Consider the following 72,089-nt stretch of genomic DNA (forward strand, 5'->3'; position numbering starts at 1 on the left):
AAAATGCACCTTCCTATGCAAGCCCACAGTAGGAAATAGTTCGCTAAATGGGGCTGATAATTGACACACGTTAGTAAAATGGTTGGAGACACCCAACCCAAGGGAAAATTATTTGGTTGTAGTAATGGAAAAAGAATGTAGGCCAATAAGAAATAAAATGCAAAGGTTGGTGATATGTTTAAAATAAATGTATACAAAATGTATATTGCATTGGCGATTGGACTGATATTTTTAACCAATCGTGTGATAACTAATGGGTGACTACTCCAGGTGTTGGACCCAAATCCAATAAATATTTGGCAACGTAGTTGACCTATGTTGCATGCACTATTCACCAAATGGTGATTGACTCATCAGACAGGATTGCCAAAAGGCAAAGATTCACCACTAAAGTAATCGCTATAGATCTAACTTCTACCATTTTCATATTAAATAAACGCTTCATGAGAAATACCTTATTTCAAGTGGAGGGCTTTTTATATAATTTTGCTAAGGTTTTCATCAACTCTTCTATCATCTTTGCTTTTGTAATATCAAATGTCACCCATGGTGTCAAGCATAATCGAATGCTTCCAAGTACCTTCCTATCTAAAATCTCCTAATCCTCATTTGTCATTGTTCCCTAGTTTTTAGTTTTTCCTTCCAACGGCTTCCATAAATCCTTATGATAAAGATAGTCTTCAATTTACATCTTCCATAACTTAAAGTTCTACCAATTAAACTTGTCAACCCTCAACTTTCCCTCATCTTCCATTGCTCCCACTCAATCATGAGACTCCCACTCAATCGTAAGACTTTTCTATAGAGGATAACTAAAAAAACAACCACACTCAGATACCACTTGTTAGGATTTAACCATGGACATAAATAACAATTACATACAAATATAAAGAATATTAGAAAATAATAGATCACATAGAAGAGAACACATGACACCAAAATTTAATGTGGTTCACCCAAACCCTAGGCTATGTCAACCAAACATCAAGTCCAATATTATTACGATCCATTGATTACAATCTGTAATCCCTTACAGCTCAATACCACCGCAAGAAGCAATTTCACATCACACCTTATGAAACAATTCCTAACTCTAAGCCCTTTTATACAAGTATTGTTTCCACTTTAAGTTTAAAATTAGTTACAACATGTTGTCCATAAATTTGTGAATAAATAATAGCTAATTGGTGAACCCAAAGAATTTATGAAGTATGTATAGTACTTCTCTAATCAGTCACCACAAACTAACACTACAAGTAATTTTAAAAAAATTCTTCATAAGCACAATGCCACTAGATATTAATTATGATCTAAGGAGATCTCATCCCACAAATTTGGGAGACACAGAGGAAAGCAGCTGAACTAGAAGATGACATGATCTCTACTAGAAAATAGAAATGAGAATTTCAAACCAAGGCAAGTACTAGTAACACTACCTCATCTGATGAAATGTTGCAAAAATTATCAAACGAACTAGTTGCTATGAAGAGGCAACTCCCTAGATTCAATAATTCCTACCAACAGAACTTCCAAAACTAAATCCTAGCTTACTAGTCTGCAACATAGATTGGTTATTGAAGCCGCACCCAAAAAGAGGAATATGTGTGTTTTCCATCTAATGACAGATCATGATAATGAATGTTGTCCTAAAACAACCTATATGATGCAATTACTATCTACTAATGAGCTAAATGTTGCAAATTCTAGTCCTAAGTCACATTTGTACTCAAATGATGACTCTAGAAATTTGTTTTTAGAGTATGAGTTAGACTCAGATGGACCAGGTGAACACTATGCTACTATTTATAGGACATCATATATGATGTTGAACAAAAGCCAAAAAAATGAAAATTAGATTTTTGGTCATTCTCCAGGTGGTAATGAGGCTTCTCCTTCAAGTGCTATTAATGTTGATCAAGGAGCCAAGATTCCTCAATCTGGTAAGGAAAAGATCTCTTTTGATTTCATTCAATTATGTAAAGACTCCAGAATTCAAATTTCCCCTATAGACTACTTAAAATCTCATCCCCCTAAATTAAAAGATTGGTAGATTATTGCAAAGGAGACAATATAAACTTGAATCATAATGTTACAACTTGAGAAGAAGGTGAGTCCTTCACATCTAATCTTTTTGATCAAGAAGAATCCACACTTTTGGTAACCTTTCTCGGTCAGAAGCCCAACCAATTTTATGTGTCACTATACATAAATGGGTGCAAACTAAGCAATTATATAATTGATATGGGTGCTTCAGACAACATGATGCCCTACCCCATGGCTAAGGCTCTATGCCTTACTCTTACTAAGGTTCATGGTAGATGTTACTCCATGGATGTCAAACAAGTTCCACTACTTGGGCAAATCAAAGATGCTCAAGTAGCATAGGCCTCTCACCTAGAAAGAAGTTACTACTGACTATCTTGGTCATGGACATTCTGGCCAAATATGGTTTACTTATGAGCATAAGCTTTTGCAAAGACCTAGGAGGGGAAATAAAATTGGATTGGTCTTAGGCGGTGATACCCATACGAAGTAAGAAAGTGAAATTGGAACCTGAGGAGAATGGCAAGTTTACAATTATGAAGTTAGATGATCCCAAAGCTCAAATCCTTTACCAAGAATTAGAATTTGGTAATTACATGTTGTTCATTGAAAATGTCACAGATGCGAAAAATGGTGAAGAGATAGGAAGCCAAACTCCTACTAAAGAAGAAGACTTACAGCCAATCTGGACATTGAAATTTGATGACTAGAATTGTTCCTCGTCTGGATCCAGTGTAGAGGTGGTGTTGATATCACCTTAGGGAGAACCCAAACCTATGGCATTCAAGTTAGAATTTGGAAACATGAACAACATAGCCGAATACGAAGTCCTATTACTCAGGATTATAGCTACAAAAGAGAATGGAATAAAGATACTAAAGGCTCAAGGTGACACGAAGCTCATTGTATGTCAAATCAAAGGGCAACACTTTGTAAAAAACCATAAGTTGAAAAACTACAAGAATAGGGTATGGGACAAAATTGAAGTGCTAGATGAATTTTCAATCAAATCAATACCAAGGGAGATGAACTCTAAAGTGGATTCATTGGCAATTTTTGCCTCCTTACTCCTTCCCCACCCAGATTTCAAAGATAAGAAGTACCAAGTAGAAATTCTATATAGACCTTCCATCCTTGACAATTTAGAAGCTTGGAAAGTGTTTGAAGATGACAAAAGTTTGTAGTTATTTGTGGAAAATGCCAAAAGTGTTCATGAAGACCATTCTAATGAACCCATTCAAGAAGACTATCACAAGAAGCAGAAGGTGGATGGAACTGGAACTATTCAACTACAAGGTAATATTATTCCTCCATACTTCGTATTATTGGAAAAAAATTTAATAGACATGATACTTACATTAATAAAAAGAGGATAGAAAAAGGGCCCACTACTAGAGAGTTTGAAGGAATAAATATTGGAAATATGCAAAGTCCCAAAATGATCAACATCATAAAATGTTGCATGCCTGAAGAAAAGGAAGTAGCCAAAAATCTTTACATAGAATATCAAGACATATTCACATGGAGCTACAAAGATCTAAAAACTTTTAGGGATAGAAAAATGAAACATCAGATCCCCTTGAAGCCTGATACAACTCCTTTTGGACAAAAATAGAGAAATTACAATCTAAAGGTAATTGACACCATATTTTGAGAAGTTGACAAGATGATTAAGGTGAGAATCATTTATCCTATTCATCACTCTACCTGGATAGCAAACATATGCTAGTCTAAGGATATGCATGGATTTTAAAAACCTAAACTAGGCATCTTTGAAGGATAACTATGCCCTCCCAAATATGGACCATCTACTACAAATGGTGGTAGGAGCTAAAATGATGTCCATGCTTGATGGCTTCTCAGTGTACAACCAGATAGAAGTAGAGGAGAAAGACCAACACAAGACGACTTTTACTTCTCCTTGGGGTACATTCGTGTATCATAGAATGCCATTTGGCCTTATCAATGCTGGTGCCAGTTTTCAAAGGTGTATGAATAAATCTTTCACTAACATGAAAGATAGAATCATTGTCATATACCTTGATGACCTTACTATATTCACGAAGAAGAGGAAAAATCACATAGAAGATTTGAGGAAAGTGTTGCAAAGATGACGAGAACATGAAATCTCCCTAAAATCTAAGAAGTATGTCTTCTATGTGACAGAAGGAAATTTTCTTTGCCATATAGTATCACAGGAAGGCATCAGAATTGACCCTAAACAAATTGAAGCTATTCAAAGACTAATTCCACCTATAAATAAGATGGGAGTTAAATCATTTTTTGGCAAAGTGAATTTCCTTAGAAGGTTCGTGCTTTATTTTGCCAAAACCACTAAATGTATTATAGACATGATGAAAGGAAATTCAAGTTTCAAGTGGAACGATGGTGGAAAACAAGCCTTCAAGAATATAAAGACTGTCATTGCCAAGGCTCCAGTCCTATGTCATTATGATCATAGACTAGACTTTATGATCTATTATTATGGTTTTGAACACATCTTGTTAGCTATTCTCATGTAGGATAACAAAGAAGGGGTACAAGACCCTATTTCCTTCACAAGCATACCCTTGAAGAATCATGAGTTGAAATATTCTCAAATTGAGAAGCATGATTTTTCCACGGTAAAAGATCTAAAAAAAAATCAGATTTTATATATTACACTCTCATTTTGTAGTTGATTTACCTGACGTTGCAGTGTAGAGTGTGTTGACTCAACAAGACATAGGGTGCAATACCAGAGGAACGTGGGTAGCTAAGACACAAGAGTATGACATTGAGATTAAACCCACAAAATTAGTGAGAGGTAATGCATTATGTAAAGCCATAGTAGAAAATGGAAATGACAAAGAACCAGAGGAAAAATAGTTAGTTTTGGCCGTGAGTCTACAAGATCCTTGGTTCAAAAATATTGCATATATCTTAACATACGATGAGTTCCCTAAAGGATTGATGGCAAAAAAAATAAGAGACCTTAAATTAAAAAACACCAAGTATGTGATTTGGGATGATAAATTATACAAAAGATCCATAGACGAGACTTTCCTTAGATGTGTAGACAAACAACAGTAAGAGAAATTATTGAAGACATTTCACGATGAAGCATGTGATGGGCATTTCTCATCCTTGGTCACTACTTTTAAAATATTGTGACAATGTTACTAATGGCTCAGAATGTCTAGAGACACTTACCAGTGGGTGTCAAAATGTGAAAAATAAAAAATGTTCATAGGCAGACCTCAGTTAGCCACATTACCTCTTAGGCATGTAGTAATCAAAGGTCCTTTCCAATAGTGGAGCCTCAATTTCATTGGTCCTATTAATCTTGCATCTAGCATCGGTCACATCTATCTCATCACCATGATAGATTACGTTACAAAGTGGATAGAGGTGAAAGAAACCAAGAAGACTACTTCCAAAGTAGTTTGCAAATTCATAAAGGAGAACATACTGGTTAGGTTTGGCATGCATATTAAACTAGTAAAGGATAATGTAGCATTTTTTTTTTAGTTGAAATTGCTAAGTTATACTTTGAGTATGGCATAAAAGTCAGTCACTTATCTAACTACTTTCTACAAGGGAATGGTCAAGCTGAGTCCAGCAACAAGAACCTGGTGAACATAATTTAAAAAAAACTAGTATCAGATAATCAGAGGATGTGGCACAAAAAGATTCATGAAGAACTTTGAGCAGACAAGGTGACCCCAAACAGGGCGATCAAGATTTCCCCTTTCAAACTGGTTTATGCTGCAGAAGCTAGCCTTACCCTACCCCTGGAATTGGCCACTAGCAAATTAAGGACAATGATCAAAGATAATATTTACAAGGATGGGTTAGAGAAAAGGATCCTTTATCTGAGAAAGCTCAAGGAAGAAAGAGAAGAAATTGTAGATCATATTATGTAGCATCAAATGCATGTAAAGAACTTGTTCGACAAGAAGGCTAGACCACAAATGTTTATTATAGGGGACACTACTATTATGGGACAAACGAAGGGCACCAAAAGGAATGCACAGGAAGTTTGATACACTCTGGAAAGGACCATTATCATCCATCAAGATTTTGAAAACAATTCACTTAAATTGGCATATCCTGATGGTGAAGTACTACCTCTGACCTACAATGGTTAGGACTTGAAGTTATATTAGATTTCAAATTGAAAACAGATAACCCATGTATTGTATCATAGTTACATTTAGTTCCTATTTTTGTTTTTGATTTAGTTAGGTTTCCTTGTTTTTCCATTGTAGTTTTTTTGTGTAGCAAATTCATTTTTGTGAAACTAGAGAGCTTAGATTCCTTGCATGGACATGAGAATGTCCAAGTCCCTAGATAAAGCTAGTTGTTTCCCCACTTTTGTTTTCTATTTTATTGATAAAAGTGAGTTTTGTGTGTTTAGATGAATTTATCCTTTTTCCCATGAATGTTTGAGTCTAGGTCTAGATTCCTAAAGGCTAGACATATCAATGGTTGATAAAATAAGCATTGGCAGAAAATCCCATGTTGCCTTCTCTATGGCGGGTTTCCAACCCATGATTGGGACTTTCCATGGGAGCTAAATCAAAGATGTATCTAGCATAAAGATAATGAAAGGATATGGATTCTTAGGAAAATTTATGTTTGAATACAAGATCAAACACCCAAAAATAATCCAGATTTAATGGCACTCAAGTACAAAGCCTTGGCATAAAACCTCAGTTTGTCTTCTCTTCAACAGGTTTCCAACCCATCAAGACAATTTTTTGCAAAATAGATAAAAGTTAAATAGAAGATGCTAAGTGACATCCAAGTGGATCCATGCACCATAACTAGACATCTTTAATAGTCAGAGATGTAGTTATTAAGGATTCAACCAATAAAGGAAGCATTGGTGGAAAGATGGAAATTGCCTTGCCTTTGGTAGGTTTCCAACCCATGAAGGAAACTTTTGACTATGTAGAGAAATCAGGTCAATGGGTAAAATTGGGCCCCCATGATGAATCTAGCATATCTTAGGATGATATTGGATTGAAACAAACTATTGCAGAAACAAGATATGGCTAGGATCTTACTTGGTAGATTTTAATCAATGGAGTATCCCAAAGGAAACTTTCTGAAATTAAAGGGAAAATAGAAAAGTAAATAATGGGTTAATGGAAAGTTACCATTACATCTAATGGAACAATGAAAAGACTTTTAAATGTCGGTTGAATATTTGTATTTACTCTTTAATGGGTATGTCCTTAAATTTTACTTGTGTGACACAAATTCTAAATTATAATGAATGAATTGAGGTCCTTGTATAAAAAACAACATGCAGTTGAATGAGTTACCTTATTTCCTTGATTTCTCATTTTATTAGTATGCATAGCTTTTGAAAGCCAATGATTGTAGTGTTTTTTGTCTTATTCATTTTTTGATTTGAAATCTCATTCATAAGCTATGGCCACTAAGTTCACAAGTTTTGATGGTTTGACTTGGATCAAGTCTCAACTACAGAACTTTACAAACACATCCCTCCATTTCTATGATATGGAAAACTTCCAAAAGAGGGTAAAATCCAAATGCATCCATCCTATCACTAAGAAGCTTCGAGGATGTGGTTTGGTCAAAATTGTTGGTTTCCCAGTTGTAGTTCAATCCTCAAAACTCATTTATGAATGTATTCACCATTACAATATGGAAACCAAGCAGATAGTTTTACCTGATGACACTGTATTGATTTCAATCGATAGACAAAAGGTGGTGAATTTACTTCATGTGCCAAAATGGGAGGAGTTTTCCAACCTAACTATCAGTGGGTCCATTTTAGAATTCTCGGTGAAGAAGATGATCTGGAGGAAGGAGATCATGTGAACATGGTTCTAGAAGCCACAAAGTGACAAGATAAAAGTACCCAAAACTTTGTTCAGAACCAACCTCATACCAGAGATAATCAATATTTTGGTTCTTCTGGATAGATTGAGAGGTAAAGTAGAAGCCCTAGATTTTATATAACAATACTTCTTTTTGGTTCAAGTTATATGCATAGATACATAGTATATTGATTGGGCAGAAGAGGTAAGTGAGATTCTGTCTAATGCCCTCCATGTGGCAAAATATTACAATTCATTTTATGTCTTCATTCCTAATTTATATGATGGCATCTTTTCAATTATGGCCCAGTCTTCCATGCTTAGACAACTCCCCTGATGATGTCAATTCCTATGAATTTTATCCATGTCTCCAGCTACATAATAGTTATGCAGATTATGTAAAAATGAATTACGCATTTACTTTCAGAATTTGTAGGGATTGCAAGGGTGCGCAGAAAGGAGATTCTTCCCTAAAGCCATCGCCACCATCAGTCAATTTGGCTATTATTTTATTCAGTTTTCATATTCTTTTCTTACTTGTTTCTTGTAGCTTTTGATGGATTTCCTTTGAAGCTACCAAGATATCCAAATGATACGATTGTTTTGGTAGAGATCATTCGACAAGCTCTATAGGTGAACGTCCTAACTAGAAGTATGAAGAAGAAAGTGTATGGGTTCCCTATGAAGGTTGGAGCATTCAATTGTGACACCTGATCTAATTCTAAGAATATGATGAGGATTTTTGAGAAAAAGTACTAATTGGATATGTATGAGATCCTAAGACCTATGTTTGACACCAATAGATATGCAAAAGATGTCTTGTAGATTGGGAGTATAATAAAGCATCTAAGCACAATTGAAGAATATTGGGCTGATTGCAAAGATGAATTTGAAAGCTATGATGCTGCTTTTGCAAGATTGACAGTAGATCAAGTTAAGCTATACAAAGTAGATACAGATGTGGATGGAGTTGAGGATGATGGTCAAAATATGTATAACACAACTTACTTAACCAAGTTAAGGAATACTCCTATAAGCTATGAACCATTCGTAGATGTCATAGAGGATTTGGACATGATAATGGCAATAATCTTCAAGAGGACCGAGAAGTTGGTCAAGTAGACTATAACATGGAAGAAAAGAAGTAAAGTTGTGTCCACCCAATCCACTCCAAACATAGCTACAACATCATCTTTTCCCACTGGAACTTTAGGTACAACTCCATCACTCACTCAAGGCCTAGCTTAGATGGTGGGTGGAGGTGATCAACCTCCTAACAAAACCATTCCGCTAGAAAAAACTTGTTAGGATGGTTCAGTACCAGTGATTTGGAACAAAGGCAGATGCTCAAAAGAAGAAGGAAGAGGAAGTAAAAGTCACTATAGTTATAGTAGCTCTACAACCCCAAAGCAGTCCAATTCCATCTATAATTGCAACACTGCTCTTTCCATGTAGTCCCCAAATACAAGTAGTTGAACTCAAAGATGGTGGGAGCAACAAGAGTTAATCCACAGAGTTGGATGAAGTGGTGAAAAAAACATGTGAAGCATAGAAAATGCTTGAAGCTCTAAAATTAATTTCCCCTGATTTAGGAAATCCTTTCTCTTCATCATCAAAGGTCTTCACTCCAACTAAAAAAAAAATGTTTATTGTTGACACGGTAGGGACCACCTCCAAAGCAAACGACACTGAGTCATGGCTCCAAAATAATTTGGATAGAAAAAGGAAGAGGATAGAGGACGAGGCTCCAAACAAGGAGACCATGTCTCTAGCCATCTTCTTTGGGTCAGCACTGAGAAAAGTGAAGAAGCCAAAGACCTTGTCTATCCTTGGCCAAGATTTGGATATAGGATACCTAACTATGGAGATCACCAAGCTGATCAAAGAAGGTAGGATCAAGGACCTAACTACAAATGATTTCCAACTATAGTCTCTGGATTTGGGAGAAGTTAGGCACACTACCAAAGTAGGCTTATCAAGAGTGACTAATGAAGTGATAGAAAAAAAGCTTGAAGACCTCAAGCTTTCCAAGATCATATTGAAAGCGGAGATCCACAAGTTCAACTACTTCATCAGGCAATTGGTTGTCCCATTAGTAAGCATTTCGAGAATTCCACCTACCAGTGATCCCACGACTATAGACATTTAGGCCATCATCTCTCAACTACAAGAAGACAAGAATTTTGGGAAAATTTTCAAGAGTTGGAGTGAGAAACTCAAGTTTGAAGGATTTGTAGTTATAGATCAACATGGCAATGCAATACTAAGGCTTGAGATAGAAAAGTATAACATCATAGCTAACTAGGCAACTTTGGCAACAAAAAAGGAAAAATGTGAAGATTGCATCTCTATCCTGCATATGATCATCCAAATGAAGGCCAAAAAAGTAGTAGAAGCCAAGATTCTACAAAAAGGAGACGAGGCTTTTTTCGAGTGGTAGTAGAGTTTGCAATTCAAAGCTGACATGATCTCTTCAGCAGCAAAAGGGCTATGGAAGACAGAGAGAAAAGTTGAGGAGGAACAAGATAAAGATTATGAGTTGTTGAAAGGTCTACACACTGAATCCCAAAAAAGTGGGCAAGGGAAAGGAGTAGTAGTAGGAGTCATCGTTATGTAAAAGGCTTTCTCAAGCTACTTGGATAAGTTAACAGAGAAATCTACTAGCCATTAGGACATAGTGTCAGACCCCCAATGGCTTAGTGGATGCACATACGTAGCCAAAGAGGAGATGAAAGAACAATTGAGCACAAGCAAAGACTTAGCAAGAGATCACTCTAAGTGGCTTATCAGATACACCAACCTCAACATCAAGAGACACGAGGAGGTCATTCCAATCATCGTCACTGTTAAAGGCTCTTAAGGAAAAATTAGAAAAGGGTAAGAAAGTGAAACGATATTTTTCCCACTATTTTTGTATTTTGATTTGAAATTGTAAATGATAATTAGAATCTTTTCATTTGTCATTTTTTAGAAGATGAACTGATTCAACTCCTTTTTATAATAGTTCATCTCAGCATCCTATATGTACTCAATAGAAAGATTAATGAAAGGTCAGCAAATTTTTTATGTGAAATGCTTCAACTTGTAGAGACAAATTGAATTTGTTTTGTATCAATTATTTACTGTTCCATTGTATGTCTTAGTTAGAAATGTCTCTTTGAACTGAATTGAGCTAATGAACAAATAGAGTTTTGTTACCCTATTTTAATACCAAAAATCGAAGATAATCATAGTATTGTTAAAGGTTAAAAGAGATTATTTTTAGTGTTATTTCTTAAATCTATTTCCTTACTTTTTAGAGTTAAAAGCATTTTGTTAAGTATCTAATTCATATAAATAGAATTCACTACTGAATCATCAAATTTTTTAGGATCATAAGATGTGTGGATTCACAAATTTGGTTAGTATTAAGACCAAGATTCTAGCATGAGCTAGTTCCTATCTAGGTCTAATTTGGTTTTCCTCTCCTATTCTCTAGTCAAGAACAAACCCCATTTTAGAATTAGGAACAAGAAAAGTCATTGCAAATCAAAAATTCAAGGGAGGTGTAGCTATAAATTCAAAGGGAAATTAGTCATTTAGTTATGGTTTCTCAACTATTTTAATCAGTCATTGTTCATAAGTATTAGGCATTTAAAGAGTTGATTGAAAAGGAAAATTCTGTTTACCAACATAAGTCAAGAGTCAACTATATGAAGAATCTTTTGAAGATGAAAAGTGCTCCACATTCTTTATATGCAATTTGGAAAAAGAACCTCAGAAGGACGTGTGGCTTCTTGATAGCGAGTACTCAAATCATATGATAGGTAAATCTGATATCTTTGTCAAATTAGATGAATCTATGAGAAGTCAACTCAACTTTGGTAATGATAAAGAGGTTAATGCTATGAGAAATGGTACCCTTATAGTAAAAACTAAGAAAGGAGAAATTACTTATATTCATGACACCTTGCACGTGCCCAAGTTACAACATAATCTTTTGAGTATTGGGCAGCTTGTAGCTAAAAATTATAAGGTTATTTTTTAGGATAACTGTTGCAAAGTTTTTGATAAATCAGCTAACCACTATCTTCTAGAAAATACTTGCATGATAGAGAATAGATTATTACCTCTCACTTTGGTTTCCATTAATATGCATACTCTTAAGGCAACCATAGATGATTTGTGGTTATGGCATCAAAGTATGGTCATTTGCATTTTCAAGGCTTAAGTTTGCTTCATAAAAAAGACTTGGTGAGAGGACTTATTGCCTTTCAAGAAAAAGGAGAATTTTGTTAAGGTGTGCTCTTGGTAAGAAATGTCAAGAAATTTTTCTTGTGAAAAAGTCATTGAAGGCAAAATCTCCTCTAGAGCTTGTGTACTTTGATACTGGTGGTGTTATGAAAGAGGAATCCTTGGGTAAGAATATCTATTTTATGACTTTTATTGATGATTTCTCATGCCACACATGGGTTTTTTTTTAAAGTAGAAATCTGAAGCACTTGGATGCTTCAAGCATTTTATAGCCATGACAAAAAAGCAAAATGGGTATTCTATTAAAATACTTAGAATAGATAAAGAGGGAGAATTCATTTCCAAAGAGTTTTTTGATTTTTGTGACATGCAATATGGAATTCAAATATAGCATATGACAACCTTTACCCCCCTAACAGAATGGTATTGCAGAAAGAAAGAACCCTACCATTATGGAGATGGCATGAAGTATGTTAAAGTCTAAGAGCCTTCCAAAATCCTTTTGGGGAGTTACAGTGGCAACCATAGATTATATTTTGAATCAAAGTCAAATAAAAGTGCTTCAAAATATCACTCCAAAGGAAGCTTTGAGTGGACACAATCTCTCAGTAGCTCACTTTCATGTATTTGGGTTCCCTACATAAGTTCATGTTCCTATTAAAAAAAGGTGTTTGTGCAAATCGCTTGGCAACTAGTCTAGCTTTGTGTCTTTTCACATAACCATCAACATGATTTCACCTTGTAAATATATTTGACACCAATCATATATTTATCTTTTGGAAGTGGAACTAATTCTCATTCATCATTTTTCTCAATAACATGCATCTCTTCATTCATAGTATCAATCCTCATTGGTTCTATCACAACTTCCTCATACATAGAAGGTTCAACTTGAATGGAACTTAACAATGCAAAGTTAGCAAACAAAATCACATTAGAACTCCTTTGATATGTTTCATTCACACTTTGTAGCTTTTGTGAGGAACTTGGACTAGATAGTGAGTTTGAACTTTCACCTAAAGAGGAACTTGGTGAACTTGGTGGACTTGGGCTTGAGCTTCCACTTCAGCTTGTGCAGAGAGGATGGACTTGAACATCTTCATTACCCATGATGAATGGTGTAGGTTTTTGAACTTCTTTCTTCCATTTCCACACCCCCTACTTTATCAAAAACCACATCTCAACTAATTATCCATTTCCTTGTGTTAGGTTTATACAATTTATATCCTTTGGTGGAATCAAAATATCCCACAAAGATACAAAGTTTGGATTTGGTATTTAACTTTTTCTTCTTTTGAGCAGGAAGGTGAACATATGTTGTGCAACCAAATACATGACAGTGAGCTACTAAGGACTTGTTTCTACTCCAGGATTTCCTTTCAAGTGATATTTTGAAGCATTTTTGTTGGGCTTCAATTCAAAATATAAATTGTGGTTTCCACTACAACTCTCCAAAAGGAATTTGAAAGGTTCTTAGACTTTAACATACTTTGTGCCATCTCCATAATATTAAAATTCTTTCTTTTTGCAATACCATTCAGTTGGGAGGTCTTCGATTCAAAATAAAAACTATGTTTGCCACTACAACTCCCCAAAAGGAATTTGGAAGGTTCTTAGACTTTAACATACTTTATGCTAACTCCATAATGGTATGGTTCTTTCTTTTTACAATAGCATTCTATTGGGGGGTAAAGGTTGTTGTAACCTGTCTTTGAATGCCATGCATGTCACAAAAATTAGCAAACTCTTTGGAGATGAATTCTTCCCCTCTATCTATTTTGAGTATTTTAACGGAATAACCTTTGGTTTTTTAGAAAAATAAAAACTTTATTTTTATTGAATGTCTATTTTGAAATTAAAGAGTACATTATGAATAAAAACTAAAAGTCTCAACCTTGTACTCTAATAAAAGAAATCAAAGTTAACTACAATAAAAAAATCCTAAACAATAACATGCAAAGAGATTGCGTGATAAAAACATTTTTGCATACTATGCAAACTAATTCAAAAAGAAATGAAACAACAATTTAAGATGTCATATATGGGACTTATGCATTATTTTCTTGGGATTGAGGTGTAACAACAACCTGAGGTATATCCATTTCTCAAGCCAAGTATGTTTTTGATTTATTGAAGCATTTTAGAATGATGTCATGCACGACAGTTGCTACCCCTGTAGCCCTTGGTGAAAAGTTAACCAAGGATGATCCAAGTCCGCATGTTGATCTTACATTATATAGAAGTTTGGTTGGGAGCCCCATGTACCTTACTACAATGATACCTATGTTAGCATGAATGTTGATGGTATTCCTTTAGGGGAGTATCCTAAGCATTGGAGAGTATTGGCATGTTCCATTCATGACTGTATTTTTCATTGATGTGAACATAGCAGTATGTCTGTGAAGATTGACAAAGAAATCGATAGTGCTCTTACTTGTATGGACAAGGTTTCAATTATCTCACAATGCACAACTAAGGACATGTTCTACATCGTGTCCTGATAATGAAGTTAAATGTGCATAAAGTAAGTCATAGTTATAGGGAAGCTATGCTTGATTTACTGAGAACAATACAAAGACAGACTACCTAAGAAGCGATTTCTGGTGATTACATTCTATCGTCTAGCAGAGATTGAATATAGAGATGAATGATTAGTTAGTGACATAAGATAGTCTAATGGTGATGTCAGTGAGTGCACGAGCCCTAGTATTGCACAATTAAGAATTTGAATAGACTATGAGTTGATAGTGCTATTATAATTGAACATTAATTAATTATCTTATTTTAATTAGTTTGGAAAGCCTCAATGCTAACTCAAGGAATTATTTTGAAGATATGGTATAAAAAAAAAGATGTTTTCCTTGTTTGTGAAGTGTGTAAATATGTTGAACAAGTATCAAGTGTGAAAAGGAGCAGAGTATTTTGGAGAATGTGAGTAAGGGATCCAAGGGATTATTAAATGTGAGATTTGTGATCTAGTTACAATCAGAAGGAGCAGAGGTCTGATTGATAGGCTATATGAAGATGAAGGAAGTACAATTCATTTTGATTGTTCTGCAAGGAATCATATAGAGATCATATGGATAGTAGGCTCATTGATCTTAACCGTGAAGCTGTTTGGATAGTGGGTCCATCTACTTTCCATAACTACTAATAGGGTTGGCACAACTCCTAACAAGGTTGGAATCTCCTAACAAGGATTGAAATTCTCCTAACAGGGACTCACATGTACTAAATGTATTTCATAGGCTCCTAATAGGATCCATCCTCTAACAAAGAATATTTTTATTAGTACATCATCTTGTGGGTACCATCCTCGCCGAGGTTTACGCTCTAATCAAGGGTTTCCCCAGTTAACATATCTAGTGTTATTGTGCATGAGTACCTTGTTATGGTCTCTAATTATATTGCTCATATGGTTAAGATTTATTAAGGTTGATAATTGTAATAATAGCTAGATAATTGATTCACACCACCACCACCCCACCACCACCCCCCTCTTAGTTATATTGGTGGACTATATATTCTAACAACTTGATAGTATGTATCTTGTGAGCCTAATCTCTCAGTTCATGAAAGATCCACATGAGTCTCATTAGAAAGCTGCAAAAAGAATCTTAAGGTATGTGAATGGCACACACAATTTTGGCATTCCTTATTCTCCCAGCGATAAGTTTGAGCTAGTTGGTTACACAGATTCTGATTGGGTAGGTTCAATGGATGACAAAAAATTAACCTCCAATTATGTTTTCTGATGAAGGGTGGTCCCCTTAAAACCATAAACACATAACAGAAACAAAGAAACAATAGAAAATGCGAGAACAAAATATGGACTTCTTATTTGCACCACAAATGCGAAATTACACATTCATAAGTACAATATGCTAACCCACATGGGCACCTTCATTACAGTAATCTACAAAACTAATCTACAAACTACCATCCAGAGATGTCCTAGACAATGTTTAGGCCTTTCTTAAATAGGAAATTTTATGCCGCCTGTGAAGGTTTTAGACAATGAAATTTAATACCTAGGGCCGACAGACCCTAACAATGCATATAGAGTTAGCCAAATACATCTTTGACAATTATTTTAGATATTTCAGGTAGTCTTACTTTGGTAGGCCATAACTTTCAAGCCATTGCTTTGATTGGCTATTATAGCCACTTTTCAGAAATGCCAGCTCTTGATCTACAAGCTTGGAATGGCACGAGTGTCCTTCCATCGAGTTTTTAGACCTCATCTGGGCACTCTAAGGCCTCCAAAAGTGAGCCTCAAGGTTTTTTTATAAATTTTTCCATAAAAAATCTACAATAAATTCTCTAATACTTAAGTTGGAGCAATGATATTTTTATGATAGGCTCACAACTCTAAAATGAACCTTCCTATAGAAAATGAGAACATTCCAAGCTCATATGAGAAACTTGCTAAAAATACCAAGTTTCCATAAATAGTAACCACCATATCTACTAGTCCTTATTAAAATAGAAAAGACTAAAAATAAAATATTTTTGGGTGATGCAAGATTGTTCTTACACCCAGGATGCTCCTACACTAGACAACCAAGGTAATTTGAGAAGTGACCCTGTCACATCTCAGATGTTCAGAGGAAACCCAAGATGGTTAACCTCCTCCCTTGCTAACCATGATGAATCCTTTACTGGCCTCCCTTTCCATTTGACCAAATATTCCTCATAAGTTATGCTCCTTGTGCTTTTGCCAACACGACTGTCTAGTATTTCCTCAATCTCCTTTATAACTGAACTAGGTGCTGGAATACTCCATTGTGCTTCTGCAACTTAATCTCCATCACCTCCTTCATAATAATATTTCAAATTTGAAATATTAAATACTGGTGAAATATTAAATTCAATAGGCAACTCCACGTCATAAGCATTTCCAAAATCATGCCTTTTCACTATCTTGCACAGTCCAAACTTCTTCATCTTCAACTTAATGTATGTACCCACTAGAAATGCTCCTTTCTCAAATGAACCATGACTTCATCTCCAATCTAAAATTCTTTATACCTCCTTTTCACATCTTCCTTAGCATTGTACTGTGTATTCATCTTTGTAATGTGCTTCCTCACCTCCTCATGGATGTCCTTCAAATGTTCAACAAATTTTTCTACTTCAACACTACTTATCTCTCCTTTATTCAACTACCTTAATTCAGAAGCATTTCTGGGACTACTCCCATATACAATATAGAATGGTGATTTACCAGTACTCCTATTGACAAAATTATTATATGCAAATTCCACCTATTGTAAAATCATATCCCATCCTTTTGGCTTGTCTCCAACCAAACATCTCAACAAGTTTCCCAAACTATGATTCACAACTAATGTCTATCCATTAGTCTCTAGATGATGTGATGAACTAGACATCAAATCTATCTTCAACTTCTTCCAAAATGTATGCCAAAAATACCCAACAAATTTAGTATCTCGATCTAAAACTATATTCTTTGCCAGACCATGTAGTCTCACCACTTCTCTGAAAAACAATTCTACTACATTAACAACATCACTAGTCTTCTTGCAAGGAATAAAATGTGTCATCTTTGAAAACCGATCAACCACCACAAAAATAGAATCATGCCCATGATGTGTCCTCGGTAATCCAAGAACAAAATCCATACTGACACCCTCACATGACTTCTCTGGTATAGGTAATGGCCGATACAATCCTATATTTTGCTTCCCTCCTTTCACCATCTGACATACTCTACAACTTTGTGCAAACTTCTTCACATCTTGTTGCCACTGTGGTGAGTAATAATTCTCAACAACCAAAGAAATGGTCTTATCTCTACCAACATATCTAGCCAATCCTCCATTTTGATTCTCCTTGATGAGATTCTCTCTCATTGAACTTCTTGGAATGCACAATTGGCTTCCTTTGAACAACATACTATCTTGGATCATGAAATCCAACCACTTTGTCCTGTCAAGTGTAACAAGTTCTGTACAAGCCTTCTATGCCTCACCAAAATTAGGATAATTTGGATACAAAGTACTGAGTTCCTTGAAACCAGCCACCTCTATCTACATTTTTGTTAGCAAAAGTTGTCTTCTACAAAGAGCATCTGCAACTCTGTTAGACTTCCCAGTCTTCTATTTCAAAACAAATGTATAACTCTGCAAAAATGCAACCCACTTCAAATGCCTTTGGTTCAATTTTCCTTGACTGTTCAAATATTGCAAAGCTTGATGATCAATATACAAAACAAACTTCTTAGGAAGAAGATAGTGTCTCCACTTCTTCAATGCTTGAACTATAGCATAAAATTCCTGATCATAAACATAATATTTTCTTTTGGCATCATTCAATTTCTCACTAATGTAAGCAATAGACCTACCCTCTTGGCTCATAGCAACTCCTATTATAGTACCACTAGTATCATAGTCTACTTGAAATACCTTGTTCAAATCAAGAAGTGCTAAAATAGGTTGCTTAGTAACCTTCTATTTCAACAAATTAAAACTCTTATCTACTCCTACAGTCCACTTAAATTCTTTCCTATCCCCTCTCATTGTTTCAGTCAAGGGTCCACAAATACTACTAAAACCTCTAATGAACATTCCGTAAAAACTAGCCAGTCCATGAAAAGATCTTACCTCTGTCACACTCCTTGGAGTAGGCCATTCAAGGATAGCCTTCACTTTCTCTAGGTCCATTTTCAGAACTTCTACTGAGACTACAAATCCCAGCTACACCAACTCCTTCTTTACAAAACTGCACTTCTTCAGGTTTATCAACAACTTTTCTTGCCTCAACTTATCAAACACCTTATGAATATGAATCAAATGCTCCTCCAATGTCTTACTAAAGATCAAAATATCATCTAGGTAAACAATGACAAATTTACCCAAAAATTCCTTCAGTACCTCATTCATGAGCCACATGAAAGTGCTTGGTACATTGGTTAGCCCAAAAGGCATGACTAACCACTCATACAGTCCTTCTTTTGTCTTCAAAGTATTCTTTCACTCATCACCTTCTTTGATACAAATCTAATGGTACCCACTCTTCAGATCTATCTTTGTGAAATACTCATCTCCACTCAAACAGTCCATAAAATCATCCATCCTTGGCAATGTAAATCTATACTTGATTATGATCTTGTCGATAACACGAGAATCTGTGCACATCCTCCATTCTCCATTCTTCTTTGGTGCTAATACTGCTGGTACAACACATGGACTCAGACTCTCTCGAATCAACCCCTTCTGCAACAACTCATAAACTTGCATGTTCAACTCTTGACTTTCTACTGGTGTCATTTTGTGCATTGCCTTGTTTGGAAAACTAGCTCCTAGAACCAAATACATCTAGTGATTGATCTTCCTCATTGGGGGCAATCCATCAGGTACATTATTTGATACAATATTAGAAAAATCTCCCAACATATCTGCAACTTCTATAGGTACCTCCTCTATTTCTTCTTTACTATCTTTTGGAATTATAGAAAAGCACACATGCTTATGCTTCATACCTTTGAGAAACTCTTTTCCATCAACAAAACATATTCTAGTAGCACTACATACCTTTTCTTCTTTCTCCTTCAATGGCTTCAACTTATGTTTCACTCCATCCTTGGTCAGAGTGTAGGTGTTTTCTCACCCATCATGTATAGCATGCCTTTCAAACTGTCATGACCTACCCAACAACGTATGACATATGTCCATAGGTATGATATCACATAGTACCTCATCTTGGTAGCTTCTAATCTTGAACTTCATTGAGCACTGCTCATTGACCATGACCTTGTGGTCATCTTGCACCCAATCAATATGGTATGAATGTAGGTGTTTTTGCCTCTTTAGCTTCAACTTGGTGACCATCACTTCTGACACTAGATTTTCAGTACTTCCACCATCAATGATCACATCACAACACTTATCTTCACATTTGCACCTTATGCGAAACAAGATCCTTCTTTGATCAGGTTCACTCTCACCACTCAGCAGGACTCTTCCAGAGTTAACTAGGACTTCTCCTCTTTCAGCATCTTCAAAATGTGAGGATCTAACATCTTCATCAACATGTGCAACTCTAGCCTGGCCTTCGGTTCTTCAATTTGTCCTTCCTTGGTGCTAGGTACATTCAAATTCTCTATGCCCCTCTTCTTCATAGTGAAAACATTTCCCACAGAAGCCTCCTCTTCTAGATCCTTGTCCTCTACCTCTTCCTCTTTGATCTTTATGGTTTTGATCATGGAAATGATTGAAATTGTTTCCCCTTTGGTTCTAATTGCTACTTCTAGCCTCATCCTTGTTCTTCTGATCATCATTACATACTCCATAAGATCGTTCGCTAGATCTCCCACTGCAACCTCTTCCACTATTCTTGTTGTCAAACTTCTTGCTCAATTTCTCCTCAACTTTTAGGGAAAATTGGTATGCCTCCTCAATATTGTTCATTCAAACGAGCCTTAGCTCATCTTGAATGCTTGGCCTTAACCCATAAAGATAATGGGCCACTTTCTCCTTATCAACTTCTGTATGACCGGTTCTGATGAGAACTCGCTAGAACTCTTCGGTATACTCTTGGATATATTTTCTCGCTTGCATCAACCCTTGCATTTTCTTCAATAGATCAAGTTCATAATCCACGAAAATGAATTGTCAATTCAGTTCACTAGTACATTTTTGGCAAATATGCAACCAAAAATTTTAGTCACACCACTAAAACTTTTAGTCACATGACTAATATTGATCACATTCTACTATTTCTTTGCAATTTATAACCACAAGTGACTAAATAGGTGACTAATCTAGTCATAAGATAAAATTACAAGATAAAACAAATAAAATTGACTAAATAAACTATCAAATAAATGACTAAATAAGTGATTGAACAATTAGTCACTAATAATTAGTCACCTGAACAAAAAATAACTAAACGACTAACTAAATAGTTAGTCACCTAAATAAAAATGACTAAATGATTTTTTGTTTCTCCTTTAAAATATCGTTCATCAAATGAAGGGGTAAAAAATTATTTTCCAAGCTTTATCCTAGGTGAAGTTATGATCAAGTAAGAGTTTATGATGATGATATTCCAAAACAACCTTCAAAATATATTATGTATATCAGGGGTTTCTCAAAGTAGTACCACTTTAAATAAATTGGATTGTTCGAGAAGGACTTAACAATTCGTAAAACAGTGGAAAAGAAATTCAAATTATTCTACAATGAATTTGAAGTTATGAGGGTCCTCTACAACAAAGCCAAACTCCAAGACATCCTCGTCAATAAATTCAAATTATAATTCAATTATTTAAATTTACCTAATTTAATAAATTAATAATAGATTGAATATTTAAAATATTAAGTTTTCATTCATCAAGCATTAATCTTTTTTTTAATAAATAAAATAATAAAATAAAAATCATACTAAATTTTAATATTATAATTAAATTTTTATCTTCAAATCAAATTAGCGGAGGAAGTTAATGTGTAAGAGTTGATTCTCAGGATTTCTTTATATTTATGCTAGTAAGGTAATTTTAAATCTTGATCTTTTAGACGGCTTAATACAAAGGTCACGATGTCACTTAAAAAATGAGATAGTGCAAAATAAATGAATATTTTTATGGTTATATTCCTTTCAACTGAAAAAGAGTTCTCAAAGTGAAGGAAAACCATGGTCAATACATCATATACAACAAGAGAAGCTCTTCGGTTAGACATTTCATTTTATGGTGCAATTTATGCTTGAACAATGAGTTCTATTAAAAAAGGGTAGATTTTTTCATGGAAATTATGAATGCTTTATGATTGAATTCTTGACAGAGGAATAATCAAAAAAGATTTTAACAATGTGAGATTTGAAATTTGTTTAAAATATCTCTATTATATTTCAAATGTTTGAATTCACTTAAATATTAAACCTATTAAATATAATGTCAATAATTTCAATTTAATATTTTAATATTAAATGTATAAAATTTACTAAATATTAAATACACTAAATAAAATTAAAATTAACTTTGATAATATATGTTACACTTTACTTATATTTTATATTCAATAGTCAATAAAATTATCTATTAAATACAAATTATATAAAAAATATAGTATATATTATCAAAACTAATAATGCATGGATATTATAAATTTAAAATCTATCATAAAATATGAAGTGACAAATATATCATAGCACTGATTGAATTATAGTTCATTAACTTTGAAGTCCGCCAACGATAGGGTTCAGTGACTCGACTTCGTTCTATCATTTTTCATTCTCTGAACATCTAAATCTCTTCCCGTGATCTTCGACCTCTTCTCTTCTCATCAATTTCATAGGATTTGGGGTTTTTGAGACATATTGGTGGGAATTTGAATGAAGCTTTTCTCTAGGCCCTAAATTTTTATATATATTCTCGATGCCATTACAGGTACACTTTAATTTTTAATGTTCTTTATTCCTTAAATCTACATTCGACTTACCCAAACTGGGACTTCATTTGTGAAATTTGTGCTTCAAAGGAAGCTTAATCATTAGGTTGAAACTATGTAATTAGCAAGCTTTTTTCTTAGAATGGTGATTTATTAGATCCTTTGAGGGAAAATTTATGAGCTTGGATTTGATATAGGCATAGTAAAACATAAATAAAAAGATATCTAATCGTGGTCGATTTATCTCTATGTTCCAAATCTTATTGGAAATGCAAGGATAGCGGCTTGTGAAAATATGAATCTCCACAGGTTGCCTCTATAATGAAAGTTTTGATATAGGCATAGTAAAACATAAATAAAAAGGTATCTAATCGTGGTCGATTTATCTCTATGTTCCAAATCTTATTGGAAATGCAAGGATAGCGGCTTGTGAAAATATGAATCTCCACAGGTTGCCTCTATAATGAAAGTTTTGATATTGTCTGGTGATTAAAATTGCTTGATCTTTTCCTATAGCACATCTTTTAAGTATCTTAAGATTATCGTTATAATCTCCAAACCTAAATTATGAACCCTCTGTTCCCTTAACTTTAGGAAAATTATCTCTATCAACCTGTATTCAAATACTTCCAACTGAATCAAGTAGCACATCCTCCATGTCATAATCAGTGTCAATATAAGATTCATTCACATCTAGCCTCTCCACATATCATGAAAGCTCATCCGGTCCAATGTCTTGATTTCCCTGATCTCTAGCATCCATTAATTCTATACCAAAGTTCATATCACAGAGGCAGATATTTCATGATCTAGATTCTATGGGTATAAAACTCTCACCATTTACTTTAGTTTTTGGAACTTTCCCTAACTTAATATTGTCACTGACACAAGAAAATATATTGTTTTGGTATCAGATTATGCCTTTCTCCCAAAACTCCTTCCTTGCTGATGGTGCACAAAATATTGAATGATTATTTTCATCCTGTATTTCCTCTTTATTGTGTAGGAATTGAAGTTTCTCGTCATGATTAGTATCCTCAACCTTTATGAAAGATGCCTTGAAAGAAGATATTTCAATATCCGCATCTTGGTTAGAAGCTTCAATATGAGTCCCTAATTGTAACCTTTCTTCTCCCTCTTGAACCAAACAAATATCTACCAGAGAATCTGGCAATTTGTTGGAAAATCCACTATCTCCGCATTCATAATTGTTTATTTTTGCAATCATCATTTTAGAATCTCTAATCCTATTTATCCTCTAAACAAAACCAAAAGATCTCGACAAAACATGTTTGCCATCTTCTTTGAGATCTGTCCTTCCATTTTTATAGTGATGTCTCCCAAGTGAAGAGAAGTTGTGAACATTTCTTTATAAATAAGCTTATCAACAACCCCTATGAATGAACTACAAAAATATGTAGGACATGGAACCTGTTTACAAGCTCGTTAGAAAATCGATAGGCCATGGAACCTGTTTCATGTCATATTGTATACAAATTATTGAGAGAAGATGGACCCATGCTCGTCCTCGCTTGTGGAACCATCTGTTGTGCATAAATGTGCCGTGGCTGATTGCCTATCATAAGAGGATCTGATAGAGGGTAATCACAAAGAGACAAGCGCTTCTTATTCAGCTGGTTTGATCCTCTCTAACAATGAAGAAAGCCACACTTTGTTTTCATTCTTGTCTGTCTCTTTTTGGAATGAATTTTTGTTTTCTTTATGCTTCTGTTCTTGTGGATTCCTCTCCTCTTCACCTCCACAATCTTTTCAATGACAACAATAACCCATCACTATCTCTTCACCCCTACCATCTCCTCACCAATAGACCTTCACTACTTCATCTTCACAACCTTTTGAACAAGAACCCACTGCCAGGATGACTAATTTTAAGGTTTTTCTACTAAAAATCAATGATGCAAGCTATATTGAGGGTGTGATTCAATTCTTAGAAGAGCTATTGAAGATCACAGTAAGTTATCTATAGTAGGTTTAATATTGTAAGAAATAGTCTTTCATGATAAGTGTTTTTTGCAATTCTACATTTTAGAATCTATTTGCCTAGATAACAATAAATTTAGGCTATACTGATTATAGATATGTTGTTGCCTAACAACTAGGAGAAAAGAGTGATGGTGAATCTGATTTAGCACTAGCTTCTTATATCCATGATGGCCAAAATATCTTGGAGATGCCAGGCACATGCATTAGCAAGCGCCTTGTACCGGTAAAATTTCTATTTCAAAATTATAAAGTTAACCACTAGCCAGTTGTAATTTCTTGGATGGATTTAGCCTTGGATATTGGAGAAATAAATTATATTTAATTGATGTTGATTATCATACCTTATATATTTATGGGTTATTTCTTTAATGAAAAATTCTTGGGATGGTACAATTGCAAAGATTGAGAAAGTATGTATAGAAGTGTTCAAAGGTTCTAAGAAAATTCTTTTCAGTAGGAATGACATTTTGTTTGTTAGGATATGTATTCGAGAGATTTTGGAAGATGTGTGACAACAAGACTAAGTGCCTTGAAGTCTTGAGGAAGATGCCAAATCTTGTGAAGCAAATTTTGCAATCGAATGAGAAAATGCTAGAGTAGGAGGCAAAGTTAAATGAGGAAATTCAGTGCAATATCATAGGAACCAGCATGTGAATCTCCCATAGTTACACTTCCCTAAGGGACGGGGGATGAGGAAATGGGGGGAGAAGTTTCCAGGAGGGGGGGACAGAGGGGCCTTAATTTAGGGACAACATGGGGAGGACAGGGGGATAGGGTGAGGGAGGGGTGGGGTAGGGTGTGGTATATATATTATATACTATACATATGGTACTTAAAATGCTAGTCATGAAAAGATGTATTACAATATAAGTCTTGAGATATAAAGATGTAAAAGAGTAAATACTTGAACACTGCATTGAATTGGAAAATTCAACATTGTACATAAATAATCAAACCAGCAAATAGTCAACATTGGGACATCCTCCATCTTTAGTGGAGATGGTGGAATCTTGTGGCACAAATGGGAATGGGGGGATGGAGTTTCCAAGTCCTTGGTGTGTCCATGTCTCTAAGACATGGGTTAAAAAGTAGGGGAGCATGTATCCGTGTTACTATTGCATCTCCTAACTTGCAAGAGCCAATATATTAAGGTTAGTCTAATTATTGTTGAAGACTACTTCTGTTGCTGCAAGTAATAGTTGTGTTGAATTTTTCAGAAAAAAAAGAACCTGAAGAATCTGATTTTACATTTTTTTTGCTTCTCTAGGTTGTTTAGGATTCATTATTTCTTGGAATGCTAGTTCATCAACTATCTACATAAGATTTTAGTATAGTTCTCACAAATTTGAGTTAGATGGTAGAATAAACCATAGTGATCCCTTTTGCCAAATTAGATAGCATTTGCACATTGTTACATTGTTTCTTCCTTTACTTCCAACTACTTGTTGGTTGCCAATGTATCCTTCTAAACCACTTCTACTTGTCTCCCTCCATTGCTCATTGTTTATTTTCTTTAATAGAAAAATATTACCTACTCCATGAGTCCTACCATTATTTCAAGGATTTCTTCCCTTCCTAGTTTTCCATGATGTTTATAAACCTTTAGTTGCTTGTGAGGGAGATTTTCCTTTGTAGTAACTTCATTTGTCGCACATCACTTTATACTTGTAATAATAGTAAATTAAAAATATTCAATAACAGTAGATTAAGAATATGAGAAACAAACCTTCCCTTGATTATTCTTCTTTCTTCTCTAAGGAAGAGATGGTCATCTTCTCTCCTTTCATCTCTCATGGATTGTCAATATTTTCTTTCAGTTGTGTCTTCTCTACTACGTTTTCTAAAACTAATATGTATTCATCAAATATGGGCACTCCCAAATCTCAATTTTCACCATTTCTTTATTCCCTAATGTAAATTGCTTCTCCATCATAACATCATCTTTAACCATCTTTGGTGATATTTTACATTCCCCTTCTTTGCGACCTTTAAAGTTTTCTTTTCTTCCATTACAACTACCAATATTTTACTCTTCTTCAAAATAACATTCCTCAACATCTTTATTCAGCTCATGATCCATCTTCCCTCTCTCAAATTATTTTCCAATTGCATTTCAGGGCCTTCCATCCATGGATAGGTAGGTTAGCTCATCAAGGAAGTTAGTTTTTCCCTATTTCAACAATTCTATTTGTTGGTTGAGATTCTATTGCTTTCGTCTTTGAAATCACCTACTGCTCACAGGGTATGTATTCACTATAACAATTCTTTCCTTCTTCTAACTCCTCCGTACTACTTAAATATCAACCACAACTACTATTCAAATTCAAATTTAAATAGTTTCCTTTGCTAGTCTTCTATTTCCGTATGCCTCTTCTTTTCTTATCTATTATTTTAACCTTTTTATACTTTGTTGTATCCTAACACACATCCTTTGCATCCACAACCATACACACTATTGCCCTCTAAACCATTTGGAACCTGTATTATGAATTCTCTACACTGAATGTCAATTCAGCTTTCCAACTCAAAATAGACCACTTGCATGCAAACATCCAATTGACAACTGCAATTGACATAGGGGAAAGAGTGCCAATGATTACTTCACAATCATAAAAAATCTATGCTTTCCAACTGATAGGTACCATGTTTTCCAAATTCAATGATATTTTCTTATTATATATTGTGTTTGCCATAAACATTGATTGAGTTTTCCACAAAATCTACTGTTGGAATTGAGAATGCACAGGAAAGTCTATTTCAACTTCTTGATTTGAATTCACAATACACCATACCTACTGTTGTGGTTGTCTATGGTTTTGGAGGGATTGGTAAATAGGCTCTCACAGTTCCTACATCCTATTTTTATGATTGGAGTAGTTAAAAAGTGGCTATGATAGTTGGAGGAGGAATTCAGAGCTCTAGAAGTTGCCTCATTTATCAATATTAGAATATTATTTAGTAATTCCTCCCATTTCATAGCTTTACATATTTTAATTTTTTAATTTTATTTAGCTTATCTATACAATAAAAATAATTTTCATTTCAATAGTTTAATTTTTTTAAGAGAAGTTTGTAGAAGTCTTCAAATGTAGTTAAGACATTTATGTAATGAGATAATTGAATTCATTCATCATCTGTTAATTTGATTCTTGATCATTTGATCATTTGATCAAGAAGCTCCTATAATCTCCTGAATCGGTAGAAAAATTTGTTCTGTTTGAATTTTGTATTTTTTCAGTGAGTACAACAAGCTGATTGTTCATGACATAGTATGAGCAAGATGGAAACAAATATCAGAGCAAAAGGGAGACCTAATCAGAGATCTCAAGACTTTATTGGAATGTTTGAAGGATGGACAGGTATGCCATATGTATAGTGTTTGTTATTAATATTTTGAAAATACACTTTTAATGCACAATCGTAATGATGTTTATGGTTTATTTTATTGCAGAAACTCAATAATTCAAATGGAATTTATTTTTCATGAAGAATAAGAAGCTTCCAGTCAAATTAATTTCCATCATCTTAGTTATATGAGCAATTTGTTAAAAGTCCTACATCATGGAGGATAACAAATAACATTTAGGAAGAAATGACATAAACCATTTGAAGAACTCAGAATTACTGTGATATTCCTAATTTACCAATAAACTGATCATAATAACAAGAGATATATAATGAGTACAATCACAATATGATATAATAAACATAATCAGATATTGAACATAATTAAAAGAATTCACTCTATCTTTGCTCATGGATTGAGCAACATATCAATAGGCAGAAGTAACCTTCAAGCCAGATGGTATGCTAACTTGTGGCAGTGCTCATCCTCCCTTTATATGATATCGTTGATAATAAAATAGAACGTCTCACAATACAAAGAGAGAGTGAACAGTGAATGATGAGTGAATAGGCTCCATACACATAAGTGACAAGTCATAGACTAAATACCATAGATCAATCTAGTCTTCAACTGTCTCATCTTATATATAGCACGGAGTGCACAAACTTTTGCACAAAGCACTATATATCTGTAGAGCTATCTTTTCCAAAATCACTATAGCTAAAGAACTATACAAGATCAGAAGAAGGAATCAATCATCAAGATGTGACAATGAGAAGCCCATACAAAGAAGTTAAGAACATTGAAAAACTTCTGCTTATAAAGATACTTGTAGTCTATTTCCAAATTCAATGTCGCATATGATAATATGAATTGACCAAGATAGAAAATAGTCACCAGCACAGAATAAAACCGATCATTATAAGTAGGGTCATTCAACATAAGAGTCACTGCCACGAGATAAAAACTTATCATTATAAGTAGTACCATCAAACCTCAAAATAGAAACTGGCACCTTTAAGGGAAGACTTAAAAAAGTGTGACATATATATACGATGCCACATATTTGTACAAAGAAAAAAGTGCAATACAAACAAAATAAGAACTGTCAAACTGCTGGAAGCTGATTGTGAAGCAGCACGAAGCCAGGTCAACCAATATAGATAGAATTATTACCAAGACAAAGATGCCAGAGATAGAATATAAACAAAGCTATTGGTTCTAATAGCTCAACAACAAGTTGCACAAATAATTTCAATGTTAAAGAGTTTAAGGCATGGACAAAACCTCGATAAGTTGAATGAGCAGAATATTATGAAGTAAGATCTATCTTGCTGCTATAATATTCAACAGAGAGCTCTTAGCAATCTAAAAGATTTGATAATAACAAATTGCATTGAATTAGAAAGTTGCCTTCAAACTTTGGGCAACTTAGAAATTTGACAACTTTGTGTAAATGAGAATGTTCTACTTCAAGAGCATTTCCTTAAACTTTGAACAACTTATAAATTTGACAAATTTGCAAATATGGGAATGTTCTACATTAAGTAGACTACCTTCAAATTTTGGCGATCTGAAAAACTTAAATGAATTACATTTGACAGTTTTTTCTAGATTAGCAGAGTTTCCTTCAGATTTTAGTCAACTATAATATTTGAAAAAGTTAAATTTCAAGTTGTTCTGGGTTAAAAAATGTGCATGAAGATTGAGAGATCCTAGAGATGGAGGAGATAGATTTGACAGGCTATTGATGTAGAGGAGCATTCAACAACCATCAATCTTCATTAACAACATTTGAGTCCATTCAACAAGAATCATGAGGCAATCACATTGAGACATTTCAAAATAATTTCTCTATCAATGTGATAAATAATATGGAATCATAATGGGATATTTAGTTTTCAATATAGTTTCTCAAAACTCAACACATATTAGATGTAAGTCAGTAATCTCCAAGGTCTAAACCTCGCAATAAGTCACATTCTTTATTAACCATTGCAACTAGTTATCATCTCAATATCCCACAATAAGTCACATTCTTTATTAACCATTACAACTAGTTATCATCTCAATATCCCATGCATCCAAGAGGACCCATTCCCTCAATGCTGAACACACACCAACCTATCATTCCATCTGCACACAAACATCTTGTCCTTCAAGAACCCTTAGTGTGTACTAAATATGTAAGGTCACTATCTTTGCAAACATTTTTCAGCACCAAGACATTGTCCATACAAATTATATTTGTTGTCCACAAGATGTTCCTTCTAAACAGATCCATAAACCTATTGTACTTCAAGTTAATAACAATGAACCATTTCATTCTATTTCACATCAACTAAGAATCTCAATCACCCAGTTTATATAAATATTATATTTAAATATCTAGTTGTTGACTGCCTTTTATTGATAGTTTCAACCGCTACCTAATCTTTGATCAGAACTCACACGTTGGATTTCTTTGCAATAACCACAAGGATCTGATAGGGTTGTCTTGACCCTAACAAAGTAGTTATACACATCAAAACAACAAACATTTACATTAAACAAAACACTGTACTCAATCTCAGACTCTATGCAGTACGAAAAGAAAATAAAATTCCATAATTCTTTGTTGATAAAATTCCATAATTCTTTGTTGTGATAGGCTGCAGTAAGACATCAATATCTTCTAGAATATAATGAATTTTTCCAATCGCTTTGGTATATTTTTGGGAAATTAGGTGGTCATGACATATCCAAAAATTAAGGAAATCAAATGGTCCATTAATATTATATGCCCCTCGTATCGGGACAGATTTTTCTGTTGAACAAAACAAAAGCTCAAGAAATTCATTTTGTTACACTAGGCTAAGACATCATGTTTCTCATGGATGCCACCATCTCTGATCATGAAACTAAAAGCATTAGAAGGTTCCTTGAGTCTACTATAAAACAAAATGGTTTCATACATTTTAGTTGGATAAAACAAAAGATATAGTAAAACCCTTGACTGCAGGTATGTTCATGAGAGTCTCCAAGCAACGTTCATCACATCTACTTAAATCTAGTAAAAATTTCATGGCCTGATCTAGAGTTAGTTTTTTCAGAATCTTAACACAATATCCTTAATTTCCGTATCAAAACTAAACTTGAACCAATCCATCTATTCAATCAATAGTGCATGCAATAAATCCATGAATAATGGTGACATAGTCTAAATAAAAAACAACATACACTTTACTTGACTTTAATTCCAAAGTACAATGCAATTCTTACAAATGAGTTTTGACCTCCATTTCTCATTTCTTCCTCCTATTATCAAGCCTACGATAAGAATTATTCTTGTAGCTCTTGACTATCATTATTGTAGGTTCTGTTACAGTCAAAGGTGCAAGTAATCAGACTTTTAATGCACCCTCGAAACTGTAGCCTCCATCTTTCATTTGATCATTTCATTTTTTTGATGAATAGTCCCTTTGTATTAATAAATTAATATTTTCATTTTTAGATCCTCCAATGCAGGAAACTATTGTCAAGGGCAGTGCCGTAAACTTCGATTAATGTTCTCCCCTGCAGCCAATAGCATGTTTTAATTTCTTTATTTTATTTTTGGTTTATGTTAGTTTCCTTTGTATAAAATGCTCGGAGGTTACCCGTCTTATCAGCAAATGCAAGGTGTCACCATGTTTTAATACACTCCTGGGACCCTCGCAGGCTTCTATGCAATAGAAGGCAGGGGAATCAATGCAGTTGCTTTGGGGTTGCTGTTTCAGTGGGCCTCCTTACCAGATGGTGGCTTACCAGAGGGGTGGGCGAAATTCAAACCATCTAGTTTTAGCTCTGCTGCCACTATGTTGATATTCTCGGGGTTAGTATTTGTGCAGTTGAGCTTTCTAGATGCCATTTTTGCATGTTTCTCTACATGCACGAGGGCCATGTATAGGTTTCTTACGGTTTATTTGACCTCGACTTTGGGAACAGGACAAAGTAATAAAAAAGACATAAAATTATGATCTTTCAAAACTGTTTTGCAAGAGTTTTCTGCAGTTAAAGGAAATATTTCCCCATGGGACAGGAGGTTGGAGAGATTTGAATCAAGTTCGACTCTACCTTTGGTTACTTTGTGTGGCATTCCCACTTTTTGCGATGTTTATGCTAGAATTTGCATATCCTACCTATATGCACATACAGACAATTGATAGTCTACTGAAGTTTCTGGCCTCAAAGTAGAGGAAGACTTACCATGTTGTTAAGCTTTGTTAGAAGCATCCTTTTACCCTTAGCGGCCTCAAACAGAGCCAAAAAGTTTACACAAATCCATAGGGAAAGAAAAAGCCTCTGGTGATAGTACGGTGTCTAGTCTACTTATTCATTTGTACTCTACTATCGATACCATTGCCATGTGACATAAATGTAAAACAATTGCATCTTTATTTTGTAAGGAGGTCTGAACTGTAAATTTAGTAATTGTTGCTGAAGGGTTGTTCTCTCTCTACATTTCCTAACCCTTTCCATTGTTTTGATTCAATTTTAATTTGAGAAACCATATTCATGACTATTAATTTCATTGATTATTTGTTGAGACACAAATCTACATGTTCATAGGTTTTATGGTTTCAATTCTTGCTATTACTTATCTCTGATTGGTCTTGCTTACAAGAGCTTCAACTTGCAGATTTAAATGACTTATCATGTTATTTATCCTCTTTAAATTTATTCCATCATTGCTTCAAAATGAAAAATATTTAATATCTCAGCCCTTACAGTGTGTTCTGTGCATTCCTACGTTCTGCTGGTCCTATTTAAGTGTGTTGTTGAGCTCTTAAAGGAGATTTGTTAAATTGGCAATTATTCTATATTCTTAGGTTCAACTTGGTTCACCTATTCATCAGTTACTATAGTAGCTCCCCCTTATACTTGTATAAACTGTGTGCTTGAAGAATCACGTGTTTCAGATTTTATCTTTGGAAGAGATGATCTTGGAAAAAAAACAAACAAAGTCGTGTGCTCTTGTTTCAAAAGGCTCTCCATAAGATTTTAATTCATGATGGCTACATAAATGTCTCCCATCATACAAACCACACCCTACTAATATCCTAATCTCCCTAGTGTGAACAAAACATCCAATGAATAGTCAGCATGATGAAATAGAGGTTAGTTACCTATTCCAATGACACAAATACGATCGTTTTGGTAGTGAAGAATATATGTCACGGTATAGATCTGATTGCTCTTATGGATACTTATCTTAAGAATTTGTTATTGTGATGGAAAAAATGGTCATCAGAGAAGAAAATGGATAGTGCAGGTAGATGAATGCACAGGTGAAGGAACACATTTTTAGAATATTCAAACACAGATCCAAACCTGGTAGGAAGTCAGTCAGAGCATACTTGAGCTATTAGATGGAGACACACCCAACTAAAGCTTGGAATTGTAAGCTAATAAATTTGAGGGAAAAAGCCACTCATTATATGCAAGAGCTATATCCCTTGTTTTAAATATAGTTTAAATAAATCAAACATTGTAACTCCTCATTAGGCAGAAGCCAAAAGATAAATAAACAATGATTTATTATGGTCAATCTGGTTAAGAATAAAATTCCTAAAACTTTCTTCAAGAACCCTATTTACAATATGAAAACAATGATCAAGCTGAAGAAAAAAATTGATCAAGAGTATACAGCCCGATCAAAATATTTTATGCCAAATTAATGACAGACACAAAATTCCATAAATGTTTTCTTCTACCCAGCCTAATGATGAGAGGGATACATTGTGAAGTGAAAATATATCTTCTAAAACAAGTCATTTCAAGAATTTTTACAGTGATTACTAGCACTGATTATTATGTAAATTCTAAACAAGTCATTCCAAGGTTTGAGTAAAGCAGATTGTATCTCATCAGAAAAACCATAAACTTAACATTATGATTTAAAAATTGACTATGCTTTTTGCATATATATAATCAACCAGATCAGATATTGCTGCCATATGTTTTCTATGTAACCCATGTTATTTTATATCGAAGAACAATATAAGATTTCTATGGTTATTGTAATTATTGTATATCATTCTTCAGATTGATCTATTACTATTGCTCTTTTCAATGAATACATTAAATGTTTTCCACCACTGTTCTTTGTCCTTGGACAATCTATCAAATAAGACTTTCTTCAAATTTTCTTGCTTTTTACAATGTTTGTTGTTCTATATTTCAAACTACATATATGAAGATACATGGAATATTGATTAACAATTTCCAAAATGTTATGCAGGTGAAGGGTCCGAATAAATTCATCATTGGTGGTGTCGTTTTGAAGAAACAACCTTTAACATTGGACAGGTAATCTTATAAATTGCATCAATAGAATCCTTTCTAAATTCATTTTTGCATCTAAATCTTCTGAGCAATGCTCTTTATTTTTGAAAAGTTCATACTAGCATCTGCAAAGTCTATGTAGCAGAGTTCTAACTATTTCATTTTAATTAATTTTAAGCTTTATTTTAATACAAAACAAAAGAAAGTGCCAGTAATATACGCCCATTCCAGTACCTTCCTTTCGCTTACCAGCCACTAGCCTTGGTTCATCCTATTATACTGGTTTCTAGCTCTAGTTACTCAATAACAAAGGTAAAGAGAGAAAGTAATGCATTAGATCTCTGGGCTTATCCAATAGCTATGTTGAAAATATAGAAGACCAAATTTATACTGCATACATTTTGATGAACACAAATTCCAAAATAATCTAATCTATCTACAAAAGAATTTTAAGTGCAGTACCATATAGCTACTAAGTCTTTTGAGACTTCCACATTCTTTAGATAACTGACCATCAGGAGTAGTGCAAACATGTACATGAAGTCAGCAATAGAACTGTTAGATCCAAGAAAATGTCACAAATCAAATTTGAATATCAAACCTCAAAATATTAAAACATATTACATTCCAAGAAATAAAATTGTGATTTCATTGAGTAACCCCGTCGTAACAGCTGAAGACAACAAAAGACGCAAGAGCCCTCCCAAATTGTGAAATGCATTACATTAGACATGCCTCTAGTACTATTCAAACACTTTGTCAGGAGTGGTCCTAGAGGTAACACAGGCATCCACCCATCATAGTCTTCCTTTGTCAAGCAACTCCATGATGAGTTCACAAAGAAACGTTTGCAATAGGTTACCAGCTTCAACATGCAGGCAAGCAGCACATGCATCTCTCTCTATTACAAATCTCTACAAACTTTCCCTAATCTTTCTATCATGCATTCTAATAAAACTTGATTTTGTAGGTTATAGGCACACTGAAGGCCAAAAATACACATTTGGAACCTTGTGAAATGCATTGCAGTGTCTTCCATTGAGCACTATCGTTTGACAGTTCAGCTGACCTTGATTCTGTAGACTACATTAATTGTGCACAACCTGCAAAACCTACATGGTGCCACAATTTGTTGTGTATAGTGCAAAGACAAGAAGACAGCATTGACTGCACCTTACAAAACTATCTGCTCAAGCAGCATTTCTTAGAGATCACAGCAATCCCATATGACCAATACCAGAAACACATGTAAAAAATGGTATATGAACTACAGAAACTCCACCTCTATGGCACTTTCACATTGGCTCTGAACAACACCATTCTAAAGATTGTTAGGCACTGACCACTAGGGCTGTAAAACTACAATCTTTCATTGTAAAGTGATATGCTAGTCCCAATAGACACCTCGATTAACTCTATTTTGCATAACATCACTATGCATAAAACACTTGCCCTCAATTTTTGCATGCCATATGGTACACCTGATACTGTTTGCTGAAGTAAAGCAATGAACCTATTTGTATATATACTTCTTTTTCCTTGCATTTGATTATCATGGCCAATATCTTAAAATGCAAACATGGATCTGAATATTCTAAATGGTTGCTGCATAGTTATTTGTCTCCTTTGTATATAGACAAATCGTGTAATTGATGTGCTCCCATTTCCTGTTCAATATATGAATGCAACTTATACTGATTTTGTTTGCTGTATGGTCTTATGTTGTTGTGCATGTCCCATTTTTTGTCCAATATATGGATGCAATTTTGCAATTTCTTTCATTGCTTATACTGAACAAAATGATGAGCTTATAATATTCTCACATATATGAGGTTATTTGAGGCTATTGCTCTTGCAATGAAATTGTAAAATATGACTCCTTTCAGATCAGAAGACGTAATAAAATTTGTTCTAATTGAGGTTGGGCACCATATGAAGTTTGTTGTTTCCCACATAGTATAGATAGGACAGTGGTCTTAAGTCTACATATGTAATTGGGCGGTCATTGACTGTAGCTGATCCATATATGTGACAGCAATGGTGGATACTATGGCTGAAACCAATCGGCACTATTACAATTGTTGCTGCCCATTCAAAAAGTTGTGTAAATGTTGTGCTTGCATGATAAGATTATTGTTCAACATGATTGTTATATTGTTTCTGCTCTTAATGTTTCTATTAACAATTAATACGAATGTCAATTAGTTGCCACAGTCGATGATGCCTTAAGTCTCATTGTTCACAAATGCTCAGATTGTAACTTTTATAAATCCATTACTAGCTCTTCTAAAAGGCAATGTGTTTCTAAGTCCGCTACCTCATCAACCTTATCTCCCTCCACCCCTCTCTATACAAGGAAGGAACTAAGCTTCTCTGTAGCTCTTGTTTTATAATGCTAGGGACAGTTACCAAATGGTTCACTTTCCACATTCCCTCCTTAGACCGATTACAACCCATAAGGATCAACATTTGTAATATTGCAAATTTTACTGAGTGGCACAATTGCAACTTTTATATTTTTGTCACCTTATAAACTAAACTCAAACTACGACCATTGAAACACATTCAAATTGGAAGATTTGTTTCCAGATAATCTTCAGGAGATAATTATACCTATTTGGATTATGAAATTGAGTTAAAAACATGGGTGAAGAGATTTAGAAGAATCTAATTAAATAATATATAATGGATGTTGATTTTCATACCTTATATCTTCTTTGATTATTTCTCCACAAAAAAAATGTTCGGATGGTGCAATTGCAGAGATTGATAAATTTTGTATAGAAGTGCTCAAAGGCACTAAGAAAATTCCTAAAGTAGGAATAGCATTTTTTTTTTGGGATCCTTATTGGAGAGATATAGCAATATGGGTGACAATAGTGAGTGGCTTGAAGTCTCAAGATTGAGCATCCTTAGTGAGTGGCTTGAAGTCTCAAGGAGCATCTTCAAGGAGGATGCTCAATCTTGAGAAGTGAATTCATCAGTACAATTAGTGAATTCCAGAGTAGAAGTAGAGATTAAATGAGGCAATTCAGTGTATTTTTGTATAGACCAGCATGCATATCCCTCAACTTGCAAGAGCCAGTATTTCCAGGTCAGTTCAATTATTTGACACAAATAACTTTTATTGTTGGAAGTAATATCTAAACTAAACCTTTTAGAAAAAAAGAACCTGAAGATTTTTTTTAATAACATTTTTACTTCTTCTTTGCCTCTTGAAATATTTTCTTTTTCTTTTATTTCTTATTATTGCTTGCTTCACACTACTCCAATATCAACCACAGTTCCTCCTATTGAAATTTTATTTTTTATAGCATGCTTTGCTAGACTTCTTTTTTATTTTTATGTTGCCTTTGTATTATCTATTCTTCCATCTTGTTCAATCTCTTTTTCATATCCTACCACAACTCCTTTGCTTCCACACTGATAGCTGTTGTTTCCCTTTAAACTATTTGGAACAGTTTTAATGAATTCTCTACTCTATTTCTTGCACTATTCTAATTTTGAATCAATGAAAATAATGTTTCTTGTTACTAGCTTTAGGATGTCTCAGACATACCTACTCTATCTCGATAGTTTGATCCTAGCTAGTTGGGGGATTGACTCAGAATTGATGGGATGGGGATTCTAATAAGAAAATTATGAGCTGAGTGGAGGGAATGTAATGATTTGGGTAGAATGTAGCAAGATATAACCATTGTAATAGGGATGGACTTATTTATTAGGACAGTGTGAACCACTTTTGTACATTCCACTATATTCTAATTGTTAATGGGTCAAAACAAAATCCTTAAATGAAAAAGGAACTTGACACAAATATAACATAACCATTCTTCCAAAAAATCATTTTATCATTTATTCTGTACTCCACTCAAACTTCTAATATATATAAAATCTGAGGTAGAACAATATATGATTGTAGTAAGAAGCATGTTTGATGATGATATCAGTTTTATGCTTTAACATGCCTTCCATATGATGAATGTTGGTTGATGATATTAGAGATTTTATAAGGACTAATGATAGAGAAATTATTTTGAAGATGATGGAGGTGGAAAATCTAACTGCAAAGAGGTTGATTCCTTTATTCTCCTGTTGTTTCTTATCATCCCTTTGTTATTCTACATATCTATGCTATTACACATTGTCAGTGGTAATGGATGGAACTTTTTTAATTATTTGAGGAGTACTTCAATATCTTTTTATATTTATCAATTTCATTCCATAAATTTTTTCAGTGCACACAAAATATATTGACAGGTTTGGTATTTTCATCTATCTATAGGTTTTGGTGGAACTTGCAGAATTACAGGATCGCCAAGTTGGGGATGACAATATCAATTGTAATTGTTGTTGTGGAGTTGCTGAAGGTATATTATATAGGTTCTATCTCATCTTAGGGAGTTTGTCTTTTATGTTACCTTATACACTTTACTAAGACCTTTAAATATTTACTTTTCTTCTTAGATTTTTTATTTCAAATCTCATAAAGGAATCTTTCTTACAATTTGTTGCATGTTCCCGTTGGGTTTTTGTAATTACAATGGACAAATGGTCTGGTTCAAAATAAAATCCTTCCAGCTTCTATCATCAATCGATATAGGGTAATTTAAGCTATTAATCTTACTAATAAGAAATAAATGCATTCAAAATTGTATTTATGGATTAGAGAATCGAGATTAAATAAGCATAGTTTGTGAGCAGTTGAATCAAATGTTTTGTTGTAATTTACATTATTGTTTTATAACTCAAATGTCCAAATGCAACTCATATTGTGATTTTTCTTTTGAACAACTTGCAATGAGGAAAGGCTGCAAATATAGTGATGATAAATTGTTTGTCAGAGTGATTTATGCATCAATCGTGTTAGGAATACTACTAGAATCAATGATTTCTTAATGTACATTGTCATATGTTTTATGTTTAGGTTTAGCAATTGACATCATATTCAAGTTTTTCACTAGGAAGTCACATTGTTAGCTTCTCATATTTGTATTGATTTGATTAGTGGAGGTGGTCTTTATTGTGTAGGAATAATATCAAAGATTTCTATATTTGGTCTATCATCTAGATTATTTTGATTGTATTCTTTGCTTTGATGTTTAATGCTTACTACAAGAATGGAGCCAACTTTGAGGAATTGAATGTCTCATAAAAGGTTGAGAAGCTTGGCAAAGATTCTCTTATCAAGTGTGCACAGACTAGATAAGATAAGATACGATAAGATAAAATTATTAATGTCCACGAAAAACCAAAACGGTTTATGGGACTGAGCATACAAACAAAGGAGCCAGCCAAGCAAAGGCACCAAACGGTGACAGAAAATGAAACAAAACAAGAAGAAGAAAGAAAGACAAGGTAAGGACTAAGGGTCCTTCAATGTCACAAAGAAATCTGTAATAGAGAGGTACATCCGACAATCCATAGTCTTCGGATGCCGTGAAGAACCCCTATAGGACTGATGCTGCCTGTAGAGACTGGTACAATGTCTGACAGATCGGGAATGTGAAGTAGTGGAAGACCTTTTCAAACCCCGCGGAGGAGACAAGGGAGAGAAAAAGGTGGTAATGAGTTGATCAGAAGTCCGTCTCTGATGAAAGGACTGTAGGGTATTCTCTCGAAGATGGGTGGCCCCCTGAAGATAAAGTGCTAAACATCGCTGATCAATATAACTGAAGAACATTGAAAGAGAAGAACATTCTCTGAAAAGGCAATAGAATCTCCCTTTGATCTCATAGTAATGAGGACAATGAAATATGAAGTGAGTCTCGGTCTCAGCCTCCATCAAAGTGCATAAATGACATAATCGATCAACTTGATCCATATGGTGATCAGTCCGAGCCCTGAGATGATGAGAACCAACCCTAAAAGAGCCCAAAGAGAATCGTAATGCATGATTCCAACGCCGATAAAGATAGGTAGGGCGAACAACAATACCATCCTGAATAACAAGAAAATGCTCAGCATAGAAGGCCATCTTAGGTGGCAAACCACCCAGGGGATGACACCAAGTAGTGGCAATATACTGCCTATAGATATCCTGTTTGACATGCTCATTCAACTCCTGACGAGAGGGAAGAAGATGAGCCGGGGCATCCAACGAAAATTGATAGGGAGGAAGATGATCAATCTCAATCCTGATCGAACCCAACAAAGAGGTGGCCTGAGCGTACCAACATTTTGATCTAGCAGAAGTGTCAGATCTCATAATCTCCACCGAAGAACAATATGCCAAAAAAGAGTATCTATGTCGGTCAGCACCTGTCTCCATAAAACCACGAAGCCGATGAAGAAACCAAATCAAGTAAAAAATAACAGCAAGTTTGAGAGGATGAGCACCAAACTTCGCTAAAACAATGCTGTGAGGGGTGAATCTGACACCTAATGATACGATTCAACAACAGTGTCTGAACCCGCTCAATAGAAGCCCAATCAGAAACAATAAGAGAAGGTCCCCAAACCACAGAACCATAGAGGACTGTCGGACGAACCAAGGAGTCAAAAAGGGACAACTTGGATGAAATATCCTGAAAATGATGCCTGAAGCATTGTCTCTCCAGCAAAGCCAGGGAGCCCATACCCTTACTGACTCAGGACTGAATAGCAGGTCTCAAACTGAAACGTGGTCTTGAGAATTTCACACCAAGATACATGTAAGAGGGAGTAATCTCAACCTCCTTCCCCTGGAAGAAGAAATGGATATGAGAGGTCTTTAAACAGTTAAAGACCATAACCCGTGTCTTGGATAAATTGATCACAAGCTGTCTCTGAGTATAGAAAGAAGCAAGAGTATCAAGGAGTCTCTGTAAGCTATCGGGAGAAGAGGCCAAGAGAACGACATCATCAGCAAAGAGGAGAATAGAGATCAGAACCTGATGTAAATAACACCCATCTCCTGGTTGAGAGGATTTCATAAGGAAATCCTCTAACTCATCAATATACAAGCGAAACAGTGTAGGGGAGAGAGGACAACCCTACTTCACGCCAATGGTGCTTTGAATTGGATTAGAAAAGCCCTCCGGAGTTCTGAGCCTATCAGTAAACTTCTCATAAAGTCTCAAAATAACAGTCTGTAACATATCTGAAAGCCCAATCTCCTGAAGCCGCCGAAATAAAGCCAACCTAGGAACAAAATCAAAAGCCTTACGGAAGTCCACAAAACAACAATAAACCTTTTGAGAGCGGTGTCTAGCCTCCTCAATGATAGCCCGCAATGTAAACACATGATCCATAGTTTGGTAGTTTGCCCAAAAGCCAGCCTGACCTCTCGCCCTACATCTCCGTGTATCAAGCTCACTGGATAACATGGTGTTCAGGGCAGTGACAAAGTTTGGCAAAAGTATGACCAATCATAATAGTTCTGTAATTTCCTGGATTAGAAACAGGCCCAAACTTGTGAATAGGGTAAATAACATGTCTAGACCAGGAATCAGGAAACCTAGTGCAAACCACTCTATTAAAGAGTGTAGGAAGGTAAGATCCAAGAACTGAAGCGCCAAGTTTGAAAAGTTCTGCCTAAAAACCTTCTTCATCAGCTGCTTTGTTGCATCTCAAAGATTTGATGGCCTCCATAATGCTAGAATAGGTGAACAAATGGTAGTGGGAAGTTGGAGTGGAGTAGAGAGGAGGCTGCTCAGGAATGTCATAAAGCGTCGTGATATGTGAGGTTAGAGAACGATAGTCAAGAGTGGAGGATGGGGGGGAGCAACGAGGGAAAAGGGTACGCCAAAAGATTTGGGGATTTTGGATAAGCGTGGAGCAAAGGGTTCTACACTGAAAAGACGCAAAGGAATGTTTCTTATGACAAAGAAAACACAAATAAGAAACGCGTAGATGGGTAAAGGCAGGAGACTGAGCCTCAAAGGCGACACGAACAGAGCGATGGAAAGCTTTGCAGTCAGCATCAAACCATTTATTCATAGGACAGGTATTTCTACGGTTAGCTGTGAGAGAGAGAGGGGAATGGTGGGGAATAGAAAGGAGAGCAGAATCCCATATGGCAGCGGCAAGCAAATTAAACATGTCTGAGGCAGCCAGCGAGTCATCAAAACTAGCGGGTGACAAAAGACGCTTAAGGTGATAAGTAAAAAGCTCACCATCACTCTCAGGGTAATGGAAGCGAGTAGGAAGGGAGACGGTACTAGTCAAGCAGACCAAGGGCGGGGAAGGATGGGGTGAAATGCAAATAGAAATGCTAAGAAGAGCATGATCAGCTAGTGGAAGACGTGAAATGGTGAAATTGCGAATGGAAGAAATGAAAGGAGGAGAGGAAATGACATAGTCAACAACACTCGCACCACCACAATGTGGCCAGCAGGTAAAGAGGTCCGATCCAGGAAGGAAGGATAAACCATTCAGGATCAACAACCCAGAAGACTCACAAAGCTGGAGGAGGTGGCGACCATAAATAGAGAATGGCCCAAGAACATCCTCCGAAGTGCGTTGCAAGCCCATAGTAGTTGGATCTAACTCAGAAATGCAGTTCGAATTAGAGCCACGATCATGTAAAGGGATCTGATGATCCTTGGTATGAGCATTGAAATCACCAAGAATAACAATATCTCCTAAAGCCTCAAACTGCGAAATACTCTCCTGAAAGTCAAAATAGGGATCGCAATCCTCCGGGTCATGAATAGCATATGGAGAAGAGGTCGGAGGAAAATAACAAACAACAATAAAAATATCTCTTTGTCTATATTTTCACCGACCAATCCGAACCCACATAAATCTAGCAAAGGCATTAGACTGAACAATTGACATAACCCTGAAAATATCATCTCGAACCAAACAAGCAACACCCCCAGACGCACGGACCCCACCAGACGTCCGAACCTCATCCCTACACACGGACAACCACTGATAACCATGATAACCTGGAAGAGGACGCATAGGGCTCTCGTGAGTCTTAGTAATGGCCAAAATATCTGAAGACCCCACCACATCCTGAAAAAGACCAGGTAATGACCACAAAGAGCCATCACAATTCCAGCAGTTGACAAGAAGAGAAGAAGATGTCGTCTTGTCAGATTGCTGTCGGAACTGTCACACTGATTTGGAGGTTGTCCTCTCTACCCAATTAACAGGAGGAGAATCACAGACCACTACCTTAAGATTTCGAATAACAACCCATTTTCCAGCATGTCTAGCTTTTGCCACAATAGCTTGAGCCTGTTTAAGTTCTGCAAGTTGTGCCTTAGTATGATCTTCATTCAGATAAATTTTTGAGGGGAGAGAGAACAACTTTCTCTTCGTTCTAAGGGCACGAAGTCTATCCAGAAAAGAGAAGGATCTGATAAAAATGATGTCCCTCGTACCAAACCAACATCTATCCAAGGTGATGTCCGAGATGCCAAGTTGCTTAGAGAGAAAGGCATGCCTAGCAGTAGCAGGGTTAGAAGTGGGTGAAAGACTCCGAACGCGCAAGTTGAGCTCACGTGCCCGCCGCACTCTCTCGTCATCAATTTTACCTTAAACAATCTTGTCTATGCTCAGTCTCGGATTAGTAGTATCAGTATTGATGCAAAGTGAAGCCCATGATTTCACCTTTTGCTCCGTTTTCGCAACCATTTCGATATGCTGATCCTTGATTTTATCCAGTCCAACAAGTTGTTCTATAACTACCTCAATATTGGAAGCATTGCTGTTTCGGAGATGAAGGTATCTGCGAAATGTTTGATATTTGATTCAGTTGACTGTTTGAGATTTGTGAGTTCTGCCGTCAGGTTCCCAATCTGATCCCTCAATATGATGTTGTCGGCTTCTAACTTGACCACCCTGTCACAAAGCTTAAGAGAGCGAAGATGCGTCAACAACAATGTCCTTTAGAGTTGCATTGTCACTCTCTATTTTCTTTATGCGGTCAATTAGCTGTTGGACAGTGATTGGGTCAGGCCGGGAGTTCAAAGTGGACAAACCAAGGCCTGCCATTCTGTATTTAAATCAATATAGATAAAGATTCGATAATCTGTCAAACACTTCTTGTGCAATCATGATAAGATCCAGTAACAAGGGTTAATTTCAGGCATTATGACAAACAGTTGTCATGCTAACCAGTGCCATACGTTGCTGAGACATTCAAGCAAACAGTTCAACTACAATTTGTAATAACGGCTGACCAATTGGTTTCAAGAATCTAGTGGGTGTTGTGGATTCTTTGCAATGAACTAAAATGCCACAAAAATCAAGCAATAAAACCAGGCGAAATTCCAATGCTATACCAGCAACTTGACTTGCAACTTCCACTGCTCCAAGAATAAAACCCTGCAATTCTCCTGTACAAAGTGATCTGGTGCAATGGAAACGTGTAGGTCTGTGTGGGGCAAATGGCTCTTGCACCCGATAGTCTGCAATGAATGGTGCGACACTTGCAAGAAAATGGCCTTGTAGCACATGGCACTGGCACCACCGCACACAGCTCATGAACAGGCCTTGGCACGGCCCACAACATATGGTAGGGCTAGGGCTCGGGCACGCTCAGGCTCCCGTGCAGGCTCACGGGAAAGGGTCATGCACAGGCTCATGTGCAGGGAAGAAGCTCACGCGCAAGGAAGAGGCTCACGCGTAGCAGGCTCATGGGAAGTCTTAATCTCACAAAACAAAAATTCCAGATATGACTTCAAAAATTGTAGCTATTGACAACGACCTATTTTCAAAAATGGTAAGTCTTACTAGATATATCCAGCATATAAAACAAGTGTAGCAACTTACTATTGTACTTGAAGAATTGAAACTTTGCATGGAAGAAAAAATATGTTGTAATTTTTAGCTTTGTACACGTTCTTTCCATTGAAATATGCTTTTACTCATGAATTGTATATAGATATTAGTGGTAATGGTTGAACATGTGTTTTGAATTTGTGCTTTTCCAAATAAACACTTTCTTTAAGCCTTAAAAAATTCAAATATGTTAAGAGCTTGAGATACATGGTGTTGTCTAGTTAACATTGTTAGGAAGTAATTTTTTTCTAATCTTCTAGGCCACAATCATAAATTAGTGTAGACAAACTACATAGAAGTGAAAAACTAAATATCACTGATGAAATTAGGCAAGCAATATTGAACTTGATTAACATCACCTCTCAACTTTTTCATGGAACATTGGTGGTTATAGGCTTCTCATTTTGTGATTAACTCTACATTTATGGGTGTTGGTTTTTGTTTCATTCTCCTTCACTTTTCTTTCACTATCACTTAGTTTTCTTTTAATGTTGCATATCATCTCTTCACAACTATTCTATTTATGAAGATAAACACTCTTAATTCTCATGTTGCAGGTTTTTGAGATTATTGTCCCTTCATTATTGCATTGAAATTGTATGAGGGAATAGGTTTTTATGCCAAAGGAATCTTTTATCAATAGAAGAAGATTGCTATTTTGTTCATCTATATTGTAATTGAGCAAAAACTAAGATAAAGGTACACTAGTTATTAATAGAAATTAGGAATAAATCACTAAAGAAATGGTAATGAGGTTAACTCAAAAGACGAGAACAAAGACAATCTAGAAAGTTTCACATTGTTTGATCATTCTTTAAAGGGTGCTAGCTCCATGGAAAAGTATTTGCTTTACAAGCAAGAGGATGGTGGTTTGATTCCATCGTGCTCTATTATATCCAAATTTACTACTAAATACATAATTTAATATAGTACTAAATATGTGACTACATATACTATTAACTATGCTACTAAATATACCACTACATATGTGACTAAATCAACTATCAAATATACAAATAAATGTGTGATTAAATATACTACTAAATATGTGATTAAATTGATGATTAAGATCAGCTACCAAATAAGTGATTAAAATTGTTTAATAGTAAACTTAGTCATGTTATAAATGACTGGATATTAACTACTATTAGTCATGTGACTAAGTTTAGTCACTTATATATAGAAAAAGCAGGAGGAAGGAGGATGGGGCTTCGAACAAAGAGACCATGTTTTTGGCCATCCGCTCTGGGTCAACATTGAGAAAAGTGAAGAAGTTGAAGACCTTGTCTATCCTTGGCCAAGATTTGGATATGGGATACCTAACTATGGAGATCACCAAGCCCATCAAAGAAGGTAGCATCAAGGACTTAACTACAACTGATTTCCAACTACAGTCTCTGGATTTGGGAGAAGTTAGGCACGATACCAAAGTAGGCTTATGGAGAGTGACTAATGAATTGATAGAAAAATAGCTTGAAGACCTCAAGCTTGCTAAGATTAGATTGAAGGTAGAGATCCATGAGTTCAATTGCTTCATCAAGTAATTGGTTGTCCCATTAGGAAGCATTTTGAGAATCCCACCTACTAGTGATCCCACGGCTATAAACATTCAAGCCATCATCTCTCAATTGCAAGAAGACAAGCATTTTGGGAAAAAATTTAGGAGTTGGAGTGAAACTTAGGGCTGATGGACTTGTAGTTATAGATCAACTTGGCAATGCAATATTAAGGCTTGAGATAGAAAATTATAACATCATAGCTAACCAGGCAACTTTGGCAACATAAAAGGCAAAATATGAAGATTGCATCTCTCTCCTGCATATGATCATCCAAATGAAGGCCAAAAAAGTAGTAGAAGCCAAGATTCTACAAAAAGGAGACGAGCCTTTTTTTCGAGTGGCAGTAGAGTTTGCAATTCAAAGTTGACATGATCTCTTCAATAGTAGAAAGGCTATGGAAGATAGAGAGAAAAGTTAAGGAGGAACAAGATAAAGATTATGAGTTGTTGAAGTTCTACACATTGAATCCCAAACAAGTGGGCAAGGGAAAGGAGTAGTAGGAGTCGTCGTTATGCAAAAAGCTTTCTCTAGCTACTTGGATAAGTTAATAGAGAAATCTACTAGCCATTAGGACATAGTGTTAGACCTCCAATGGTTTAGTGGATGCATACATGTAGTGAAAGAGGAGATTCAAGAACATTTGAGTGCAATCAAAGACTTGGCCAGAGAATGCTCTAAGTGGCTTATCAGATACACCAACCCCAACATCAATAGACACAAGAAGGTCATTCCAATCATCGTCACTACTAAGGCTCCTAAGGTGAAATTAGAAAAGGGTAAGAAAGTGAAATGATATTGCTCCCACTCTTTTGTATTCTGATTTGAAATTGTAACTAATAATTGGCTTCTTGTCATTTGTCATTTTTTAGAGGATGAATTGATTCAACTCTTTTTTGTAATGGTTCATCGTAGCATCCTATATGTACTCAATAGACAGATTAATGAAAGGTCAGCTAAATTTTTGTGTGAAATGCTTTAGATTGTAGAGACAAATTGAATGTGTTTTGTATCAATTATTTACTATTCCAATTGTATGTCTTAGTTAGAAATGTCTCTTTGAACTGAATTGAGTTAATGAAAAAATAGAGCTTTGTTCCCCTTTATTAATACAACAAATCGAAGATAATCATAGTATTGTTAAAGGTTATAAGAGATTCTTTCCAATGTTATTTCTTAAATCTATTTCCTTACTTTTTAGAGTTAAAAGCATTTTGTTAAGTATCTAATTCATATAAATAGAATTCATTACTGAATCATCAAATTTTGCGCGTTCATAAGATGTGTGGATTCACAAATTTGGTTAGTATTGAGACCTTAATTGTAGCACGAGCTAGTTCCTATCTAGGTCTTATTTGGTTTTCCTCTCCTATTCTTTGGTCAAGAACAAATCCCATTTTAGAATCAGGAAGAAGAAAATTCATTGCAAATAAAAAATTCAAGGGAGGTGTACCTATAAATTCAAAGGGAAATTAGTCATTCAGTTATGGTTTCTCAACTATTTTAATCAATCATTGTTCATAAGTATTAGGCATTTAAAGAGTTGATTGAAAATGAACAATCTATTTACCAACATAAATCAAGATCCAACTATATGAAGAATCTCTTGAAGATGAAAAGTGCTCCACATTCTTTACATGCAATTTGTAAAAAGAACCTCAGAAGGACATGTGGTTTCTTGATAGTAGGTACTCAAATCATATGATAGGTAAATCTGACATCTTTTCCAAATTAGATGAATCTGTGAGAAGTCAACTCAATTTTGGTAATGATAAAGAGGTTAATGCTATAGGAAAAGGTACCCTTATAGGTAAAACTAAGCAAGGAGAAATTATTTATATTCATGACACCTTGCATGTTCCTAGGTTTCAACATAATCTTTTGAGTATTGGGCAGCTTGTAGCAAAAAATTATAAGATTGTTTTTGAGGATAACTGCTGCAAAGTTTTTGATAAATCAGCTAACTACTATCTTCTAGCAAATACTTGTATGATAGAGAGTAGATTATTTCCTCTCACTTTGGTTTCCGCTAGTATGCATACTCTTAAGGCAACCATAGATGATTTGTGGTAATGGCATCAAAGTATGGTCATTTGCATTTTCAAGGCTTAAGTTTGCTTCATAAAAAGGACTTGGTGAGAGGACTTATTGTATTTCAAGAAAAAGGAGTAGTTTGTTAAGGTGTGCTCTTGGTAAGAAACATTGAGAAAATCTTCTTCTGAACAAGTCATGGAAGGTAAAGTCTCCTCTAGAGCTTGTGCACTCCGATATTGGAGGTGTTATGAAAGAGGAATCCTTGGGTAAGAATATCTATTTTTTAACTTTTATTGATGATTTCTCACGCCACACATGGGTTTATTTTTTTACGTAGAAATATGAAGTACTTGGATGCTTCAAGCATTTTATAGCTATGATAGAAAAGCAAAGTGGGTATTCCATTAAAATACTCATAATAGATAGAGGGGGAGAATTTATCTCCAAAGAGTTTTCTGATTTTTGTGTCATGCATGGCATTCAAAGATAGCTTATGACAACCTTTACCCCGCCCCCCCCTCCCCCCCCAACAGAATGGTATTGCACAAAGAAAGAACTGTACCATTATGGAGATGGCATGAAGTATGTTAAAGTCTAAGAACCTTCCAAAATCCTTTTGGGGAGTTACAGTGGCAACCACAATTTATATTTTGAATCAAAGCCCAATAAAAGTGCTTCAAAATATTACTCCAAAGGAAGCTTCGAGTGGACACAATCCCTCAGTAGCTCACTTTCATGTATTTGGTTTTCCTACATAAGTTCATGTTGCTATTCAAAAAAGGTGTTTGTGCAAATTGCTTGGCAACTAGTCAAGGTTTGTTTCTTTTCACGGAACCATAAACATGATATTTCACCTTATAAATATATTTGACACCAATTACCTATTTATCTTTTGGAAGTGGAACTAATTCCCATTTATCATTTTTCTCAAATAACATTCATCTCTTCATTCATAGTATCAATCCTCATTGTTTCTGTCACAGCTTCCTCATACACAGAAGTTTCAACTTGAATGGAACTTAACAATGCAAAGTTAGCATCCAAAATCACATTAGAACTCCTTTATTATATTTCATTCAAAATTTGTATCTTTTGTCAGGAACTTGGACTGGATGGTGAGTTTGAACTTTCACCGAAAGAGGAACTTGGTGGACTTGGGCTTGAGCTTCCACTTGAGCTTGTGAAGAGAGGATGGAATTGAACATCTTCATTACCCATGATGAATGGTGTAGATTGTTGAACTTCTTTCTTCCATTTCCATACCCCCCCGCTTTATCAAAAAGCACATCTCAACTAATTATCCATTTCTTTGTGTCGGGTTTATAAAATTTATATCCTTTGGTGCAATCAGAATATCTCACAAAGATATAAAGTTTGGACTTGGCATCCAACTTTTTCCTCTTTTGAGTAGGAACGTGAACACATGCTAGGCAACCAAATACATGAAAATGAGCTACCAAGGGCTTGTTTCCACTTCAGGCTTTCCTTACGAGTGATATTTTGAAGCATTTTTGTTGGCCTTCGATTCAAAATATAAATTGTGGTTTCCACTACAACTCTCCAAAAGGAACTTGGAAGGTTCTTAGACTTAACATACTTCATGCCATCTCCATAATATTACGATTCTATCTTTTGTCAATACCATTCTGTTGGGGGGTCTTCGATTCAAAATATGAATTATGTTTGCCACTGCAACTACCCAAAAGGAATTTGGAAGGTTCTTAGACTTTAACATACTTTGTGCTAACTCCATAAGGGTATGGTTCTTTCTTTTTACAATAGCATTCTGTTGGGGGATAAAGGCTGTTGTAACCTGTCTTTGAATGCCATTCATGCCACAAAAATCAGCAAACTCTTTGGAGATGAATTCTCCCCCTCTATCTATTTTGAGTATTTTAATGGAATAACCTTTGGTTTTTAACAAGATAAAAACTTTATTTTTATTGAATGTCTATTCTAAAATTAAAGAGTACATTATAAAGAAAGACTAAAAGTCTCAACCCTCTACTTTAATGAAAGAAATCAAAGTTCATTGCAATAAAAAATCGTAAACAATAACATGCAAAGAGATTGCATGATAAAAAACATTTTTGCATACTATGCAAACTAATTCAAAAAGAAATGAAACAAGGATTTAAGATGTCAGATCTGAGACTTATGCATTATTTTCTTGGGGTAGAAATTTAACAATAACTTGATGGTATATCCATTTCTCAAACCAAGTATGTTTCTGATTTATTGAAGCATCTTAGAATGATGTCATGCACGATAGTTGCTACCCTTGTAGCCCTTGGTGAAAAGTTAACCAAGGATGATCCAAATCTCGATGTCAATCTTACATTATATAGAAGTTTGGTTGGGAGCCCCATGTACCTTACTACAATGAGACATATGTTAGCATGAATGCTGATGGTATTCCTTTAGGGGAGTATCCTAAGCATTGGAGAGTATTGACATGTTCCATTCATGACTGTAGTTTTCATTGATGTTGACATAGTAGTATGTTTGTGAAGACTGGTAGAGAAACAAATAGAGCTCTTAGTTGTACAGACAAGGTTTCAATTATCTCGCGATGTGCAACTAAGGACATGTTCTACACTGTGTCCTGATAATGAAGTTAAATGTGCATAAAGTAAGTCGTAGTTATAGGGAAGCTATGCTTGATTCATTGAGAACAATACAATCTTAGTTGTACAGACAAGGTTTCAATTATCTCGCGATGTGCAACTAAGGACATGTTCTACACTGTGTCCTGATAATGAAGTTAAATGTGCATAAAGTAAGTCGTAGTTATAGGGAAGCTATGCTTGATTCATTGAGAACAATACAAAAATGGAGTATCTACGAAGTGGTTTTTGGTGATTGCATTATATCTTATAGTAGATATTTAATCTAGAGATGAATGGTCAGTTCATGACATAAGATAGTCTAATGGTGATGTCAGTGAGTGCACAAGCCCTAGTATTGCACAATTGAGAAGTTGTATAGACTGTGAACCAGTAGTGCTATTATAATTGAACATTAATTAATTATTTTATTATAATTAGTTAGGAAAGCCTCAAGGCTGACTTAAGGAATTATTTTTAAGATATGGTATAATATAAAGATGCTTTCATTGTTTGTGAAGTGTGTCAATATGTTGAACAAGTATCAAGTGTGAAAAGGAGCAGAGTGTTTTGGAAAATGCGAGTAAGTGATCCAAGGGATTATTAAATGCGAGATTTGTGATCTAGTTACTAGATTAGAAGGAGTAGAGGTCTGATTGCTAGGATAGATGAAGAAGAAGGAAGTACAATTCATTTATATTATTCTGCAAGGAATTATACAGAGATCATGTGGACAATAGGCTCATTGATCTTAATTGTGAAGCTGTTTGGACAGTGGGTACATCTGCCTTCCATAACTCCTAGCAAAGTTGGCATAACTCCTAACAAGGTTGGAATCTCCTAATAGGGATTCAAATTCTCCTAATAGGGACTGACATGAACTGAATGTATTTCATAGGCTCATAATAGGGTCCATCCTCTAACAAGGAATATTTTTATTAGTACATCATCTTGTGGGTACCATCCCCACTGGGGTTTTCCCTCTGATCAGGTGTTTCCCCAATTAACATATCTGGTGTTATTGCGGATTATTACCTTGTTATGGTTTCTAATTATATTGCTTATATGGTTAAGATTTATTAAGGTTGATAATTGTAATAATACTTGGATAATAGATTCACCCCCCCGTCTCAGTTATATTGGTGGGCTATATATTCTAACAACTTGATATTATGTATGTTGTGAACCTCATCTCTCGGTTCATGCAAGATTTACATGAATCTCATTGGCAGGTTGTAGAAAGAATCTTAATGTATGTGAGTAACACACACAATTTTGGCATTCCTTATTCTCCCAACGATAAGTTTGAGCTAGTTGGTTACATGGATTCTGAGTGGGTAGGTACAATGGATGATAAAAATTAACCTTCGATTATGATTTCTGCGATGAAGGGTGCTCCCCTTAAAACCGTAAAAACATAATTGAAACAAAAAAACAACAGAAAATGTGAGAACAAACTATGGACTTTTTATTTGTGCCACAAATGTGAAACTAGAGAATTCATAAGTACAATATGCTAACCCACATGGGCACCTTCATTATAGTAATCTACAAGACTAAGCTATGAACTACCATCCAGAGATGTCCTAGACAATGTTTGGGCCTTTCTTAAATAGGCAATTTTATGCTGCCCGTGAAGGTTCTAGACAATGAAACTTAATACCTAGGGCTGAAAGACCCTAAAAAATACATAGAGTTAGCCAAATACATCTTTGACAATTATTTTAGATATTTCAGATAGCCCCACTTCGGAAGGCCATAAATCTTGAACCATTTCTCTGATTGGCTATTATAGCCACTTTTTAGAAATGCCAACTCTTGATCTATAGGCTCGTAATGGTGCATGTTCCCTTTTTTCGAGTTTTCAGACCTCATCCAGGCACTCTAAGGCCTCCAACGGTGAGCTTGAAGATTTTTCTACAAATTTTTTCATTGAAAATCCACAATAACTTCTCTAATACTTAAGTTGGAGCAATGCGATTTTTATGGTAGGCTTAAAACTCTAAAATGAACCTTCTTGTAGAAAGTGAGAACATTTCGAGTTCATATGAGAAACTTACTAAAAATAGTAAGTTCCCATAAATAGTAACCACCATATCTACCAGTCCTTATTAAAATAGAAAAGATTGAAAATGAAATATTTCTAGGTGATGCAAGATTGCTCTTACACTCGAGATGCTCCTGCATCAAACACCTGGCGTAATTTGAGAAGTGACATTGTCACGTCTAAAATGTTCAGAGGAAAGCCAAGATGGTTAACCTCCTCCCTTGCTAGTCTTGATGGATCCTCAACTGGCCTCCCTTTCCATTTGACCAAATATTCCTCATAAGTTTTGCTCCTTGTGCTTTTGCTAACATGACTGTCCAGTATCTCCTCAATCTCCTTTGCAACTGAACTAGTTATTGGAATACTCCACTGTGCTTTTGCAACTTCATCTCCATCACCTCCTTATAATACTCTATCAAATTTGAAACGTTAAATACTGGTGAAATATTCAATTCAACAGGAAACTCCACTTCATAAGCATTTCCAAAATCATGCTTTTTCACTATCTTGCATAGTTCAAACTTCTTCATCTTTAGCTTATTATACGTACCCATTAGAAAATGCTCATTTCTCAAATGAACCATGACTTCATCTCCAATCTGAAATTCTTTATACCTCCTTTTCACATCTTCCTTAGCCTTATACTTTGTATTTATTTTTGTAATGTGCTTCCTCACCTCATGGATTTCCTTCAAATGTTCAACAAATTCTTCTGCTTTAGCACTACTTATCTCTTCTTTAACCAACTCCCCCAATTCAAAAAAATTTATGGGACTACTCCCATGTACAATCTAGAATGGTAATTTACCAATATTCTTGTTGATAGAATTATTATATGCAAATTTTTCTTATGGTAAAATTATATCCCATCCTTTTGGCTTGTCTCCAAACAAACATTTCAGCAAGTTTCCCAAATTGTGATTCACAACTTATGTCTGTCCATCAGTTCGTGGATGATGTGATAAACTGAACTTCAAATCTGTCTTCAACTTCTTCCAAAATGTATGCTAGAAATACCCAACAAATTTGGTATCTTGATATGAAACTATATTCTTTGGCAAACCATGTAGTTTTACCACTTCTCTGAAAAACAATTCTATTGCATAAACAACATCACTAGTCTTCTTGCAAGGAATAAAATGTGCCATCTTTGAAAACCTATCAACCACCAAAAAAATAGAATCATGCCCATACTGTGTCCTTGGTAATCCAAGAACAAAATCAAAACTGACACCCTCCCACAGCTTCTCTGGTATAGGTAATGGCCGATACAACCTTGTATTTTGCTTCACTCTTTTCACCATCTAACATACTCTTGAACTTTGTACAAACTTCTTCACATCTTGCTACAATTGTGGCCAGTAATAATTCTTAGCAACCAAAGCAATGGTCTTATCTATGCCAAAATGTCCAGTCAATCCTCCATTATGTTTCTCTTTGACGAGATTCTCTCTCATTGAACTTCTTGGAATGCACAATTGACTTCTTTTGAACAACATACTATCTTGCATCATGAAATCCAACCACTTTGTCCAATCAAGTGTAACAAGTTTTGTACAAGCCTTCCATGCCTCACCAAAATTAGGATCATTTGGATATAAAGCACTGAGTTCCTTGAACCCAACCACCTCTATCTACATTTCTATAAAAAAAAATTGTCTTCTACAAAGAGCATCTGCAACTCTATTAGACTTCCCACTCTTGTGTTTCAAAACAAATGTATAACTTCGCAAAAACTCAACCCACTTCAAATGCCTTAGATTCGATTTTCCTTGACTATTCAAATATTGCAAAGTTTGATGATCAGTATACAAAACAAACTGCTTAGGAAGAATATAGTATCTCCACTTCTTCAGTGCTTGAACTATAGCATAAAATTCTTAATCATAAACATAATATTTTCTTTTGGCATCATTCAATTTCTCACTAAAGTAAGCAATAGGTCTACCTTCTTGGCTCATAGCAGCTCCTATTGCAGTACCACTACCATCATAGTCTACTTGAAACACCTTGTTAAAATATGGAAGTGCTAAAATAGGTTGTTTAGTAACTTTTTGTTTCAACAGATTAAAACTCTTATCTCCTCGTATAGTCCACTTAAATTATTTCCTATCCCCTCTCATTGTTTTAGTCAAGGGTCCACAAATACTACTAAACCTCTTATGAACTTTTTGTAAAAACTAGCTTGTCCATGAAAAAGTCTTATCTTTGTCGCTCTCCTTGGAGTAGGCCATTCAAAGATAGCCTTCACTTTCTCTGGGTCCATTTTCAGACCTTCTGCTGAGACTACAAATCCCAAGTACACCAACTCCTTTACAAAACTGCACTTCTTCAGGTTTATCAACAACTTTTCTTCCCTCAACTTATCAAACACGTTATGATTATGAATCAAATGCTCCTCAAACGTCTTACTAAAGATCAAAATATAATCTAGGTAAACAATGACAAACTTATCTAGAAATTCCTTTAGTACCTCATTCATGAGCCACATGAAAGTGTTCGATGCATTGGTTAGCCCAAAAAGCATGAGTACCCACTCATATAGTCCTTTTGTCTTGAAAGTATTCTTCTACTCATCACCTTCTCTGATACGAATTTGATGGTACCCACTCTTTAGATCTTTCTTTGTGAAATACTCATCCCCACTCAAACAGTCCATAATATCATCCATCCTTGGCAATGGAAATCTATAATTGATTGTGATCTTGTTGATAGCATGAGAATATGTGCACATCCTCCATTCTCCATTCTTCTTTGGTGTTAATACTGCTGGTACAACACATGGACTCAGACTCTCTCGAATCAACCCCTTTTCCAACAACTCATGAATTTGCATGTTCAACTTTTGACTTTTTGTTGGTGTCATTCTGTGCGTTGCCTTGTTTGGAAAACTAGCTCCTTGAACCAAATCCATCTAGTGATTGACCTTCCTCATTGGGGGCAATCCATCAGGTACATTATCTGATACAATATTAGAAAACTCTCCCAACATATCTGCAACTTCGGCAGGTACCTCCTCTATTTCTTCTTTACTATCTTTTGGAATTATAGCAAAACACACATGCTCATGCTTCATACCTTTGATAAACTCTTTTCCATCAAGAAAACATATTCTAGCAGCACTACATACATTTTCTTCTTTCTCCTTCAATGGCTTCAACTTATGTTTCAAGCCATCCTTGGTCAGAGTGTAGGTATTTTCTCTCCCATCATGTACAACATGCCTGTCAAACTGCCACGACCTACCTAGCAACATATGACATATGTCCATAGGTATGATATCACATAGTACCTCATCTTGGCAGCTTCCAATCTTGAACTTCAGTGAGCACTGCTCATTGACCATGACCTTGTGATCATCTTGCACTGAATCAATACGGTATGGACATGGGTGTTTTTGCCTCTTCAACTTCAACTTGGTGACCATCGTTTCTAACACTAGATTGTCAGTACTTCCACCATCAATGATCACATCACAATGCTTATCTTCACATTTGCACATTGTGTGAAACAAGATCCTTCTTTGATTAGGTTCATTCTCACCACTTAGTGGGACTCTACTATTAATTAGGACTTCTCCTCTTTTAGCATCTTCAGAATGTGAGGATCTAACATCTTCATCATCATGTGCAACTCTAGCCTGGCCTTTCATTCCTCAATTTGTCCTTGCTTGGTGTTGGGTACATTCAAATTCTTTATGCCCTTCTTCTTCACAGTGAAAACATTTCCCATGGAAGCCTTCGCTTCTAGATCCTTGTCCTCTGCCTCTTCCTGTCTAATCTTTATGGTTCTAATCATGGAAATGATTGGAATTGGTTCCCCTTTGGTTCTGATTGCCACTTCTAGCCTCATCCTTGTTCTTATGATCATCATTACGTACTGCATAAGATCGTCCACTAGATCTTCCACCATGACCTCTTCCACTATTCTTGTTGTCAAACTTCTTGCTCAGTTTCTCCTCAACTTTTAGGACAAATTGGTATGCCTCCTCAATATTGTTCATTTGAACCAGACTCAGCTCGTCCTGAATGCTTGGCCTTAACCCATAAAGATAATGGGCCATTTTCTCCTTATCAGGTTCTACATGGTGGGTTCTAATGAGAACTCGGTAGAACTCTTCGGTATACTCTTGGAAAAATTTTCCCACTTGCTTCAACCCTTGCATTTCCTTCAACAGATCAAGCTCATAATCCACAAGAATGAATTTTCACATCAGTTTAGCTACCATCTATTCCCATCTGGTGATATTTTCCTTTTTCTTTCTATTTTGCTCCAACTAAACCTCCTACCACTAGATCTTTGCATGTCCCTTCAGTTTTGCCTTCGTAAACTTGACCCTATAAGGATCTTCAATATCTTCATACTCAAAGTACTCCTCTAATTCATTGATCCAATCGACTAGCTCCTTTGGATTAAGATTTCCCAAAAATGTGGGAACTTCAAACTTAGGTTTTTTTCCAATCTTGGAGATGGCCCTAAAAAGTCTCTCTTCCTTTGGGTTTAGAATTGCCTTTGCTCTGACATTTTCTTCTACTTTTTCCTCATCCTTGCTTTCATCTCTTACAAGAAGATTTATTCCTCTATGCATTTGTTCTTCCAATTCCTGCATTTTTCTTTCAAGGGCTAGGAAACCCTTAGGTGTAACACCTACATCTCTTTCACCACATTCTCTTCGTGAAGACATTTTCGCGCTTCTGTTGAAACCCTAGTGCAAACTACAACACAATCAGTGATTTGTCTATACACTCAGCTGAAACCATGGTCCTAGTGCAAACTGCCTCATAGTCGGCAATCTATCCACACACTCAAGAACTCCGGCTTTGATACCACTTGATGAAGGGTGCTCCTCCTAAAACCATAAACACATAACTGAAACAAAGAAACAATAGAAAATGCGAGAACAAAATATGGACTTCTTATTTGCACCGCAAATGCAGAACTATAGAATTCATAAGTACAATATGCTAACCCACATGGGTGCCTCCATTATTGTAATCTGCAAGACTAATCTTCAAACTACAACCCAGAGTTGTCCTAGACAATGTTCGAGCCTTTTTTAAATAGGAAATTGTATGATGCCCAAGAAGGTTCTAGATAATGAAACTTAATACCTATGGCCAATAGACCCTAACAATACATATAGAGTTAGCCAAGTACATCTTTAAAAAATATTTTAGATTTTTCAAGTAGCCCAACTTCATAAGGCCATAACTGTCGAACCAATTCTCCGATTAGCTATTATAACAACTTTTTAGAAATGCCAGCTCTTGATTTACAGGCTCAAAATGGCACAAGTGCCCTTCCATTGAGTTTTTGGACCTCATCTAGGCATTCTAAGGCCTCCAAAGGTGAGCCTGGAGATGTTTTTGCAAAATTTTCCACTAAAAATCTATAATAACTTCTCTGATACTTAAGCTGGAGCAATGAGATTTTTATGGTAGGCTTACAACTCTAAAATAAACCTTCCTATAGAAAATTAGAACATTTTGAGCTCATATGAGAAACTTACTAAAAATAGCAAGTTCCCCATAAATAGTAACTACCCTGTCTACTAGTCCTTATTAAAATAGAAAACACTAAAAATGAAATATTTTTGGGTGATGCAAGATTGCTCTTATGGCTAGGATGCTCTTGCATCATTTCTAACTTGGTTCTGGAGTTGTTTCACAGAGTAGTAAGAAGTAGGCAACCATGGCTCTCTCTTTAATAGAAGCAAAGTATATTGTAGCAGCAACAACCAGTTGTCAAGAAATATGGATTCAAAGGATTCTGGAAGATTTGCATTTGGTTCAAAAACATCCTACATCTATTTTTTTTTATAACAGTAGTGCCATTGCAATGACTAAGAATCCAATGTTTCATGCTAGATTGAAGCACATCGAAATCCACCATCACTTCATTTGAGATTTGATTCAAAATGGTGTAGTGGAGAACTTATAGTTTTTCCCACCCTCTAAACAAGTTAATGATATCTTCATCAAAGCTCCCACTACTACCAGTTTTACTCCTTTGAGGAATCAACTTGGTCTCATTCACATTGTTGATTCAGGGGGAGATTAAAGGCATGCACTGCAATGCTCTATATATTTTTCTCATGAAAGCATGCATCAGGGATGTATTCACAATGTGGATCTCCAATGTTGCATCAGTTCCATCATGCACCAATGTTTTATTTAAATTGTTTAAATTGTTTCATGTTCGATAAAATTGCATGTTGCAGTTAGCTTCATAGGCACAGTTTTTTTAGTTCTTTGATTATCAGTATAGCATAAGAGCTTTTATTTTAGATTTTCAAAAACTTGTACGATGACAACAAATGTGTCATGCATTTGTGGGGACTTGAGACTTGTTGAAGGAATATGTGTATAATAGTCATACAAAGAGGAAATCATTGCCAAATTGTACATGCAAATTACTATCATAAAAAGGAGAAGGGGGATGGTGACAACTTCACTTTATCAATTAGATCAAAATAGTTAAGTGATCAGTGAATAATCTTTGGTGGAATGGGTTAAATAGAGTATAATCTACAAGTTTTGTCTTGTTTAAGCCTTGTTTGATTAATTGTGTGGAAGAGGATAAATAGAAGGCCGCCTATAGATAGAATAGATTGTACAATCTGACTTATATCAGACATAAAGCATTTTGTAAAAACCTTATGCATGCCAAAAGATTCTTGATATCAAGAATATTATTGGAGGCATCTTATGTAGATCTTGTTGCAAAGGGTTAACTAACAGTTAGGGCCATCTATGTGGATGATAAGATAAGAATCAACACACGACTAACTTAATGGATACCAACAATAAAGTGATAAGTATTTTATGCTTGTGTCATCATATAATTCAAGGATATTTTTTGAGCTATTAACCATACTATAACATTGGGCTAGTAAATCTTGTACACATATAGAATTGGTATTTCCTTTAAGATAGTTTAGTTCTATTAACAATTTGTAATTTCTTTCTAAAATATTTTTAGAATGAAACAATAAGCATAAGAGATCACATTTAGGGAGGAAGATTCTTGAAATTCCATATTTCTAACAACTTTGTGGGTTGAGGAGAGAACAAGTTTAGAAGTAAATTTAAAGTCTAAAAAAGGGAGCATAAATTATTTAAAATGTTCAATTGTTAATATAAAAAATAAAAATAATTTTAGAAATAATATTAATAATTTTAAAAAATTATTTGTTGAGTTTATAATAAATATAAATGTGAGAGTGAGTGCACCAAGATAGTGTACAAAAAGGGAGGTATAAGTGGACATCTTTTTTCTAAAATCAGGTAAACCTGAGCTTGGACGAGACATTTGAGGGTCATCTACTAAAAATGACAATGTGTAAAACATATAATTTGTAGTACTTTGAATATGGTTTCTATACTACTAGATTTTTTATGAAATTGATAAGATTAGGTGGGTCAAACTCTACGCACACGAAAAATAGTTCCTAATGTTTTTAGAAAACATAACATAGTCGTTTTTGTGTGCAACACAAAAGACCAAGTTATATTTAGTATCTTGTATATCCCTTTGGTAGGATGATAGTTAAGAGTCATATCTAGAAGTTGTGTATTTTTTTATAATTTTATGATGAGAATTTTTTAATTATGAATTATTGAACTAACTACATCCTAAAATTTTGGTACCTGTTTGTGTGTTGCTCATAACTTGCATCAAAATACTCAAAAATGAAAACTTAAAAAAAAGAAAGTGTATAGAATCAAGTGTAGAATAGTAATATATAATTTATTTTGAATTTGGTTAATTATATAAAAGTTTATTAAAAAAATGGTAGACATATGTCTGTGAGGAATGTGAAGGCATTGGTAAAAGTAATTAAACTTTACAATGTTAATGTTGTCCAAAAAAAGAAAAATTTATATGGTTAGAAAGCTAAGAAGATGTGTAAGATTATGGTGGTGATTTTAGAGATACCCACTTCACCATTAGAAAACCTAATGAAGGCAAAGACAAGAATTCATCTTAGAAGATGAAAAAATGTCTAAAGGAAAAAAATGGAGGAAAAACAATCTCCCAAGCCTTTGGGTCATTTTCCTAGGTTATCACCAAGCCCTAACCCGATCGATTTTTTTGGATTCAAAAAATCCAATCGGGTTATGAAAATAAAAAAATGCATTCAAAACTTGATCGAGTTCTACAAAACTCAATCGGGTTTTGTATTATGACTTCACAAGGTTAGATTGAGGGAGGGAGTGAGGGAGAGAGAGAGAGAGATCTATCAGGTTAAGTATTCTAATAAAAAATTGTTTATCATATCCTTGTCTCCATCACATCCTCTCTCTACATCACTCCCTCTCAATCATTTTTCACTCTTTATCCTATCCCCGTCTCTCTTTCTCCTATCCCCATCTCTCTCTCTCTCTCTCTCTCTCTCACTCTTTATATTGTATTTCCTAATCTCTCTCTCTCTCTCTCTCTCTCTCTCTCTCTCTCTCTCTCTCTCTCCTCCTATCCCCTTCTCTCTCTCACACTCTTTCTATCTTTTCCCCAAACCTCACTCCCCCCCTCTCTCTTCGTATCTCTCTATCTCTCCCCCTCCCTCCCTCCCTCTCTTTCTCCTACTCTCTCACTCTCATCCTCTTCTCTCTCTCACTCTTTATATAATATCCTCTAATTCTTCTATCCATCCCATCCTCTCTCTCTCTCTCTCTCTCTCTCTCTCTCTCTCTCTCTCTCATCCCCTTCTCTCTTTCTCACTCTTTCTATCATATCCTCTAATTCTTCTATCCATCCCATCCTCTCTCTCTCTCTCTCTCTCTCTCACACACACACACACACACATCCCCTTCTCTCTCTCTCACTCTTTCTATCATATCCTCTAATTATTCTATCCTTGCCATTCTCTCTCTCTTTCTCTCTCACATCCCCTTCTCTCTCTCACTCTTTCTATCATATCCTCTAATTCTTCTATCCATCCCATCCTCTCTCTCTCTCTCTCTCTCTCACACACACACACACACACACACACACACACACACACACACACATTCTCTCTTTGTAATATCCTCCCCCCTCTCTCCATCCCATCCTCTCTCTCTCTCTCTCTCTCTCTCTCTCTCTCTCATTCTCTTTTTCCTACCCCCCTCTTTCTGCTATCCCCTTCTCTTCCTCTCTCTCATTCTCTCCATCTCTCTCACTCTTTCTATCATATCCCCTAATCTCTCTCTCTCTCTCTCTCTCTCTCTCTCTCCCTCTTTCTCTTTCTCTCTCCATCCCATCTTCTCTCTATCTCTCATTCTTTCTTTGTCCTATCCCCCCTCTCTTTCTATTATCCCCTTCTCTCCCTCTCTCTCATTCTCTCCATCTCTCTCACTCTTTCTATCATATCCCCTAATCTCTCTCTCCCCCCCCCCTCTCTCTCTCTCATATCCACTCTCTCTTTCTCCTATCCCCTAATCTCTCTCTTTCTCCTATCCCATAATCTCTCTCTCTCTATATATATATATCTCTCTCACACACACACACACACATATCCCCTCTCTCTTTCTCCTATCCCCTAACCTCTATCTCTATCTCTGTCTCTGTCTCTCTCCCTCTTTGTCTCTCTATCTCATAATCTCTCTATCTCTCTCTGCATCCTTCCTATCCCATAATCTCTCTATCTCTCTCTCCATCCCTCCTATACCATAATATCTCTATCTCTCTCATATCCCCCCCCCTCTCTCTCTCTCTCTCCCTCTCTCCCATTCACTCTCCATCTCTCTTATTCACTCTCCCTCTTTGTGTCCCCTTCTATCTCTTTATCTACCTTTGTGGAGTATTAAACCAGAACCTGATCGGGTTATACAAAACCTAATTGGATTATTTGTCCAATGCAATTAGAACTCAATAACCCGATCGGGTTATTGAAAACTATAAAGAAAACAACATGTCAACGATTATTATGTTGTTTTAGTGCAGTTTGGAGCAAATTCTATTGTTGTTTACATGTATTTGTATATCGGGTATGCAAATTTAAGTATTTTTGTGCTTCGAAATGCTAAATTTGATATTTTTCATGTGCCAACATCTTATTTTATGTTAGTATTTTATGGTTGAGCATAAAATAATCATATTAATATCTTATTGTTTATTTGATTTATGTTATTGTTTGCATGGTAATTTGCATCTATGATCGTGGCAAAGAACAAGAGAGGAATGATTGAAAACTGAGAGGCAACAAAGGCAAAAACAAGGGAGCGTATGAAGAGATTACATGAAGGTACATCATCAAATGCCTCCAATGTAAGTGATGAAAATCTACCTATTGATATTGATGTCGAAAATGCACCTAATTTGACAAACGAAAATGTTCAACATACCCCAATTGAAATGATTGTGACAAATACACTTACATCACCTGATGCCCCTAATGGGGCATCTCAAGTTGAAATGATGAATGCACACGATGTAAGTAATGAAAATATAGACCATGTGTGTACATCAACATCTAGAATAATTCGTAGAAAACCAAAGTTTCTAATTGACATTGATGAAAATATTTTGAAACCAATGCATGATAAAATGTCATAAAGAAATTTTAGGAGAATTGTTCAAAAGATTTAGAATAACTATTTTGAAAATTTAAATCAAAGCAGAAGATGCCAACTTCTTGTTGAAATGGTTAAAAATCTTAAATTTAGAGAGGCAATGAGAATTTTGGGTTAACAACATTTGAAAATAGTAGTAAAAGAACCATTGTTAGAAATCTCTTTGATGCATACAAATCCATTGGTTCAAAAACATGTACTAAAGATGTTAATACAACTCGATGGGTCCTCACATCAACCATAATAGGAAAGGAAATGGAAAAAAGTTGTATGGTAAGTAAAACAAGTAAATCATTAAGGATAAGTAGAACAACGTTAATCAAAGCCTTAGTGAGGCGAGATAAAATTGAGAATTCAAATGCAACTTCTGTTTGATCATTCCAAGGTAGACTCTCACGTAAGAACAAAGTTATTGTTGATGCACTAAGAACATTAATATAAAACTTTTGGTGTGAAAACACAAGGGCTTCACCAAACCAAAAAGATGTTGTCAAAAGATGAATTGGAAAAACAAATTGTGAGCCACATGCAAAATATTTTTTGGGTATGACTCAAATACAATTTTATGAAATGTTTCTTCAAAGAATTCCTCAAATTGAAATTAGCCAAAGGTTTTTTGAGATGAGAAAACCATTCTACGTTAAGATAAATCATACATGCACTACATGTTGTTGTAGGGTTCATGTTGAGTTTTCTATGCATTATGATGTTTATCGTTATATATGTTGTACTTTGCATACTAAGAAAATATTGCAAGAATGTGGTCTACAATTACCTCCTAAGTCACCAAGAGAATTTATTGCAAGTGTCTATGCAAACAAGATGATGGGTAAATTTATTATAAGACCATGTGTTTGAAAGGATTTTTCCCACAATGTGGTGGTTTGCAAAAGTTGCATAAATGCCTACATCTAGATAGCACACATGAAATTGGTAAGGCACTAGTTTCTCTTGGAAAGTAAAATTCAGTTATATATGGTGTTAAATATGGAAAAGAATTAAAGAGATGTGAACTAGTGAAAAGTGATGTATTTGTAGCTAATTATATGAAATTATTTCAAAAGAAAATATTTTATGACTACATAGGTCATACACATAGAGCTAGATGGTTAGATGAGCAATTCAAGTTGTGTAAGGACACTTTTCCCTTGGGTACAATTGTGTTGATTGTTGACTTTGCTGAAAACTATACACTAAAACCTCAAAATCAAGTGCAACCAATGTATTACAACTCTATACAAGTGTCAATTTTTGTACACATAGCATTTATTCATGCACATGATAGCACAAAGGATGATAGAAAAATATTAAGAGAGTATCACTTCTATATCAGCAATGGTCGAACTCATTCATCAGATTTTGTGCAATGATATTTTAGAGTTTTCTATGACAATTTGAGAGAAAGAGGTGAAAGATACAATCAACACATTATATGGTTAGACAATTGCACCACACAATTCAAGAATGCAAGTATGTTCTATTGGTTGAGTAGGATGCATGTGACAAGTGGAGTGCAACATTTTTGGAATTTCATTGAGGTGGGACATGGAAAAGGAGATCATGATGGTGCTAGAGCATGTGCAAAAAGATCCCTTAGTAGAGAGGAATTAAAGTATGACGGTGGTGCAATAAATATTGAAACAATTGTTCAATGGTGCAATTCTACGATGGGACTAGGTAATACAAGTAAGTATATGGTTTCTATATATTTTTGGTTGATACATGAACCTAACATTGGAAATTTGCAAGATTATTGAACGCTTACTAGATCAAGTGAGATGCATTCATTTTGAAGTTCAAATGCAATGTCACTAGCTATTCATACTAGAAAGCTTGCATGCTTTTGCTCTTCATGTATGCATCATTTATGAGATGAATGTGAATCAAAAGAGTGGGTTGACCAATGGTCTTTTAGACCAATTCATATCAAATTCCTATAAAACTACAACTCAACTAGGTTGAAGCATCAATTTTGATCAAGTATCCGACCTAGTTGAACCAGGTACTGAGTTATCAATTTAATACTTGGTTAAAATAGATTACTTTCAGTTTTTCTATTAACTTATCCTTCTATATAATTTTTTCCATTGACTATTCTAGGACCCTAGTTAAGATTCATAGGACATATTAAGTAACCTAATACCTTAGTTTCCCATGCCTATCAAATTTTAACCTATTCAACAACTTTTCGCTCATTGAGAAACTTTTGAGCAACTTAGGACCTAATCAACAATTTTGTCTTTTCCTAGCAATCCACGGCTGCTTTGTTAGCTTAGGTTTGTTAGGGTTAGGCTAGGATCAACCTCGTTTCAACCACAATGTCCCTTTGACGGTATTGACCACACTGAATGGAAGCATCCCTAAGGGTCTCTAAGCACCATCAGATTGCGATCTAATTTGATCAAGCATTTCTCTGAGCTTGTCCAATGTATTGAAAAACTATCAAGTGCCATAGGATCATGTTTTCTATGCCCACAACAACCTATCTTAGTTTTTAGAGATTTTACTTTGTTTGGATTTGGTACCCATATCTCGCCTATTGCCAAAAGTTGTAATGTTGCTCAGTTAAAATGAGAAATGTTGTGTATATTTCAAACTATTGGTCGTAGGATCGAATCATCTACATCGTTAGCTCTGGTTGGTCAAGTTTAGGCTAGGACCAACCTCATTTCAACCACAACGTCCCTCCAACGATATTGACCACACTGAACAGAAGCGTCCCTAATGGTCTCTAAGCACCATTGGTCTGCAATCTTTGATCAGGCATTTCTTTGCGCTTGTGCAAGGTATTGACAAACTATCAAGTGCTATAGGATCATGTTATCTAGGACCACAACAAGCTATCTCAATTTTTAGAGATTCAACTTTGGTTGGATTTGGCACTTGTATCTCGCCTATTACAAAAAGTTGCAATGTTGCTCAATTAAAATGAGCAAGGTTGTGTATATTTCAAACCATTGATCCTAGGATCGAATTTTCTCTTCGTTAGCTCAATTGGTCAGGTTTAGGCTAGGACCAACCTCATTTAAGCCACAGCATCCCTTCGATGGTATCGACCACACTAAACAGAAGCATTCCTAAGGGTTTCTAAGAACTATCGGGCTACAATCTTTTTATTGGGCATTTCTTTGAGCTCGTGCAAGCTATTGATGAATTGTCAGGTGCTACAAGATCATGTTATCTAGGCTCACAACAACCTATCTAAGTTTTTAGAGATTTGACCTTGTTTGGATTTGGCACCTGTATCTTGCCAATTGCCAAAAGTTGTAATGTTGCTCAATTAAAATGAGCAAGGTTGTGTACAGTTCAAACCATTCGTCCTAGGATCGAATTGTCTGCACCATTAGCTCTAGTTTTTTAGGTTTAGGCTAGGACCAACCTCATTTTAGCCATAATGTCCCTCTGACTGTATTGACCACACTGAATGGAAGTGTCCCTAAGGGTCTCTATGCACTATCAGGCTGAGATCTTTAACATACAAAAATCATGACATATTTTTACTTTTCATGTCTTATTACATCAAAATAAGTGACATATGATTACATGTTATAATGAATTTGATAAAAATGGTACATTTTCTGTATAAAATAATGAACGTTCATTTGTTTGATTAATTGGAAGAAAGTAAGGTGAAATACAAGTTTGTATGCACACATTGACCAAGTTGGATGGAAATCCAAGTTTAGTGTATATCAAAATGAACAATATATTATGTCATATCAATCATATAGTTACCAAAGGATATTATGTCTCATCGGTTCAATACAAAAGTTGAATACTCGAAAAATGCCGAATGTGTACAATAGAAATGTCAAATGTGTACAATGCAAATATCAAATATATATAATACAAGTTGAATACCAAAAAAATGTCGAATGTGTACAATATAAATATCGAATGTGCACAATACAACTCTCGAATATATACAATACAAAAGTTGAATATATGTCAATATCATGTGATGACCACAACTATATATGTATATCACTAACAATATCTATGACTGTGTAGAATCAACAAAATTGAGCCTCTTTGATGCAGTTTGTGGCTCAACAAGTGTCTACAAAAGAAAAATTAAAATACACTATCAAATATCTTATGTATAAGTAATATGAAAATGACTAGAAATTTGGTTCTAAATTGTGGATAGTTGAGTTGTTCATTACCTCATCCCTTGTTAGCATGAATCCTGATGCTATGAGAAAACATCACAAAATAGTGTTATGACTTTGTTTGTCATTGATGACACCATAGTAAGACTAACAGAGCAGTAGACTAAGATTTATGTATTTAGGACATCACATTGCATATCTGCCCATGCACAATTAACAACATATACTACATCATGTATTTGACACGTGGTGAAGTGCATAAAACTTGAATTGATAGTGCACAAAAGATATTGATGATTTACTGAAAATCATAGGAAAATAGAGTATTGAGAAAACAATTTCTATTGTATGATCAATATAACATACTAGACTTGGAATGAAGGGTTGCATAGTTAACTAGAGAGAGTACACTAACAACTGATGATGTCAGCAAGTGCACAGGTACGGAAGTCACACGTGTGAAAGTTTGGAAGCAATTGTGAGCCGACATCATTAATTAAATGTGTATTTCATTTAATTAAATATGAAGCCGACTCAAATGAATGTTAAGTGTATGGAGCTGACTCAAAATATTAATAATTGAGTATGGTATAAAGGAAAGATGTTTTCCAAGTTCTAGAGACCATCATTGTGATTGTAAAGTAGAGAAGACTTGTGAATTATGAAGTAGAAGAGCAGAATAATTTGCGAATGTGTGTAAGTGACGTTAAGGGTTACTAATGAGTTCCAGATCTATTTGCATGGTCTGAAGGTGAAGGAGTCTAACATACTAGATAGAGGAAAAGAAAATAGATTTTTCCACATCTACTGTTCTGAAAGGAATAGTACCGAGATCAATTAGACAATCAGTTTGTTGATCTGATCCTAAAGCTATTTAAACAGTGGGGTTAGCTGCCTTCTTCAACTCCTAACAGTGATTCAAAGTCTCCCTACAGGGACTCTTTGTACTAAGCATTGTAATAGATTCCTAACAGGGTCTATCCTCTAACAAGGATTATTTATATTAGTATATTATTCTATGGGCATCATTCCCACTAGGGTTCTCCCTCTGATCAAAGGTTTCCCTAGTAAACATATCTGGTTTATGTGTGTATGCGCATTTCTTTATGCTTGTTGTTTACTTTGGTTGATAAAGTAAGAATTCTTTAAGTTTGATACATAACTGATTCACCCCCCCTCTTAGTTATATTGGTGAACTATTATTACTTCTAACAATTAGTATTAGACCATCATGTCCTTGAAAGAAAGTTTAATAACTTTGGGAGATCCATGGAAAATATGTTCAGAAAGGAAAGTCCTAGATTCGAGGCACAAACTAAGACAACTAGAAGGATAAAATGAAGACTCATCTCTTGTACATGAGACTAGGATATTGGATTGTGACCAAGACATCCAAAAACTTTGTAGAAGAAGACAATATTGAAACCTGCACTGAAGAACAAAGAGAAGTGTTTATGTGAAACATAAGGGCAAGAGAAGCAATACTGTTAGCATTACCTGAAAGTTAGTACAATCAAGTAAAACTATTTAAAACATCTCATGAAATTTGGAAAACTTTAGAAGCCAATTATGAAGGTGATACACATGCAAAAAGAGTCAGATTGCAAAACTTGTATTGCACATTTCAAGATGCTAAAATGATGGAAGATGAATCTGTAAGAAGCTATGTTGGGAGAATATTTGAGATTGTTGCAGGAATCACATCTCATGATGGAGAGAAATTTGATGATGAAGTAATATGGAAGATCTTGAAAATTCTGACACCACCTTTCAAGTCAGTAGCAGAAATGATTCAACTAATGGTACATTGCACTACTAATTTCACCAAAGAGACATTGCTTGGTAGATTGGAAGCTACAGAATTTGATCTGAAATAGTCTAGAGAATTGGCAAAAGTTGAGACAACATTCAATGCATTAAACATCAAACTTGGTTTAGCAAGGAGCACAAAAACATAGGGAGACATTGCTAGCAGCAACAAATCTATTGAAGAAAAGATCCAAGGAGTGACTCTTCTTGTGGAAAGAGAAAATGATGGTAAGAATATCTTTAAATGTTGGACTTGTAATGAATATGGCCATTATGCATCTATGTGTCCTAAAAGAGAAAGGAAGTTTAAGGGTAGATTAAAATCTAGAAGATCTAGAAATTGTTTATATGCTAATGAAGAAGTTGAAGAAGAATCCGATCAAAGAAAAAGTGAAGATGAACTAGCATTTGTAGCTATAAAAGAGGATGATCTTGACAGAGAAATCAGAGAAGAAAGTGCATTTATTTCACAAGTTGAAAAGAAAGATTCGATCATTGATAATGGTTGTTCACATCACATGACTAGTGATATGAGAAAACTTGTCAAATTTAGAAGCCATGATGGAGGAATTGTTAGAGTAGGGAATAATGTATCCAGTCATATTACAGGAATTGGATCTATAACACTTGATGGTAAAACATATATTGATGATGTTTATTTTGTTGATGGACTTAAGCATAACTTGTTGAGTGTTGGACAGCTTATGGACAAAGGCTATCAGCTGCAATTTGGTAATGATACATGCATTATCAAAAACAAGGAAAGAAAACTACTTGGTACTAACACAAAAACCAGAGGTAATGTATTTCAGTTAAATTCCACTAAAATAACATGTTTAGTAGAAAACATTGACAATGGTTAGTTATGGCACAGAAGATTCTATCACATTAACTTTGATAACATTGTGAAGGCCAGTAATACACTTGCTGTGAGAGATTTTCCCAAAATCTCTAAGCCCACTCACACTATTTGTAAGGAATACATTTTGGTTAAGAAGAAAAGAGTCTCATTTCATAGCAAGTAGTTTTGTAGTACACAAAAGCTAGAACTAGTGCATATAGATCTGAGTGGTCCTGCAAGAACAAGAGCATTCTATGGAGAAAGGTACTTTATTATTTTTGTTGATGATTTCACTAGAATGATGTTGGTAGCCTTTCTTAAATAAAAATCAAAAGCATTTGAGAAATTCAAGATATTTAAGAACAAGGTTGAGAATGAATCTGGACTTAAGATCAAAAGCTTAAGATCAGGCAGAGGAGGAGAATTCACCTCTAGAGAATTCAATATCTATTGTGAAGAACATGGCATCAGGAGACAACTATCCTCACCACATACACCTAAACAGAATGAGATTGTTGAAAGAAGAAATAAATCAATTGTTGAAGCAACAAGAGCTATGTTATTTGAGAATGATGTACCAAAGTCCTTTTGGAGAGAAGTAGTTAATACAATAGTATACACATTGAACAGAGTGTAGATTAGGAAAGGTATGGACAAAACTCCTATGAATTATTGTTTGGTCACTCACCATCAATCACGTACTTCAAGATATTTAGAAGCAAATGTTACATCAGAAGAGATGATGATATTGGTAAATTTGATCCAAGGAGCGATGAAGGTATGTTTCTTGGTTATTCATTGAAAAGTAAAGCTTACAGATGTTTCAACTATAGAAGAAAAACTATAGTAGAGTGCGCAAATGTTAAAGTTGATGAAAAGTTTGGTGCCAAGGAAAAGATAATGGACTATAACTCTGATGAAGATGATTACTTTGGAAAGGCTAACAAAAGTAATGAGTTACTTTTCAAGACTAACAATGACTTGCAGGACAATGTGCAAATTGAAGATGTGAGAGAGGAATAGAGCACATTACCTAAAATAAGAATTGAAGCAACAACTCCTACCCCAAATAAGAACTTGATAAGAAATCATCCTGTAGATCAGATAATAGGGAGTAAAGAAAAAGGAGTGATGACAAGGAGTAGAATTAATGAAGAATTATGTCTGATATCTCAAGTAGAACCAAGAAGCACAGATGAAGCAATCAAAGATGATCACTGGAGAAAAGAAATGGAGGAATAATTCCAGTAGATAATCAAGAATGGCACATGGGAATCGGTTCCTAGATCAAAGGACAAAAATGTGATTGGCACGAAATGGGTATTTAGAAATAAAATGAATGAACAAGGAGAAGTGATAAGAAACAAAGAAAGACTTGTATGCAAAGGTTATTCTCAACAAGAAGGAATTGATTATGATGATACATATACACCTGTAGCAAGAATGGAAGAGTCAGAATGTTCCTAGCATATATAAAAAACAAGAATTTTAAGGTATATCAGATGAATGTTAACATTCTTAAATGAAGAACTTGAAGAAGAAGTATGCATTGAGCAACCAGAGGGTTTTCCTTTAATAGAAGAAATATGGTTTGTAGACTAAAGAAAGCATTGTATGGATTAAAAAAAGCATCAAGA

The 72,089-nt window shown here is 35.1% G+C and overlaps 1 protein-coding gene across 16 annotated transcripts; it reads left to right on the plus strand.

Annotated features, from left to right (window-relative positions):
* Nucleotides 1-22,284: 22,284 nt before the first annotated feature.
* Nucleotides 22,285-38,685, plus strand: LOC149537080 (uncharacterized). 16 transcript variants are annotated; one of them, XR_016357966.1, is made up of 6 exons: nucleotides 22,327-24,494; nucleotides 24,643-24,749; nucleotides 27,765-27,885; nucleotides 34,135-34,202; nucleotides 38,181-38,252; nucleotides 38,464-38,685. XR_016357966.1 is itself a non-coding variant. In XM_089807051.1 (5 exons), exons 2-5 carry the CDS (start codon nucleotides 24,714-24,716, stop codon nucleotides 38,576-38,578), a joined length of 291 nt encoding a protein of 96 aa, XP_089663177.1. In that variant the 5' UTR covers nucleotides 22,384-22,521; nucleotides 24,643-24,713; the 3' UTR covers nucleotides 38,579-38,685. The 16 variants fall into 16 exon arrangements, 8 of the variants coding, with proteins under 8 accessions (XP_089663176.1, XP_089663177.1, XP_089663179.1 ...); XR_016357967.1 differs by having other exon boundaries at nucleotides 22,339-24,494; nucleotides 38,221-38,252; XR_016357964.1 differs by having other exon boundaries at nucleotides 22,357-22,521.
* Nucleotides 38,686-72,089: the final 33,404 nt, after the last annotated feature.

This window comes from Cupressus sempervirens, chromosome 10 (assembly GCF_028749045.1).
Source record: "Cupressus sempervirens isolate cs-2001-9-10 chromosome 10, ASM2874904v1, whole genome shotgun sequence".
In the NCBI taxonomy this organism is placed as follows: domain Eukaryota; kingdom Viridiplantae; phylum Streptophyta; class Pinopsida; order Cupressales; family Cupressaceae; genus Cupressus; species Cupressus sempervirens.

Coding starts and splice junctions, on each gene's coding strand:
- LOC149537080 (XM_089807046.1), top strand. CDS start 24,691: ATGATGGCCAAAATATCTTGGAGATGCCAGGCACATGCATTAGCAAGC. Junction 24,750..27,796: donor TTAGCAAGCGCCTTGTACCG/GTAAAATTTCTA, acceptor TTCATGACATAG/TATGAGCAAGATGGAAACAA. Junction 27,886..31,571: donor AATGTTTGAAGGATGGACAG/GTATGCCATATG, acceptor GGACCCTCGCAG/GCTTCTATGCAATAGAAGGC.